Genomic DNA, 60,948 nt, shown 5'->3' with positions numbered 1-60,948 from the left:
TAATCTAATTATGTAGCTTCATTGTTTTCTGATGAAATCAGAAAAGCTTAAAGTTTGATCAGTTATTATGTTAGAGGAGCAATAAATATTATAAAAGATGTAAAGTTTATTTGTTTCCCCCTTCGAGACAGGGTCTTGCTCTATTGCCCATGTTGGTCTCAAGCAATCTTCCCACCTTGGCCTCCCAAAGTTTATTTTAAATGTAAATCATGAGTCTCAAATTGATAACAAAGGAAACTAATAGAAAGGGAAGAAAAGGAACTTAATAGGTACGATAAACAGCCACTAATAGCGCAAATAGACTATTAAACAGGCTTCTGTTTTGAGTATTATAATTTTTTTTTTTTGAGACAAGAGTCTCACTCTGCGTTGCCTGGGCTAGAGTGCCGTGGTGTCAGCCTAGCTCACAGCAACCTCAAACTCCTGGGCTCAAGCAATCCTCCTGCCTCAGCCTCCCGAGTAGCTGGGACTACAGGCATATGCCACCATGCCTGGCTAATTTTTTGTATATATTTGTAGTTGTCCAGTTAATTTCTTTCTATTTTTTAGTAGAGATGGCGGGGTCTCATTCTTGCTCAGGCTTGTCTCAAACTCCTGACTTCGAGCGATCCTCCCGCCTCGGCCTCCTGGAGTGCTAGGATTATAGGTGTGAGTCACCGCGCCGGCCTGTTTTGAGTATTATTTTAAACTTATTTATATACTAAACATCTAATCTATTGGGATGCTGATTTTTAGAAAAAAGAGAAAAATTAATTAACAGCTACCTTTGAAATCAGGCTTAAAATAATAAAAATTCCTCAACTTTATTTAGCCCGTTTCAGCTTTCAATTCATTTTCATATACCTAATTCCTTTTTTTTTTCTTTTTTCTCTTTTACCCTTGCCACATCTGTATGAACATAATTCCTTTTGTTCCCCAACCCTGTGAAGTTGATTTGAGCAGATTTTGCTGATTTTATGTGTAAGAAAAAAAAAATACCCAGAGAGGTTGATTTGCCTAAAGTTGTGTGGTTTGTATGAGCTGAAGCACAGTACCCTGGTGTTTTCAATACTAGAGTTTCCCTACTTTCCACTTGTACCCCCTTAACCTTCAGCCCCTTCCCTTTCTCTCACAATTAATTTTTTTTCTGTTTATATACCTTCTAAGGGAAATGACAATTTTAATATTGGTATAATATTTATTATACCTTGCTATCTACTTAAAACAAATTTTACTGTATAAAAATTGCATTAAAACATCAATATGCGGTTATTTTCCCACCACTCAGAATTTTTAATATATATTGAAGATTCTGGACCAAAAAATGTGCAAAGACAAGAAATATCAAAATAACTTACAATAAATTCCTAAAACCCCTCGCATATTAAAATTGGTATGACAAAAATATGATTTACAATACATGTTTGCCATTATCGTATAGATAAGAAAATAGTACCCATACTAAATTCAACCTACTTATCAAAATTCTTAGTATAAGAATGAAAATATTCAGATGTTTATATAGAAAGATAGATATTCAAAGTTTCTTTTAGACAACATTCTTTGGTGTTCATAAAACTGCATATACTATTATATATCTGTCTATCATAAAGTCTTTTCAGACTACACATCCAGTTAAAATTGGAAATGAAAAAATATACATTATGTATTACTACAGAAAGTAGTTATAGGGTATTTTGATTTCATGGTGCCCAAATGTTTATGGACAAGTTTTATTTATTAAACCTTGATATAGTTAACCTACTTTTTGATAATTCTTATATATATTCTAGCAATTAGGAAAAACATCATAGGCAGAGAATTTAACTCTGAGTTCACAATTGTTTATGATTCTCTTAACTGGCTGTTCCACAACATATGGAGCTAAATGAAAAGATGAAAAGCCTTGCATTGATTAGATACCAGCTTGATAAGCAGCTTGGAATGACAAATGTATAACAAGAAATGGAATATTCTAATTTGGAGGCAGATGACAAGTGAATGAATAACATGGACACAATTTAGTATGAGTTCTTTACCCTAATAAATTAATTATTCACTTGCAAATATTACCAAAAGTAAAAAAATTTATTTTACAGAGTGGTTGATTTTCATAATACATCAAAAACTGTAATGTTATACTTTCCTATTCTCACTCATCTCATACCAGTGGTTGAAGTTTCTCCCAAATAATTTAGTTTACATTTAAAGTGGCAATACAGATTTTACTTAATGGACTTAAGTTATAATTAGAAACCAGTTTATATACAGAAAATCCATAAATATAGAACTTTTATTCCTATTTTATCCTTAGGCTATGCAAAAAATCGACTAAAAATTTCTCGTTGGGGTCTTTGTAATAAACATGTAAATACATATTTACAATGAAGATGCTTTCTGATAAAAAGTAAACAAACAGAAATAATTTTGGTCTTCACTAGAATCCTTCATTATGTCTCCATTTTTGAAGATGATGTGATACCTTATGTTTACTCAAATTTTAAGATTCTTTTATACACATAATCCAAACTAATAATTATTTTACTTATATAATTAACACTTCATTCTGTATTTAAATTTCCTTTAAGAAAGATTGCTTGATCCGATTCTAGAGAGCTTTAAAAGTTCCTGTACAATTATGTGCAATTTTCATCCTTCTTGCAGTATTACAAATACTGAGTTCTCTAATCGCCATTGTTCGTACCCCAGGGGTAATTCTTGAGTTATCTCACATGATGTAAGTACCATCTTTGCAATATTTCATAGACTCCATTTGTTTTGTCATAGCCAGAACATCATGAAATCCAGTACTTAGTCCAGACATATGTTGAAAGTATGCCTCTTTTTCCACTTGAATTGTTAAATTGTTTACTCCAGCATCTTTAAGTATTCCTGTAACCTGTTATAAAAATCCAGATATTTTAAAGGATTTAAATAATGCATGTAGTACACCTGTATTAATATGTCTTAAATAACTGATACAGGCTGAGTGAGTATCCCTAATCTGAAAATCTGAAATCTAATATGCTCCAAAATCTGAAACTTTTTGAGTGCCAACATGACACTCAAAGGAAATGCTCATTGGAGTATTTTGGATTTCTGGATTAGGGACACTCAACTGGTAAGTATAATGCAAATATTACAAAATCTGAAAAAAAAAATGAAATTCAAAACCCTTCTGGTCCCAAGCATTTTGGATACTGAACCTGTATCATATTTTTTATGGTTATAGATAGCCCACGATAAATCCTCAAAGTAATGTTTATTATTTACTTAATCAAAATGTTAGAATGTTTTAGAAGGTCAGTAAATTACTGACAACATTCACAGTAGAAAAGGAAAACAGCTATTGTTTCCAATTTGGTTCACCTAGAATAGGGCTTTAAGAACTGTTTTTATTTATTTACTCATTTCATTCATTTTTCTCAAATCACTGTCTGCAAGTAAAGGAACTGTTTTGATTTCTATCTCCAAACATAGCATATACACCGCCAACTTTATTATTATTATTAATTTAGGGATATATTTATAGTAACTTAAAATTTACTGGGAACCAAGATGGACCATAAATGAATTTTTTTACACTAACTTAAGCTTGTCCTCTAAATATGGAAGCCTGACTTTATTTTAGGATATAAAACGAATCTAGATGTAAAAAATAAGTTATATTACCCTTGGACAGCTCAAAGATTGATACTTTTGAATAATATATGACTACTGAGCCATATAACTTATGATCTGTGCAATTTTATGCATGAATTACCTCAGCTGAAATTACTTTAAAAACAAAAAGATTATTACCTGCTGTACTATTCTTTGTTCCAACACATCAGATGTCACTTGTATATGAATTGTTCCTGCCACAACACTGGCAGAATGACGCCAAAAATGAGGGTCTCGGTATGATATTAATCCTTCAATTTTCTGTATCTGACAAATAAAAACAAGAGGTGATATAAATGGTCTAATTTACTTAACTTAATGGAAATACTTTCTGATAGAAAGTAAACACACAGATTCCTTGGTCCAGGAATAACTATTTAGCTGATTAAAAAAAAAAAAAAAAAAGAGCAGAGGCCAGAAGTAGGAAGGATTGGAAAGGAAGGCACTAGTTTGAAGTAAAGGTGCCTAAAATATTCTGACCCATGAGTGATGCCAGGAAGGTAGCTCTGAATAGGAAGGCAAATGAGAGTTACAGGGTCTTTATACCCAAATTTGGCTTTTGTGAACATTCACTGATATAACACAACTTTGCCTATTCTAAACATTATCTGGACATATCCAATATCCAATGAAGTACGTGGTTTCCTCTACACTGACACATACATACAAACATTATTTGTTATATAGAGGTAACACCTTCAAAAGATACCCTCAATGTTCAATGAGAGAACTGGTTAAATAAATTACTGACTACCCCTACAATGTAATACTATGCTGTCATTAAAAATGTATTAGAATATTTATCAATGTGACATAATTAAGTGGCGAAACTTGTAAAACAGTACAAAAGTTGCATTCAAGATTTGCCTAGAAAAAAAATACAAAAAAACCTCACAACAGTATAAAAGTGTTTTTTAGCCACTTTTATTTTCAAAACATTTTTATATAGGAAAACAACTTGTGAAAATGTTTCCAGGTGGTACAATTATATGTTTTTTTTTTCTTTTTTGTATTTTTCTGTATGTTGAAGTTTTCTATAACAGATATGTTATTTTTGGAATAAAAATCACTTTTTAAAAAGTAGAATGTAGTTTTTACTAATTATGAGGTGAGAAAACATTACTGATTTGATTTATGGAAACAATGGGTTAAGTAAGATGCTATTGCTTTAATATTCAAGATGTCAACTTTTTATCAGCAGATCCCAATTACTTTAATATGATATGGCAAACTACAGGGTGAAAGATACTCTATTTTGTACTTGTTTTTTCTAGGAATTGCCTTTTTCTATTCTCATTCTGTATTTCTAGAAGATTGTCTTCTTCTTCTTCTTTTTTTTTTTTTTGAGACAGAGTCTCACTCTGTTGCCCAAGCTAGAGTGCCGTGGCGTCAGCCTAGCTCACAGCAACCTCAAACTCCTGGGTTCAAGCAATCCTACTGGCTCAGCCTCCAGAGGAGCCAGAATTACAGGCATGTGTCACCATGCCTGGCTAATTTTTTCTATATATATTTTTAGTTGTCCAGCTAATTTCTTTCTGTTCTTTTAGTAGAGCAGACAGGGTCTCACCCTTGCTCAGGCTGGTCTCGAACTCCTGAGCTCAAATGATCTGCCTGCCTCGGCCTCCCAGAGTTGCTAGGATTACAGGCGTGAGCCACTGCGCCCGGCCCAAGATTGTCTTCTTCTTGATTTAAAAGATTATGGATAGTAAGCCTTACACTGTTTATATGTGTTATAAATATTTTCTCCTGGCTTTTGTATTTTATATTTGTTGCTGAAATCTTTTACCACCTGGCAATTTTCAATTGGTAATATTTGTAGATTATTTTTCTTCCCTTTTTGGTTTCTGGTTCCACTTCAAGTATATTAAAAAGGCTTTCCCTACCTCTGTAATTATGAAAGTCTTTTATTGTATTTTATGATTTTTTGTCATTTATATATTTAATCCACTGGAAATGTATTTTTTTTTTTTTTAAGAGATGGATTCTTGCTATGTTGCCCAGGCTAGACTGGAACTCTTGGCTCTGGTGATCCTCCCTCCTCAGCCTCCTCAGTAGCTGGGCTGGGACTATAAGCATCTGCCACCGTGCCTGGCTTTTGGAAATGTATTTTTATATGTTATGGTATGGTATAGAGATATTATAGCTTTTCTTTTACACCAAGTGGTGATATAATTAACCCAAAGTTGGTTAATTAGGTCAATTAATCATTTCTCCTCACTGATCTGACATCTTTGCTATATACTGAATTCCATAAATTCCTGGGTCTGTTTCTAGACAACCTATTATTTAAAACATAAATTGATTTATATGTTTATTCCTGTGCAAGGACCAAACTATTAGTTTTATAAGTTAATTCTGTAACTTTATAATTGCAAAATAGGATCCCATTAATGAAAGTTGTAAATTTATGTATATTTTCTTGTTTATTCCTCAAGCACTACTTTTCCAAATAAGTTCCAAATAATACTGGATTATCTATGACCCCCCCAAAACAAAAACAAAACAAAATCCCAATGAATTGAGATTTTTTGTTTGTTTGTTTTTGAGACAAGGTCTCACTCTTTCACCTGGGCTAGAGTGCAGTGGCATCATCATACCTCACTGCAACATCAAACTCTTGGGATTAAGCGATCCTCCTGCCTCAGCCTCCTGAGTAGCTGGAACTGCAGGTGGGTACCGCCACATCCGGCTAATTTTTCTATTTTTTGTAGAGATGGGGGTCTCACTCTTGCTCAGCCTGGTTTTGAACTCCTGACCTCAAGCAATCCTCCCGCTTGGCCTCCCAAAGTGCTAGGATTACAGGCATGAGCCACTGTGCCTAACTGAGATTTAAATAAATCAACATCATTATGATACAGTCCTCTCATCTAAGAAAATGTCTCTCTCCATTTATTCAGTCCCTGTTTTATATCCTTTAAGTAAAACTGTATATTTTTCATTCATATCTTATACATTTCTTGTTATGTCACCTTACTCAATTTTAATTTTTTTTTTTTTGACACAGAGTCTCACTCTGTTGCCTGGGCTAGAGTGCCGTGGTGTCAGCCTAGCTCACAGCAACCTCAAACTCCTGGGCTCAAGCAATCCTACTGCCTCAGCCTCCCGAGTAGCTGGGACTACAGGCATGCACCACCATGCCTGGCTAATTTTTTTCTATATATATTTTTAGCTGTCCAAATCATTTCTTTCTATTTTTAGTAGAGATGGGGTCTCGCTCTTGCTCAGGCTGTAATTTCTTTTTTTTTATTGGTAATACTTGCTCCAGAGACTTATTCAATTTTAATGCTATTTTAAAAGGAAAAAAATACTGAAGAGATTACATACAGTACCTTTTCTAAAGCAATATGTAGTTCTTTCTCATATTCTGATGGCAGTCTCAGAAGCAGAACCTGACAGGCATCTTTAATCAGTGGGACAACACTGAGAAATATTAATATAGCAATAAAAAGAGAACAGAGGGGATCAGCAATGAACCATCCAAACTGTTCTATAAGAATTGTGGATACAATCACACCAATACTGCCAAGTGTGTCTGCCAAAACATGCAGAAATACACCTACAAATAAAAATATATAAAAACATTAAAAATTAAGGCACATCTAATTTAGTTCTTTCATCTATTCTGTCAGTACCTACTATGCACTACACACTTTGCTTGTGGCTAGTACTTCAAAATGTCTAAAACGTGGTCACTGCTTTCAAGGAGTTCAGAGTATAGTGGTAAAAAGATAAAAACATGGGCACCTGCGACAGTGTGGTGAGTTTTATGGTGGTACACTTTGCAAAGGCTTCCTAATCATGCTTGAGTCAAGTTTTGACATTACCCAAATTGCTTATGTTAAATAATCAGGATAAACAATTCAACATATTAAGTGATTAATACTTCCGCCATATTTTTTATAGTGTGATAAAAATTCCAAAAAAGGAATAGATTTCCTTGAAGGTTCACAGTGATACACTTTCATTGTTTCCTTTGCAACTAATATTTATTCAACAGTCACTATGAAAAGGACTCTATATTGAGATTTTGAAGATTTTAAAAATAAAATTTAAAAAATTAAAAAAATGAAAAGGACTCTAATTACAATAATTTAACAATTGACATTTATGAACAAATGTATTTTCATTTAAAAATTTTTTTCAACACTGAGCTGAGAACTAAAAAAAGAAAAAATTTTTATTTTAATGTGGTAAGAACGATTAACATGAGAACTATACTCTTAATAAATTTTTAAGTGTATAATATATACTGTTGCTGACTATAGGTATAATGTTTTACAACAGCTTTCTGGAACTTATTCATCTGCTTAATTAAAACTTTATGCCTATTATTTAATAAGCTCCATTTCTCCCTCCTTCTAGCACCATTATTCTACTCTTTGATTCTATGAATTTCATCCCATATAAATGAAATCAAGCAGTATTTGTCTTTCTGTGACTGGCTTAGTTCTCTTAACATAATGTCCTCAGGTTAATTTATGTTGTTACATATTACAGAATTTCCTTTTTAATGGCTGAATATTCTGTTTTATATATATATACAAACATGAGTATTTTCTACAACAGATGACTTCAGACCTTTCTTTTAGCCACAGATTGCTTTTTAAAAATCAAATCATACCAGAAGACCAATATTTAATACAAATAAACACGGAGTGTCAATTTAGAACACAGTTGAAAGGTAGGATAATACTTGGCAAGAACTTACCCCTCATGTTAGCGTTCATGCCTCCGCCTATGGATCCATGGCTGTGACCATGCCCATGGTCACTGTGTCCATGCATATGGTGTGAATGGCTGTGATCAGATGAGTGACAGCTTCCTTGAGAAGCTCCATGGTTATGGCTATGAGCATGGCTAAAGGCACAGATACCAATAAGGTTTACTATCAGCCCTCCAACTGAGACTGGCTAGCAAAAGGGAGAAAAGAAAACCTTTAAATTTGTAATTTTTAAATAAACTTATTTAAAAGTTATTATATAGCTATATATGTTTTTCTGTTTACAGTTTTGAAAGTATTTACAATAAAACTTGACTAAGTTCAATAAGTTCAAAATTTTAAAAATGTGAACTGCAGAATATTTTAGAAGAAACATTTTAACTTTCAAATATCAAACAAAATTGATGGGTAGAGGAATTTGGACATACTCCAGTCAAGTGATTAAGAATGATATATACTGGGAGGCTGAGGCAGGAGGACTGCTTGAGCTCAGGAGTTTGAAACCAGCCTGAGCAAGAGCGAGACCCCGTCTCTACTGAAAATAGAAAAAAAAAAATTAGCCAGGCGTGGTAGTGCCCTTGTACTCCCAGCTACTTGGGAGGCTGAGGCAAGAGGATACCAGGAGTTTGAGGTTGCAGTAAGCTGCAAAACCACTAATAGAATCGTATTAAAATACTATTTTGCAATTTGTTCTTCACTTAGTACATCTTGTAAATATTTTTCATGCCAGTATATACAAATATACCTCATTCTTTTTAATAGCTGTATAGTATTCTATTATATATTCTAGCTGTATATATATGATGATGCCATTGCACTCTGTAGGGTGACAGAGTGAGACTTTGTCTCAAAACAAAATAAAAACAAAACAAAACAAAAAGAATGATATATACTTGATTCATGGCTTATGTATAAATAAATGATACAAAGTTTTGTTTATGTAAATAAAGAGTTTGACAGTATTGCTTACTAGGACAAGTACACACTGTACCTTAAATCTTGTTTATATTACTAAGTAAATTTGAAGTTTGTATAGCAATGATTATGATTTATTAATGTATGAATTCCAAATACAGTCTTACTGTATCTTAAATATAGTAAAATTTTCCAAAGTAAGAAATGTACAATGAAAAAGCAAATATATAATAGTAATCTCCCATTTTTGTCTTAACAAAGTGAATGAAAGTATCTTGATTTAATGGTACCACAATAATACTCCAAAGGATAAACAAAGTTACTTACCCTTATTAATATACACCTTTTAAAACCACTAATATAATCATGTTCTAATACTATTTTGCAATTTGTTTTTCACTTTATAGTATTCTATTATATATTCTAGCTGTATATATAGATATACCTCATTCTTTTTAATAGCTGTATGGTATTCTATTATAACAAATTTATTATTTCTTTCACTGGTGGACACTGAATTGTTTCCATTTTTTCCACTTTTATAAACAATAGTATGATGAATCATGTACTTATATACACGTGTGAATGTTTATATATGATAAATACTAAAGGTCAAAGGATATGAGCATTTAAAAATCTAGGATATATTTCCAAACTGTACTTCAAAAAGATTTTACTAGCTCCTACCAGTAAGACTCAGAACTGCTTTTAGTCATTCAACAATTAATTGCTGATTGCCTACAAGTCAGGTGCTAGAATTTATGAGTTAATGATACACAATTCAGGTCCTGAAGATACTTATATCTTAATTGTGGAAGAATGACAAATTAAACAACAACTGCAACTCAGCGTTGCTAAAAGAAGAATGCACAAAATATAATCGGAATATAGAGAAGGGGTATCTAACAAACTTTGAAGAGGAAAGAGAGGGATTAAGGGAAAATATTCCACCAGAGGAGACATATAAGCAAAATCTTGAAGGAGGCTTAAGGGCAGAAGTGAGGTAAGGACATGACAACTACAAGGAATAGCATGTGTAAATTTTGGTGGTATAAAGAACACATTAAAAGTTCTTATAGTAGTAATAGAATGTATAGAGTAAAGCCTTTAAAATTATAACTTTTTTCCGATTTTTCTCTCTAACATTGTGCAAATTTACTCAAGTATTTAAAAACACATCTTTAAACAAAAACATTTAATAACCTGTATATTTTACAATGTCATCTAATATTTTGACTACTAAAATATTAGAGAAAAAGGATTGTTTTATTTCTTTTTATTTTTTAAAAAAACAAAAAAACAGAGTCTCATTCTGTTGCCCAGGCTGGAGTACAGTGTCGAGATCATAGCTCACTGCAGTCTCAGACACCTGAGCTCAAGCGATCCTCCCACCTCAGCCTTCCAAGTAGTTGGGACTACAGGCCATGCCACTATATCTGGCTGATTTTTAAAAACTTTTTATAGGGGCAGGGTCTTGCTATGTTGCCCAGGATGGTCTAAAACTCTTGCCTCGGCCTCTCAAAGTGCTGGGATCACAAGTGTATGCCACCACATCCTGCACATTTATTTTTGATACTTTTTTAGAGACAGGATCTCTTTATGTTGCCCAGGCTGGAGTGCAGTGGCTATTCACAGGTGGGTTTATAACACACTACAGCCTTAAACTCCTGGGCTCAAGAGATTTTCCTGCCTCAGCCTCCCGAGTAGCTGAGACTACAGATGTATACCACTGGGCCTGGCTTCATCTTAACTAATTACATTCATAATGACCCTACTTCCAAATATTTATTTTTTGTAGAGACAGGGTCTTGCTATGTTGCCAGGCTTGTCTTGAATTCCTGGCCTCAAGTGATCCTTCTGCCTCAGCCTCCCAAAGTGTTAGCATTACAAGCGTGAGCCACCATGCCCAATCAGACTGACTGATTTCTAAGAGTCAGCAGTATATGTAAATAGCAAGATAGGAAGTTATTAATGTGTTAAGTAAAAAATAAAACCTTCCCCTATCAATAACTACAAATAGTTAAACTTTGACATGGACAAAACTTTATGAGTAGAAATTCAAATAAAAAAATAAAAAGACTTACTGTTAACATGTGTGTGTCTAATTCTGGAGGATCAATCAATCTAGCCACTGACTCCATAAACACAAAAAAAGCTATTACTATCAGAAAAAGTCCATTAATAAATCCAGAGAGAATTTCTATTCGGCCATACCTAAAAACATAGAATACTTTTAGAAAAGGAAAATGACAAATATTTTCGAAATATAAACATTATTACTTTATAATGAGGAAACAAGTCCAGATTTTAAAACTACTAAATAATATTAGAAAATTACCATTATTTTAAATATTATATTAATGCTGGAAGGTCTTTCTGTACACATAACTCGTTAAAACTTGATATATTCATCAAAGTCCTTCTTTGGTGTTCCTCTTACACAGAGCCTTTCCTAATTTTCTAGCAAGGAGTTATTAATATTAATATTTCTCCCTGCTTTAAACAGTTGATGTGCTCCGAATCTCTGTCATGGGACACAGATTCTGCTTTGTACCAAAATCATTAGTATTTTTGGCTCATCCGTCTTTCAAAATATAAACAATTGAGAGTAAGAGCTGAATTTATCAATTTAGAGTAGATGTTATCAAAATGCCTCACAAAAAGAGATTCTAGTATTTGCTGAAATGAATTATTTGCTTAATGGAAGGATATTTTCATGTATAGCCACTTCAAATTTTGAATACTCTTTCAAACAGCAAAGATGTGAATGACCATGGACATTCCATTGCCTCAAAGAAATATGTTAAGCAAAGAACTCAAAATTTTAACTGAATTTTGCTCCCTGCCTAAAAAGAGGATTTGTCAGGGAGTATTAATCCTGAATTTACTGCCATGCAGTACTTATCAAACCCTTGGTTCATATCCCCTTATCTACTTCAAATTAAGGAAAAATGAAGATCTGAAAACTATTTGTATTAAAAATAATACAATTTTATTCCCTAAAATGGAATTTGCACTTCATATTTTTTTATTATGTTTTATCACCTTGATACCTACCCATAAGAGAAAATCCGAGTGGCTTTCCATCTACTCATCAGGGCAGCAAAAAGTCCCATGACCAAAGCAGAGCAGTCAAAGAGCATGTGAAATCCATCTGAGATCAGACCCAGACTATTGGTCAGCACACCATAGAATAATTCCACAAAGGTAAAAAGCTAAAAATGTTAAAAAAAAAAAAATAGGAGGAGTATGTTGGGAAATATGTTTCAATAGATATTTATCAGATTTCAATCAAGGGGATTTAAATCTTTAATTCTACAAACCTTAATTGAAAATCTGCTATAACTCTGCCTCTTTAGGTATGGAGTGGTATTACTGCCACCTATACCAGAAACCTCATTTCATATAAATTTTGTAAGAAACTAAGATAAATCAGATATATTCATTTTATAAACTATTTAAAAGGAGAGAGTTTTTTATTTTTACATGTGTAAAAAATAATAAACAAGGCTATAAAATGTTAGCAATCAGTGGTCTGTAGTGAAATCCTATATGGAGTAGATAAAACTCCTTAAATACCACTGTATTTACTCATTTGAAAGAGCATACTAAATCAACACTTCTAAATGTCTCAAACCCTGTTTGCAAAAGTAGTCCAAATATGATCCTGTAATTCTGTTAGTACTTAGAGAAAATGTAAATTTTAGCCCATTTCTAATTATCATAAATTTGGAAATTACTAAAATTACACCAGAACTGTTAAAATTAAAATATTAAGCTTTTAAGATATGCCACTAATATTTAAAAATCTTACCAGATTCAAGCACAAGAAGTAAAAGATCTGCCTGGAGTCACTTTCCTCGAGAATTTGTTTTAGTGATTCCTTAATAAACCTAGGGATTGATTGAGAACTATGCTGGAAAGCATCACCCATGAAGTTATAAAGAGGTGTTCCTTCAGGAGAATATCCAATAAGAGTACCTTTCTGTCCTTTCTTAGAGGGAGAGGATAAGATGTTGGCAGCTACAAAAAGGAAAAAAAAAAGAATATTGCAAAACCTTTAAAAGTTTAAGCTGTCAAAAACCAAAAAGGTAACTGTCAGCACTAAATGCAAACACTGCAGAATGTCCCAAATTAAATAAAAGATTTGATCATCAGAATCCATAGAGAGAAATTTGTTAAAATAAAAACAAGGAAGAACATGCTTACACAAAATGAAGAATACTGCGCTCACTACCACTCCTCCAGATAGGACATGTTCAGTGCTCTCCTGGTGTGCTGCTTTGTTCATAGCCCGAAGCTGGTCTGTTATTGGATGTGTCCAAAAATTTCCAAAAAGGAGAGCACTAATAAAAATGGGAAAGGATCCATAGCGAGCACACTTGGAAACTTCCATTTTGACTGAACAAATGGAATCCACATAGAAATCCAGGATCATGACAAAAAAGATAACCGTTGCAAAAGGCATAATGAGAGAAAACCAAGACTCGACTTTACTCTAGAAATTAAAAAAAAGAAAAAAAAAGTCAAGACTATATGTGTATAAAGTTCACACCTTACAAGATGCTTTTGTTAATCTTCTTATATATAGGCAGATATTCTCATGATTCAGTATGTTTCATAAAACACCAAGACTTAAGAGCTACAAGACATTGGCACTTCTCCCCAGTATTCTCCAAAGGATTAAAAAAAAGCACTGGCCAGGCATGGTAGCTCACACCTATAATCCCAGCACTTTGGGAGGCTGAGGTGGGAGGATTGCTTGAGGCCACGAGTTTGAGACCAGCCTGGGCAACACAGACCCCATCTCTACAAAAAACTGGAAAAAAAAAAATTAGCCTGGCACAGTGGTGTACACCTGTAGTCCCAGCTACTCAGGAGGCTGGGATGGGAGAATCGCTTGACCCCAGAAGTTTGAGGCTTCACTGAGCTATGCTTGTGCCACTCAGTGCACTCCAGCCTGGATGACAGAGCAAAGCAAGACCCTGTCTCAAGCCGGGCGTGGTGGCTCACGCCTGTAATCCTAGCCCTCTGGGAGGCCAAGGCAGGTGGATCGCTCGAGGTCAGGAGTTCGAGACCAGCCTGAGCGAGACCCCGTCTCTACTAAAAATAGAAATAAATTATCTGGCCAACTAAAAAAATATATATATATATAAAAAAAAAATTAGCCGGGCATGGTGGTGCATGCCTGTAGTCCCAGCTACTCGGGAGGCTGAGGCAGGAGGATTGCTTAAGCCCAGTAGTTTGAGGTTGCTGTGAGCTAGGCTGACGCCACGGCACTCTAGCCCAGGCAACAAAGTGAGACTCTGTCTCAAAAAAAAAAAAAAAAAAAAAGACCCTGTCTCAAAAAGCAAACCAAACCAAAAAAGGATTATTAATACTTTGATAAATACTAAGTGACCCACAATGCTTAAGCCTAACATGTAGTTTTTAATTGTTGTTACTTCAACTGATTCCTTTGGGATGTGAAGCATATGTAATAGTATTTGATTTGTATGTTTTATAAACAATAAAATTAATTCCAAAATATTGTTTTAAAAACTACAGAGAAAAAGCCAAGATCTTATAAAAGCCATTTTAACCTCAAATTAAAATAAAATACAATACCAAACTAAAATACTAAACTAAAATTTTAATTAACAGCAATTCATTTTAGTTCTACCAATATATTCTTGCTCTTACCTCAGTTGTCACAGAAAGAACAATGACCCATGGGCACAAGAGAAGAACAGAAACAAGATGGGATAAAGCTTGAAGACGTTTGGCTCCACCAACATCTATAGAGAGCTTTCTGGAAGCTGTATGAAAACCAACTTTACAACACAAAGCCAGTACTAGCAACAATACTCCACCCTGTAAGTAAAATTAGATAAGTCTCATTAGAAACCCATACAGTGCAACACTCAAATCTATGATATTTGAAGAAACAGAACTAGTATGTTTTTTCATATCCTCACTTAACTATTAAATGGCAGGCAATATTGTAAATTACTGATGACTTACTTCAAATGTACTTTTATAGTTATAGTTGCTATAACTTTTCAGAATCTTTTCATTCCCTTAGCAACAAAGACAAGAACATACCTTGTGATCTGCCACACCTAAGAATGCAATGGCTGTGTAAAGCATGTGAGTTAGAGCACTGTCATGATGTCCTTCAGCTAAGTGAGTTGGCGTAAAGGTAAAAATTCCAAAAATTAAGTCCTTGAAACCTGAAGTTCTCCTGGAATTTTGGCTGCATTATTTTGGGTTGAGTGTACACTGGTCTGGGGGCCCCAAACCTGACTACTCTCAATAACATGTTTCCCTCAAAAACAAAGCAAAACAAAACAGTATAACATTTAATTCCAGGACCTGATTTACAAATTGGAATGCCTGTATTTCAGTTGTTTTCTCTAAAACAATTGTAATAGTGCTTAAGATAAAGTTGGTACATTTTAGTAGTTAACTGCCAAAAGACATATGCATACATACTGTAAGTAGTACAAAGGGACAAAAGCAAGGAATCTCTTTGGATCATTCCTGTCCAATGAAAGTGAGGTTGCCCTTCTTTAGTGACAAATACAATCAGTCCTAAATCTGTCTTTTAAGTCACTGACCACATAAGCCTCAGGAAAGGAAGTAGAAAGGGGTGGGGAGTGGGGAATGAAGGTTGTATCACAGGCAACTCTGAGCTTTTTCAAAATCATGCTCCTCTCTCTCATTGTAAGAAAGTAAATTATTATTAGTTTACTAATAAGTTTTAGGGCAGTGTGTATCAGTACCTAGAAGAATTAAAACTGGTGCTCTGAGTTCTGCCGAATAGGGTGGGTAAAGGTGTGTGAATAAGAAAGAACAAAGCTTGTCTGTAGAGTAAAATGAGTAGTCACATTTGACTGGAAAGTTGGGTTTATACAAGGGAAGAGTGGAGGCTGAAGTAGAAATAATTTGGAACAAGAGGATAAATATCAGGTAAGAGAATTTGAATTTTTTCTTTCAGGCAAGAAGATGCCAAATGTTCTGCATTTACAAACATTTAAATTGTAAATTATAAGGGAGCATACAGATTATGTTGAGTGGCAAATCATCTATTTTTTAAAGCACCAGATCACTCTAAAATATTCTTTCAGTGTTCTTAAATTTCTGAAAACTTAGGGTATTCTAGAAGATATTGAGATGCTATAAAATATTTTAACTTAGAATTTGTTCGTTATTTGAATACCGATTTAGAACATCTACATTAATCTAGGAAAGTTTTATTCATCACTGATCAGTTTAATTCATTTACTCCTTCTTTTCCCATTCTGGCAGTCTTCTATTTTTCTGTAAGACTTTAAATAATGCCCCCATCTATTGCAAAAGGATACGGTGTTCAGCCATTTTAGCCATGAGATCATCATTGTCGAAAAGCAATAAACAGATCACAGCAATAATGAAAAAAGCAGCCCCCCTTGTCTGAAAATAAAGAAAACAGTAATAAGGATGACTTTTTCAAGGGTTGATTTTTAAGATGATAACTATACAAATACTAAAGAAAAGCATTTTTTCCAAATAAATACTTCAAGAAAAATAACATCTGACATTAAAGCCCTTATATATACAGTAAGATACAAAAGTAAACAGATCTAACAAATTCTGCAAAATATATTAAGGGCATTTGAGACACATAATATCAACAATTTCAATTATCTCCTTGCTAACATGGCTAGGCATGTTACTATGAACAAACTGTTACTGTTTATAGAATTAACCTTCCTAAATCTTTCTTTACTTCTGGTTGAAAAGCTTAAGCTAAAGTAGCTGAAGGATAATTAGTAGCAATTTATTTCACCTTACAACATGCAAGGGCTAGAGAATATTCTAGTTACTACTTCTCTAGGGAAAAAGAATCAAGAAAATTAGCAGTCAGACCCTTACCCCTAGCCCTAATATTAAAAATAAATAAATAAAATTATGTCCTCATTCTAGAGAAAGGATTTGACAAAAGAAAATTATAGAAAAGACATATAGCCTAATTTATGTAAATATTACAGAATGTTAGGTATAAAAGCAATCTAAACCAGGTGCAGTGGCTTGCACCTGTAATCCCAGCTACTTAGGAAACTGAGGCAGGCAGATTGGTTGAACCCAGGAGGTTGAGACCAGCCTGGGCAACATAGTGAGACCCTGTCTCAAAAAAAAAAAAAAAAAAAGGCAATCTAAATAGCATTACTTAAACTACAAAGTATATGGAATAAGGAAGAAAAATAAATAAATAGTATTACATTCTATAGTTAAAAATTTATAAATACAACTCTGTATAATACATATGCTTTTAATATGTAACATATATTACTACATAAGTGTATAATGTTTACTTATAATGGAAGTATAATATAATACTTCTAAGTAAAAGTTTACAATGAAGTGAGGATACTATTGTATTCATTACATATGTTTACCACTGCACTGGATCAATTCTCTGTTAGTGTGGTGAGTATTATGACAAAAGACAGTATAGTATACATAAAAAAATATAAGTAGAAATTTCTTAAGTTTTCATTGAGTTAGGATTGGTAACATCAACAACACTCAAATATGGAAAATATAATTTAATCTTTTGTTAACAAAGAGGGCAACTGAGAATTTTATAATGTTTAGAGTCATAATTAAGAAAAAAACCCCACAGAATCCTAGACAGATGCCCTGATTCATTTCTGACACTAATGAGAAGATATGCAGGATGTATAGTCTCATTTCTGATTATTAGTACAGCCAAACTTTTATTTCTTTAATGTTTTAAAGTCATTTGTGTTTCTTTTGTGAGTTATCTTTCTCTGCTCAATTCTGTTGAGGATCTTAAGCATTTTTCTCAACTGATGTGGAGTGATTTATATGTATTTTTTATTTCATTATTATTTTTTCTTTTTTAAACAGTCCCTAGACTTTCTGGAACAAGTGATTTATATTTTAAAAGATATTTAAGCCAGGCATGGTGGCTCACACCTATAATTCCAGCACTTTGGGAGGGCAAGGCAGAAGGACTGCTTGAGGCCAGGAGTTTGAGACCAGCCTGGGCAACATAGGGAGACTCAATTACTACAAAAAATAAAAAAATTAGCGAGGTGCAGTGGTGCATGCCTGTAGTGGGGCTGAGGCAGGAAGATCACTTGAGTCCAGGAGTTTGAGGCTGTAGTGAGCTCTGATTATGCCATTGTACTTTAGCCCAGGGAACAGAGCAAGACCCTGTCTCCTAAAAGAAGAAAAACTCTTCAATTTATTTGAAATGTACTTGGAGTATTTTATTAGTAAGGGGAAGGATTAAATAGTGGCCTATGCTTTAATCTTGATGACCCAAATTGAAACCTACAGGCTGAATATTCTCTTACTGTGCTATATTTGGCACGTTATTTTATTCATTTTGTTATTTTATCTGTCTCCCTCCATTACTTTGCCTGAGAATCCCTTTCAGAACAGGGACCATTACACCTTATTTGTTTTTATTTTTCCTTGCTTCTGTGTCTAGGACAATGCACCATGCATAGGAAGCGTTTTATTTGGTAAAACAGAAACAGAGTTCCAACAGTTTGGCATTGCAGATTGGTAACTCATATACCAAAAATGGATAATACCTGAATTACTTAAATGAATAGGGATGTCTTGTTGGCAAAATGTTGCATAAATGTTTATCAGACTTTAAATATAACAAGTTCTTAGGTATTCTCCAAAAAATGATTTACAAGGGTTAAGAATGAGGCTGTAAGGAGGAGAATAGGTACAACATGATCTTTGTGGTACTGTATCAGTTCTATATCTTGGTTATGGTGGTAGTCCTGGTGGTTATACAAATCTATGCACGTGATAAAATTTCACAAACTTACACACAAACACATGAGTGTATGTAAAACTGGTAAAATCTGAATAAGTTTAATGCATTACACCAATGTCAATTTTCTAGTTTTGGTAGTATATTTAAGTTGGGTAAGAAGTTTGAGGGAAACTGAGTGAAGGGTACAGGGACCTCTCTGTACTATTTCTGCAACTTCCTAGGAATCTATATCATTTCAAAAACTAGCAGAAAAAGCCTCTGCTTTTTTTTTTTTTTTTTTAAGAGAGAGAGTTTTACTCTGTCACTGCCCAGGCTGGAGTGCAATGGCCCAATCACAGTTCACTGTAACCTCGAACTCCTGGGCTCAAGTATAATTGCTCCTCCTGTTTCTGCCTCCCAAGTAGCTGGGACTACAGGTACATGCAACCACACCTGGCTACTTTTTAAATTTTTTTGTAGAGATTGGGTCTTGCTATGTTGTCCAGTCTGGTCTCAAACTCCTGGTCTCAAGTGACCCTCCTGCCCAAAGCGCTAGGATTATAGGCATGAGCCACCATGCCTGGCCTCCTGCATTCTTATAAATGGTAAAGATAAAATTTTGTTGCTTTAAATAATATTTCACACTTATACTTTCTATTTCCAAGTAACTGATAATGGAAAATTCTACCTTTGCTGGTCCTCCTCCGGAACTGGTGAACAAAACACTGAGTAGAGAGATGACAACAATATCACTGTGTTCAAATAGCAGCAAAGTCCTATAAAAACAAAGCATCATTCATGAAATATATCTTATCTTTATCAAGAAGCAGGAATTCAACTAGAGGTAGAGAAAATAAAATAAATACTTCCCTTTGACTTCACAAAATATTATTTCACAGACGGTACAACTGCTTTGGAAACTATTTTGCCATTATCTACTTTAGAAAGATTGAAGATACAAATACCCAAGAATACCACTCCTAGAATTGCATCATACAGATTTCTTGTATATATGTACCAGGTGGTTTATACCAGCATTGTTTACAGTAGGCCAAAAAATACAAGCAATGTACAGTCATGTGCTGCCTAACGATGTCTCAGTCAAAGACAGACCACAAGTACGAAGGTGGTCCCATAAGATTATAACGCTGTTGAAAAATTCCAATTGCCTAGCTGTTATATCATATTGCAACACATGTGTTTGTGGTGATGCTGGTATAAACAAATCTACTGAGCTGCCAGTTGTATAAAGGTACAGCACATATAACTATGCACAGTACATAATACTTGATAACAATAATAAATGACTATGTTAGTGGTTTATGCATTTACTATGCTTTTTATCATTATTTTAGAATGTACTCCTACTTATAAAAAATTAGCAGTAAAATAGCCTCAGGCAGGTCCTTCAGAAGGTATTCCAGAAAGACCTGCCTGTTGTGTTATCATAACATATCATCTATTATCATAGATGACAGCTTTCTGCATGTTATTTTCCCAGAAGACTTCCCAGTGGAACAAGATGTGGAGGTGGAAGACAATGATATTGATGATCCTGACCCCATGTAGGCCTAGGTTAATGTGTGTGTTTTTCTTCATTTTTAACAAAAAAGTTTAAAAAGTAAAACAAATAAATAAATTAATAAATTTAAAAATTCTAAAATAGAAAAAAACTTTTAGAATAAGGATATAAAGAAAAATTTTGTACAGCTGTACAACGTGCTTGTGTTTTAAGCTAAGCATTATTACAAAAGAGTAAAAAAGTTAGAAAAGAGGACATTGGTACTTTAAGATGGGAGTCTGCCAACCTCCTCATTTGCTGGCAAATTAATAAACTCTTTCCCTCTCCTCAAAAAAAAAAAAAAGTTTAAAGTAAAAAAGTTACAGCAAGCTAAGGTTAATTTATTATTGAAGAAAGAAAATAGCTGGGAAGGGATTAAAAAAACAATTTTTTTTTTTTTTTTACAAATTTTGTGGCCTAAGTGTGTACAATGTTTATGAAGTCTAGAGCAGTGTAGAGTAATGTCCTAGGCCTTCACATTCATTCACCACTCATTCACTTACTGTCTTATCCAGAGCAACTCCAGTCCCACAAGCTCCACTCATAAGTGCCCTGTACAGGTGTACCAATTTTTATCTTTTATGCTGTATTTTTATATTTTCTTTATGTTTACATATGTTTAGATACACAAATACTTAGCATTGTGTTACAGCTGCCTATAGTATTTAGCATAGTTACATACCGTGTAAGTTTGTAGCCTGGGATCCATAGGCTATACCATATTGCCTACATGTGCAGTAGGCTGTATACCATCTAGCTTTGTGTAAGTACACTCTGTGATGTCTGCACAAGCATAAAATTGCCTAACAATAAATTTCTTAGAACATATCCATGTTGTTAAGCAATGCATGACTGTAATTCCATTTATATAAAGTCAAACACTTTAAAAAATGACATATGTGGTAAAATTATAAAGAAAACCAAGAGAATGAAAAATAAAACTTAAGATGCTGGTTACATCTAAAGAGAAAGAAGAGGAAAGAATCAGGAGAGGCACAAAGGGTTCACAGATATTAGTAAGGTTTTATTTTGGGGACTGGGTGTTGGATATATAGATGTTTAATTTAATATTCTTTAAACATACATATATATACTCTCTTTATTTATGAAATATTTCTTTAGAAAAATTTAAAAATACTATTACCAGTCAAAAGGAGGCTTTTTGAGACAGTGTCTCGCTCTGTCAACCCGGGTAGAGTGCAGTTGAGTTATCGTAGCTCACTGCAACCTCAGACTCCTGGGCTTAAGTGATCCTCTTGCCTCAGCCTCCCAAGCAGCTGGGACTACAGGTGTGTACCATGACACCCAACTAATTTTTCTATTTTTAGTAGAGACAGGGTCTTGCTCTTGCTCAGGCTGTTCTTGAACTCCTGAGCTCAAGTAATCCTCTTGCCTCGGCCTCCCAGAATGCTAGGATTACAGGCATGCAAAAGGAGGCTTATACAATCTAAATAGTAACAGATTTTCAGGTGATTGTAAATTTTTCATTTTTCCTCTTTTTTTTTTTTTTTTTTTTGAGACAGAGTCTCACTCTGTTGCCCGGGCTAGAGTGAGTGCCGTGGCGTCAGCCTAGCTCACAGCAACCTCAAACTCCTGGGCTCAAGCAATCCTACTGTCTCAGCCTCCCGAGTAGCTGGGACTACAGGCATGTGCCACCATGCCCGGCTAATTTTTTTCTATATATATATTTTAGTTGGCCAGATAATTTCTTTCTATTTTTAGTAGAGACGGGGTCTCGCTCTTGCTGAGGCTGCTCTCGAACTCCTGACCTCAAGCAATCCACCCTCCTCGGCCTCCCAGAGTGCTAGGATTACAGGCGTGAGCCACCGCGCCCGGCCCATTTTTCCTCTTTACCCAAAAATCTGCAATGAGAACATATCAGTGACAACTTTAATACTATTACTATTTGGGAGAACATAATTTAAGAAAATAAATATATCAACAGTGTAAATGCTAGCCTAAAATAAGACAGACTATGAAATACCAAAGGAGTCTCTCCAATTGGGAAAGTGCATGATGGTCTCAGTAAAAGAATGAGAGGGGCACTGTTGATGGCAGTAAGGGGTTATAAGGACAGGAAGTAGATGACTAAAGGAAGGAGCCAAGTAAAATTTAAGTATCTTTCCCTTTCCTCCCTATCCTAACACACAGGGACAGTGATTTAGTAATATATGAACCAAAACATAATTTCTTGAATAAGAAATTTAAAATATTGCAGATAAGCAACAGCACCACTCAATCATATTCAAGCGTAAGCTGAAAAAGCTCTCCCCAAGCTGAGAAACTCAGCCAGCTTTCCCACCCCTCCAGGATGTTGCTGCTACCATGGACAGGGATGTGACGTTTGGAATTACACATACTCTGCATCTGACAAAGTATAGGGCAAATAAGCCAAAGGGACTCCAATCCAGAAGCTATTCTACTGGCCGTGAGAGGGGAAAGGACTTCCTACAAAGCATTTCCCATCCTTCACTTTCCACTATTCTGAGTGAGATCCTTTAGAACATCCTTCATTCGACTCCTTACCTCTCACTGTCATATTCACCTCTTATCAATGGCAAGGTACTTTTTCTTACATTTCCCCACTAAGTAAAACCCTTTTGAGACAGAAAAATATTTATGTACAGTTGCACTATTAAGTGGCCCTTAAGCAGCTCATTTGCACATTTCCTTCCTAAACAAGCCCAATTGCATAAAAATATTATATAGATCTAGGGGAAGATGAAATGAGAGTAGTCTATTTAACCCACCCACACCTTTAATCTGATGATTGACACATTATTCCCAAGACATTTATTTACAAGTTTATAAGGCTATGGTGCTCTTAAAGATTTTGCTCTCTTCTTTCTTGGTTGTAGCTCACTGCAGCTTTGAACTCCTGGGCACAAGCCATCCTCCTCCTGCCTCAGCCTCTCCAGTAGCTGGGACTACAGGTGCTTACCACCACGCCTGGCTAATTTTTAAAAATTTTTTGTAGAGCCAGGTCTCACTATGTTGCCCAGGCTGGTCTTGAACTCCTGGCCTAAAGCAAGCCTCTCCCAAAGTGCTGCTATTACAGGTATGAGCTACTGTGCCCAGCCTTATTGGTTGATTTTATTTACCATTTTAGATCTTTTAGCTTCTAAATCAGTACAGAAGTGGTCACTAAAAATGATTTTTTAAAAAAGCCACTTATGCTAAAAATTTTCTGAAACTCTTTGGATTCTAACTAGTAAAACATTTATGACAAATCATGGATAAATATATTAACGGTAGCCACCAAAGAACTAGTCCACAAACTAAACAAATTCTCTTCCCCGGGACCCATTTGTTGAATTCTATCCAATGCTACAGAAGTGATAGAATCATTTATACAAATAAATATTTGACATAAAATACAGAACAAAGTTAATATTAAAAACAAAAATACAAACCATTCAAAATATGCATTTTTATTTACCTTAGTGGTCCACAAAGAGTAAGGCCAAAAAACCACAAGAGTGAAATGATACACCCAGCAATTGCATGTTTAAATATTTTGATCCACTATAAATGGAAAAAAAAATTAAAAATTTCAGTCACGTTTTGCTAAAATCTCAATCTTATTATAAATAAAACACACAGAGAAAGATAACAATTAACAAATATTTTAAAGGTAAGTGAAATAATTAAATATTTTGAAATGAAATAGAAAACGTTAAGATCTTTTGACTAATTCTAGATTTGCAAGACAGTGTTCTGCTTTCCATTATCTATATGCTTGTCTATTGTTGGATCTTGAAATCTTTTTCTACAAATTCTCAATTTCTCACTAGTTTCCTAGGAACTCTTAAGTTTTAGTCTTTAAATTATTTTTCATCAGGAATTTTTAGTGCTCCAATATTTGAAAAAGAGAAAAAAAGTTAAGATGGGGTTTAAATATTAATCCCATTTTAAAAAATGTTCTTGGTTTCTAAAGCAGAAGTACTTAAATTTGCCATTCTAATTAAAAAAATCATAGTGTAGTTTTCTAACTAGTGGCATAAAGCAAACATGGTAGGGTATAACTGCTGTCCAAAGAAGTGATAATGTGGGATAATTATGTAAAATGTAGGACATTTCTGGCATGAAGTTTGAACCTCAGCTGTCTAAAGGGAAAAATGACAATGACAATGAGGGTGATATGTTGCATCCTAATATGTATTGCATACTCATTATATGCCAGGCATTATTCTAAGAACTTCATATGTATTAATTTGTTTATCCCTCATAGCTCCATTTCACAGGTGAGCAAATTAAGGTAGAGAGAAATTAAGTAACTTGCCCAACATAAGGCTCAGTAAGTAGGATAGACAGCACATGAATTTGCCTGACTCCAGAGGCCTCACTCTTAACCCCTGTGTTTTATCAGCCTCCCAGTGACATTTGTACTAGGATTTTGGGCATGGCTTCATGTTTGATTTGTAAATCTTTCAGAATAAAAACCCAGTATTAAAGAAGACAATTATATAAACGCTTTTATATTTTTTACACTTTTCTGTATTTTTAAAAATTCTATTATCTTAGCATTTTATAGTTTACTCTTGAAGCCTCTATTCTGAAAAGACAAGTCAAGAGCAAGTTAACCCTAGAAGTGTTCTGCTGTGTACTTAAGTCATTCATTAGTACCCCTGATCAAAAAAATAACCATTGTTATCCTCACCCACTGAATGGGAAGCTGCTAGGAATAAGGGATTCTGCAAAAACCTTACCTGGTGTTTGGTAATAGTTTTCCCAGAAGAAAATGGCTTTTGAAACAAAACCATAAAAAATGCAGTCCTGTAAATATTGAAACATTAATATATTAATATTAATCAATATTAAATACATGATACAGTTTTAAGTAAAGATACTTGTTTTAAACAAATATACTAGAACTTGAAAGGCATGTTATCCTCAAGAAATCATACCGGAGAACTATATTTATTTTAATAAGGCTCTCATTTCAACATTTTGGGAACTCTTCTTTTGTTATTTAAATTTTTTTTTAGAGATAGGGTCTTGCTCTATGCCCAGGCTGAGTGCAGGGGCCTCATCATAGTTCACTGTAACCTTGAATTCCTGGGCTCAAGTGATCTTCTTGCCTCAGCCTCCCAAGCAGCTGGGACTAAAGGCACGTGAGACGATGGCTGGCTAATTTTTAAATTTTTTGTAGAGACGGGGTCTTGGTATGTTACCCAGGCTAGTCTCAAACTACTGGCTTTAAGCAATCCTCTCACCTTGGCCCCCACCAAAGTGCTGGGATTACAGGTGTGAGCCACTGCAGCTGGCCAGAACTCCTTTTGTAATTGTCTTCAGAACTAGATCACAGGCCACAAAAGTAAAATAGTGTATTTTTTTTATACCTTGAAATATCGAAGAAAATAATTCCTGTCTTCTCTAAAATTCAGTAATAGTACATTTTAAAATAGTATAATAGAAATGAAGAAAATACTAATATGTTCCTACCTTTCACACTGCCAAAATAGTTATAAAAAATTGTATACAACTGGTTCTTAAAATTTCCTAGTCAGGAATCTTTTCCCCCAATCACCAAAATTATACTCCCAAGAGTCTCTAACAGATTTTTATTAACACAGAGGGTGGTCACTATCAATCTCAAGACCCAGACATCTTTACTGAGAACAAATGTTTTATTATATATAAAATAATGAATGTAATGTTTATATTATGTGAGGACCCTGTCCTATGAAGGGATTATGTAGTGAACACATTCTAGCATGGTTTAACTTAGAAAATAAGGAGTATTTGTGCTGAGACAAGCCTCAGGTAACATTTTGCACCTGCTTGCAGACTGGGCTACATCAGTGAAATAGTCTGGGAATCCCTCGGGTCCCTGAGCCATCTCAGGGAGTCTGCAAGGTCAAAACCACTTTCATAAAATACCAAGACATTATTTGCCTCTCACTCTTAGTCTCTCAGAAGCGTACAACAAAGTTTTTTAGAGGCTTATATCAGATGATACAAGATATTGCAACAGGTTGAATGCTAGAGCAGATATGAGAATGTAGCTGACCTCTGTTAAGCCAGCTATTAAAAGAAATTTATAAAAATTTCGTTAACACAAACTAAAGTCTATGTTTTGGTAAGTAGAGTACAACAGTCCCTTTTCTTATGTCTCTTTGTGCTCTAACCTTTAAGTATTCTTCCATTTAAAAAATTATATCAAATACTTGTCAGGAGGAATAAATTGCACAAAAAATTCCATGTAAAGTTTCCTAAACATACTCAGTTAAAATAGGATTTTCAAAGAATAAAAAACATTAAGGACAAAACTCCATACACACTCACCCAAGTTTTAATATAAAAATGAATTGAACAATGTGAACTGCTTTTAGGAGATCATATGATTCAAATAGTCCCACAGCTTTAAAAAATTTAGTGAAACATAGTAACACAATATATTTTGTTAACCTGAAAAATAAAAACAGAAATAAATTTTAGTATCAATGAAATGACAAGGAACTCATTAATCTGTTTTCTTTTACAATAGAGGTCATTACAGAAACCACAGAAATACACATAAACAAAAAAAGAGAACAATAAAAAAATTCCCAAACAATTCACCATTCACATCATTAACTACTATTAACATTTTGGCATATATACTTCTGGTTTCTTTTCAATGTATGTGAATGATTGTGTGTAGATATAGTTTATTTTTTGTTAAAGCACCAAACCAAAAATAAAACATTCTTGGTTGAGGTGGGCTAATCTGGTAATATACTTTTTAACTTAATTAACTTAACTTCTTCAAATAAGAACAAAACAGAAACTAAATTCTATCTGTGATGAAACTAGAGGACCAAAATATAGGAAGAAACAGAGGAATGGTAAATGCCTTTGGTTTGCCCCTCCCTCTGCCTTGCAGAGTGACTATAGTGAGGGTTATGGTTGAAAAGTCAAGTAACCAGAACTACACAATCCTGAAAAGGCTGAGGAGTTGGAAGCACCTTGGAGGGGGAGTGAGAAGCTGAAAAGGGGAGGAGCCTTAGGAAGTCTTCCGAGTAATAGGATCCCCAGGTTCCTGCCCAGAAGAGTCAAGCAATTATCCTTTCTCAACTAGTACAGGAGTCATGAGGTTTAGCCTCTGGCAAGGTCTAGATAGAAGGTAAAGAGGAAACGAAGGATGAGGTACTGGGGTTTTTAAAAATGTGGAGATGAAAAAGACGTTTCCCTTCTTAATCCTTCCTCCTCTTCTCTCATCTAACTCCAATATCCCAACAGCCAGGCTTCAACCTCCCAGCAGAACCCTTCTGGGAGACCTACCACATCTCTAGCAATTGTCTAGGTATGAAAGTAAATGTCTATGTACTAGAAAAAAAGTAGAACACTAACATTTAAAAGGCAAAAAACACTTCATAGACATTCTTTAGCCTAATTCCTCTCATGTTGTACATTGGGAAGTTGAAGCCCAGAGAGCTAGGTAGAGTCAAGCCCACGTTTCTTAAGTGTATCCTTTCTAATATAGCACATAGAAAATCAAAGTTTACCTAAAAGGCTTTTGAGGGTTCCCGTCTTCTCAAATGTTCCCAATTATATATTCATAATGGCCCACAGTAAAATAATGTCTAACTATAAAAGACAAAATATATATCAAAACCTAAGATTAATTTGGACTTTGGCCTGTCTAAGCTAGAGAAAAAAGTCCTAAAGACTTAAGTATAGGCAGGTGTGGTGGCATGCCCTATGCCAGCTACTAGGGAGGCTGAGGTGGGAGGATCACTTGAGCCTAGGAGTTATACTCCTTAAGCTCTTAACTAGGTGTAAAAATAAGGCAGCAGGAAAGAAGCAAGAAGACAAAGAACCACACTGTAAACAGATAGGGAGGTGAAAAAACAAAGACCAGGAAAAATAGAGTTACATTAAAATCACAGGAGTCCAGAAATTCTTGATGTCAGCAAAGAATCTTGCACATCCACTGTAGGGCTATTTAGCCCTTTTTCACATATTCTTTGCTCACTTACAGTGTGCCAGATGCCAAACATGGCCAATGAGATCTAAGGGAAGTCTGACAGGGTGGCTTCAGGTATAGCCTTTCCTCTTCCTGATAAAAGGGCAAGATGCACCTGGAATTACTTCTTCCACCATTCTCCTGCCTTAAAGGAGGACTTTTATCTAAAATTTATCTAAGAAAAATTTTATCTAAAGCTGCCACATCTATTTTACAACAAATCTGAATATGAAAGCCAAAACACTAATGATGACAAAGAGGAAAGACATAAAGAATTCAGGTCCCAGATGTTATCACGGAAGGTTCTGAACAAACACCAGCAACCTCTGGTTTCTTTTATGTGAGAAGGATAAATCTCTATTTGTTTAAACCTGTTAGTTTTGTTACTTACAACTAAATACATTTCTAGGTGATATCTAAGACACAGTGTACGGGAAACCCTGCCCTTATGGAGCTCTCAGTCTACTGGACAAACAAATATTTCTGTGACCTAGGTAAGTTAACAGAATTCTAAAATAACAGATGTGGAAGCAACTAATTTTAGGGAAGTGAAAGACATCTTCACAGAGTTCGAGATGTATATGAAGATAGCAAGGAAAGGTAAAGGGTATTTCAAAGTACAGGGAGCAGCATATGCAAAACACCAGTAGTAGGAAGGAGCCTTTGAGCTCCTATTTAAACTCAGTTCACCAGATGATGCTCATAATGACCAGAAGTCATCAAGGAAAAGATAAATTATATTTATTATACTTAAGAAGGCAATCACAGCAACAACAAACATAAAGAAATGGGACCTGATTAAATTAAAAGCTTTTGCACAGCCAAGGAAACTATCATGAGAGCAAACAGACAACCTACAGAATGGGAGAAAATATTTGCATGCTGCACATCAGATAAAGGGCTGATAACTAGAATCTATGTAGAACTCAGGAAAATCAGCAAGAAAAAAATCAAACAACCCTATCAAAAAGTGGTCAAAGGGCATGAACAGAAATTTTTCAAAAGAAGATAGACTAATGGCCAACAAACATATGAAAAAATGGTCAACATCTATAATCATCAGGGAAATGTAAATCAAAACGACAATGAGATATCACTTAACTCCAGCGAGAATGGCTTTTATCCAAAAGTCCCAAAATAAAAAATGTTGGTGTGGATGTGGAGAAATAAGAAGACTCATACACTGTTGGTGGGACTGCAAACTAGTACAACCTCTGTGGAAAGCAATATGGACATACCTCAAAGAGCTACAAGTAGAACTAACATTTGATCCAGCAATCCCATTACTGGGCATCTACTCAAAGGAAAAAAAGGCATTCTATAAAAAAGACATCTGTCCTAGAATGTTTATAATGGCACAATTCAAAATTGCAAAGATGTGGAAACAACCCAAGCACCCATCAATACATGAGTGGATTAATAAAATGTGGTATATGTATACCATGGAGTTCTATTCAGCCACAAAAACCAATTGTGATCTAGCACCCCTTGTAGTATCCAGGATAGAGCTAGAGCCCATTCTACTAAGTGAAGTATCACAAGAATGGAAAAACAAGCACTACATGTATTCACCATCAAATTGGTATTAACTGATCAACACTTATGGCACATTTAATGGTAACATTCATCGGGTGTCAGGCAGGTTGGAGGGGGGAGGAGGGGATGGGTATATTCACACCTAATGGGTGTGCTGTGCACCTTCTGGGGGATGAACACGCTTGAAGCTCTGACTCAGGTGGGCCAGAGGCAATATATGTAACCTAAACATTTGTACCCCCGTAATATACTGAAATAAAAAAAAATTGCATTTCCAAAAAAAAAAAAAAGGCAAGGTAATATACAGATTTTTAAATAACTTCTGTCTAAAGTATTAACAAAACTAAAAATTTGGCACTTAAATGGCAAGATTTAGTCATATATGCAAAATACTTCTTGATAATATATTACTATTATAATCTTTCTAACACTCATTTTATTTCCCTTTTAAACTAAAAGAAAAAAAAAAACCATAGAGATTACAAAAGTAATCTCTGAATAGCTGGTTGCTGTAAGTTTTAAATAAAATCATCCCCACTTTCCTCTTCATAGGTAACCAATTTGATACATCCTTCCAAACTTTTTCCTTTGCATCTCCATGTATATATACACATTATATACATTCACACATTCACAATTGTACACATATTTTGATATTGCTATGTGAAAAACCAGGTGAAGAAGCCATACATTCATGAGCAGACATTCCTAGTTCATGTTAAAGAGGGAAATAATTAACAGCTTCATTTACTAGGGAATAAAGGTTGGGGAGAGGAGAGGAATGGGAGGCTCTTAAACAAGGGCCTTAATCCCTGAACCACTACCCTCTGGGCAACACAAGGGGATCCAATTCACTTCCCCAAATTATAAATCATTATTTGCCATTAATTAGTCTCATTAAAGGTATCACTGGTCTTTTCTGTGAACGCTTAGAATGTTCTTGGTTCTCTAAACCTGAAATTGCTGATATTTGGATTTGGGCTCAAATCTGCTTCTTGGGCTTTGCCCACTGCAGCAGTTCACAGTTCTTTGGCTAAAAAAATAAAAAACCACTGTGTAATTCAAGTTCAATTCATTCAATAAATATTTGTGTGTCTACTAAACGTAGAAGGCATTATACATGGAGTCTGAAATAATGAGGACTCCCAACTCATTCATTAGTTTTGTGACCTTGGGCAAATTTCTTAACTTTTCTTCGACTCAGTTTCCTGATCTGTGAAACAAGGATACCACAACTTAGTTTGTAGGACTGCTGTAACAATTAAATGAGATGATGCACTAAAGCACTTGGAACATAGGAGGTGCTTAACAAATGTTGCCTATCACCCCCTCCACCCTTCTTTGCCAAGAGGACTTAAGCCAAAATAGAAGCCATTAATTAAAACACTACATATTTTTTATGAATTTAGGCATAAAATATCCACAATTAAAGGATTTCTCAATTAGTTGTTTGTTGTTTTTTTTTTTTGAGGCAGAATCTTGCTCTGTTGCCTGGGCTAGAGTGCTGTGGCGTCAGCCTAGCTCACAGCAACCTCAAACTCCTGGACTCAAGCAATCCTTCTGCCTCAGCCTCCCGAGTAGCTGGGACTACAGGCATGTGCCGCCATGCCCAGCTAATTTTTTCTATATATTCTTAGCTGTCCAGATGATTTCTTTCTATTTTTAGTAGAGACGGGGTCCCGCTTTTGCTCAGGCTGGTCTCGGACTCCTGACCTCAAGCGATCCTCCCGCCTCTGCCTCCCAGAGTTCTAGGATTACAGGCGTGAGCAACCGTGCCCGGTCTGATATGCTGTTAATTACAAAATTAGATATTCAAAATAGATTAGAAAATCAAAAATTTATGCTACAAAAATGCAATTGGCTAAAGTTTTGTTCCAGCATCATATGCAGTGTTCCTTTCCTTTTCACAAAAAAGGTTATGTTAGTAATGTTATTACTACAGTTCTAAAGAATTTATCACTCTCAAAGAAAATATTCAAGAACGAAAAAACTTAACCTCTTTAAAAAATGAAGGCAGTGAACAGCAGGTTCCACTCAAATTGGTGGGCCACATTTTATGCATCTTTGACACCACCTCCGAACTTAGATCAGGAAGTACATACTCATAAGTGGTCACTGAAGCTCTCTGTCCCTTACCTTTTGGTGTTGGTGGGAGGATTTGAGTAAAGGGGAATTTCTGTACTGTTTGAATTTTTTGACAAGCACACATTTCTTAACTAATGATAAACCAAAAAAGAAACGGGGCTGGATTCCTGATGTGCTGGGTTAGCCTGAACATCCGAGTTCATGTGGTGACACTTTCCCCTAATTTACGTAGGGAGATGTCAGAATGGGTAAGTAATCACCAAACTATTTCAGGGAGAAACAGCCAAGAGAAATGTTTCTCACAGATGAGAAAAACCTCTCACGTGAACTGGCGGGCAGTTCTAAGGTTGATAGTCTGCCCTGAAACCCTGCAACTCCTGCAGAAGCTTCCTGGATTTTAAAGCGTTCATTCTGCAGCGGGCGCCAGAGAAGCCAAGGGAACCTAGAGGCAGCCTGCAAGCGGCAAAGCCAAGGGAGGGGACGGAGGGCTCTGGGGCGCGTGCTGACCCCGGGGAGCTCCGTGCTGTCAGCGGGGACGGAGGGAGGCCGGGGAAGGTGTGTCCGGAGCGAGCGGGCTGGCAGCTGCCGTCCTAGTCCGCGCGTGAACGAGCGGCGAGTCTGGATCGGCCCCTTACCGAGCGCTGGGCACGTCCACCGGCCCGAGGCCGCCTCCACCGCCGCCGCCAGGGCCGGCCAGTACGTCCCCGCCGTATTTCTCCTCCATCCCGGGGCTCAGGAGCCGCCGCCGCTGCCCCCGCCGCGGGGTTTCCTCATGTCTCGCCGCTACCGCGGACCAGCGGGCACAGGCGGGTCACTCCCCCATGGCAGCGGCCCCGTCGGGTCCCCGCAAGCCGGGCCACCGCCGTCGCTGTCCCCAGCTCCGGCTCACACGCGCGCGTCGGGACTAGGCCGCGGGCAGTTCGGCGGCGGCGGGTTCCCGAGAGGCACACCAGGCGGGACGTTGCCAGGCCACGTCACCCGGCCCAGCAGCCCTCTCTCCCGGGGGAGTGCCCGGCCTTGCGCTTGCGCGCAGCATAGCACTCGCCTTCCCTCGCCCCTTCTGAGGCTCCTCCCATCGCAGGGAGACGGATCGAATCCCCGCCCCCCATCAGCCTCTGCGGTGGACGCAGGCGGCCCACTTAGCTGTCCCTGCAGCGCCACCTATGGGCCGCCACTGGCACAGCGAGTTCCAGTGTTCCGTAAGTGCAATGACGGGGGGCTTAAAAAAAATGTACAAGTTATGTGATTAAACAAAGCTCACAATCCCTCTGCCTTAGGGATCTCTTTTTTTTCTTTTTTGAGATAGAGTCTCGCTCTGTCCCTTGGGCTAGAGTAGTGTGTGGCATCCTCACAGCTCACTGCAACCTCAAACTCCTGGGCTCAAGCGAGCCCCTAGCCTCCTGCGTTAGCCTCCTTGAGTAGCTGGGACTACAGGCTTGCGCCACCACGCCCGGCTAATCTTTCTAATTTTTGGTAGAGACGGGGCCTTGCCGTTGCTCAGGCTGGTCTGGAACTGCTGCCCTCAAGCAGTCCTCCCGCCTCCGCCTAGCGTGCTAGCGTTACAGGCGTGAGCGCCACGCACGGCCAGGGTTTCTTAATTTAGGACTGTAAAGTATGTTTTTCCTCAAAGTTTGTGTATGAATCAACATTTTTCTGATAAGAAAGCTAAAGTCTTGGCCGGGCGTGGGGGCTCACTCCTGTAGTCCCAGCTACTCGGGAGGCCGAGGCAGGAGGATCGCTTGAGTCCAGGAGTTGGAGGTTGCTGTGACCTGGGCTGACGCCACGGCACTCGGGCAACAGAGCGAGACTCTGTCACAAAGAACAAACCAACAAAAAAAGCTAGTCTTAAAAGTGCGCGTGACCCCCAGAGCAGTAACTGTGTTTGAATGTGTAGAGAATCTATTGCAAATAGTGGGCTAGCCTTTTCTTTTGAACAACTCTCTTGATGGACTTCGGAGAGGAGAAACTTGTGTTTGGCCAGTTTCCCTTCTCCGCAGATTGCCTCAGGGCAGTTTTCCAGGAGTGACTGTGGGGATCTTTCTGGCCATGTCTCCCACCCTGACAACTGAACCTAAACGGTTTCTAAGGGAAGGATTCTCCTCGCCAGCAGGGAGCCTGGGGCCATCTAGCGAAAGAATGCTTTTGTGGTTTTCTGTTTGGGGGCTGGAAAACTGATAGTGATCGCTAGACAAAGGCCTTGGAATTGAAGTGTGTGAGGACAGAACACGGGATTTGGTTAAGTGTTGCTGTACACTATGTTTTATCCTCTTTTTGAAGAGGAAAGAATAAAATTTCTTTAAATTCTGGCTGTGAAACTGCGCTACTTATCCAGGCACATCTTAAAACAAGGCCAGGGAGAACCAGGACTTGTAAGAGTTATTTTTCTGTTGCTAAAAGGTTAGGAAAGCGAGCTCCTGTGTCAATCTTAGTTTGAATCCCAACTCTGCCACTTACTAATTGTGGGACTTTGGGTCAGTCACTTGGCCTTTCTGTACCTCAGTTTTCTTATCTGTAAAATAGGAATAGTAATATCTGTATCATAGGGTTGTTGGGAAGATTATATGTGTTAATATGTGAAAAGTATCTTGAACAGTGAATGCTATATAGTATCACTCAATAAATGTTAACTATTATTATTATTCAAAGAAATTTTAGAATGGAGATTTGGGGATGAAAATGGGACTTTGAGCAGTACAAGTTATAATTATTAATAGTTTACAGTACTCTACTTAATTTGAATACAGAGAGCCTTGGAAACATGTAAAAGAATGAGGTATCACAGTCTCTACATGCTAGAACTTTATAATCTCTTGTGGAAAATATTTAACAATTTGCGAGCAAGGCCTAGTTGGCAGTATTACACATTAAAATGCTAAGATTTCCCAAATAAGGTGTGATAACCAGAAAAGACTCACTGATAGACAGAACTCAACCTGAAACTTGGATAAGGTTTTTGATAAGAGAGAAAGGCATTGGAGGAGAGAAAGGCGTCCTCTGTAAACACAGAGGAAGAGGAAGGTGTGACCATTAAAAGCTAAAGATGCATATACTCCCGTTTGAGGCAAATAAAAACAAAGATACAATACATCGGCTGTACTGGGGTTTTAAACTCAGGATTTTCATAGCATTATGTTTATTTACTAAATTTGTGTAAAAATATCCATGTCTTTTGCCTGCATCTGGTGATAATCATTGACTCAGAATGGGGTGGGCCAGGTAAGGCTCCGCAGAGTGACATTCTTGCTTCACTTTCTCCAACTGACTTTTTTGTAGCAATTTTTTTGGTAACAATTTCTTTGTAAAATTGCTGTTTTCTAAATGGAATGGCAGTGGTAACAACTTACTGTTGTGGTTTTTAAAAAAATATTTATTTATTTTTTACTTTGAGTTGTTGTTTTATAACCATCGTGTTTTTCCAGAGTTAGTTTCATCCTCTGGAACTCAGAGAACTAGGTAAAATTAGATGTATAAATTGAGATGAACTTTTGTCCCAAGTGGAGCTTGAATTCAGTTAATATTTCTGATTTGGTTAAAATCACAACATTTTTCTTTTAGGCCAGTACATTTCCTACAATTGTCTTTTGTAGTAGAAGGAAAAGCGCCTCTATTTTCTTTTTTCCTATTCACTTAACCCATTCCAGCCTTGCTTCTATACTCGTCGTCACTGCCCTGAAGCAGCTTTTCCATGGATATAGTAGTTCTCACTTATCCTCAGGGGATACGTTCCAAGACCCCCAGTGGAGACCTGAAACTTTAGATAGTACCAAACCCTATATTATGTTTTTCCTATACGTACATACCAATGATAAAGTTTAATTTATAAATTAAGCACAGTAAAAAGATTAATAACGATAACTAATAATAAAATAGAACAATTATAACAATATACTGTTCACAATTTCATGGATAAAAGATTTGTTCTTACCGTAGATCTTAGCAATCTTAGCCTAGTTTTTTTTTCTTTCCTTATTAAGTTGAGAACTTTTACTTTTTCACTTAAGGAAGCACTTTGTGGTTTCTCTTCGGCATAGCTGAGTTGCCAGCATCACTACTCTTCAGCTTGGGGGCCATTATTAAGTAAAATAAGATTTACTTGAACATAAGCACTGTGACACTGTGACAGTCGATCTGATAACTGACGTGGCTACTAAGTGACTAATGGGCAAGTAGCATCTGCAGTGCAGAGGTGCTGGACGGGATGATTTCATTATGCTACTCAGGATGGGAAAAGATGCACAGTAGATAACCTCAAGAGCATAGATAAGAGTAAAATGTAGTAAAAATAATTAAGAAGTGATGAGTTTTGAGTATTTGTGATCTGTGTTTTTAATATAATTTAAAGTTTACATAATTTAATGTTTAATAATGGCTATTTAAAACCTGTTTCAAAATTTCTGAAAATTAAACTATTGGCTCTCATGAGGCAGTTTCATCTGGCTCCAGCTTACATCACAGCATCCCATACTTCCAATCCAGCTCAGTAGTCACTTTCACAGGGAGCCTTTCTAAAACACTCAGTGTACGTCAAATATCCTTATTATATGTTCTCAAGATACTATGTACCTCTTTTTTATCACAGGATAATTTTTTATTTGACTGATTGATTAATTGATTAAGCTCCATGAGGGTAGGGACAGAGATTGTTTTACTTTTTCCTCTATCTCCTCCATTATGTAGCCCAGTGCTGGAAACAGCAGACGCAATATTTGTTGAATGACTGAGTAAATGATGACAACAGGGGGTATGTATGTATTCCAGAATATCTGTTCCTTTGAAAAAGGTGTTTTTTTTTTCCATATTATAAACAAACTATGTACCATGGAGTCTCCTCATATATAAATTTAGCTTATGCAAATTCAACTATATGAGCTTAGCCCCACAAAAATAAGAGAGGGAGAAAGCAACAGTCTAAATGGTGCATTATTTTCCCTAACATTCCACTCAATGAACCGTAGGGTGAGCATAAGATGAAATGTGTAAACCTACTTTTTCTTCAGTGATCCCAGTTTTTGGGTGTGTCTGATATTATCATCTCACTAGATTAAGTGTGATTCTAAGAAGAGATACAATGTAGATTTTTCTTATGTTACCCAGTTGTTTTCTGTTGCTCCGTCTGGTACTCAACTGAAGAAACAGCAATAATTCCAATGGTAGACGGAAAACAGGTTGTATTGCAAAATGACCCTGAATGTTTCTTTAATCACTATTGGACTTTCTGAGAGACAGCTCAATTTAAGGGATGTTCAGGGTAATATTACATACATGACTTTTGTTTTATGTGTTAGCTTGGCACTGAATCTCCATGGAATATGAAACTACATTAATTAAAAATTTTGAAAAATATAGAAAATTGGAAGAAAGTATACATACTTAAAGCCATAAAATAAAAAAACCTATCTGTAAACTTGAATATACAATGATAGAATATTTCCTTTTAGTCTCTTTTCTAAGTATGGTGTTTTGGGGTGTTAGTTTGTATACTGTGGTACATATGTAATTTTGTATTTTTATTTCTCCTATTATAACTGAGAAAGGAAAAAAAAAACCTTTTTATCTGAGGAGTTCCAGCACCTTTAAACTATCAGGCCAGGAGAGGCATTTAAAATGTAACAGCAGTCACTCTTACTTTCCCTTGAGCAAAATAATTACCTCTTGAAGCCACTTGCTATGAGACTCTAGACTAACTGACGCCAAGTAGCCTAAAATGCCATACACCCTATAGTTCAACAGTATATATAGCCAATCACTAACCACTGTTGTATCTGTAAACCAATGAGAATTCCTGCTGAACAACTTTTGTAATTGTCCTGTCTCCTGATTTGTCCTTTTTTCTTTAAGATATTGAGCTTTTCCTTGCTCTCTGGAAGACTCCTCAAGGCAACTTGAAAGTGTTTCCCAGGCTACTGTCCTCAACCTTGGCCCAAATAAACTCTCTATATTAATTTTGCATCAGCTTCTTCCTTTTAGGTTGATATAACACAGAAATTTCTATATTATAATAAATTTAGTATAAATATATATGTTGAATTTCCCAAAAATGTATTGTAGGTGCATTGTCCTCACATCATGTTCTAAAGATGATAGTTTAGTAACTATTACTCTATATAAGAGTTAAACAAGGTTTATGGGAGGCCACTGTTTTGGACTAGCCTCCTGCACTAGGTCCCAGTAGACCAGACCAAACCAGAATGGGTTTGCTTGTGCTAAGTGCCACAATTAAACAGAACTTTGAAACAGATCAGTTTTCCAAAAAGCAGGTGATACCAGTCAACCAACCTGACTTGCATAGTAAGGAGTCCCCTCTTTTTTAACCCTATAAGGAAAGTAACTTTGAAATGGCCAATCCATTTTTTGTGTTGTTTCTGCTTTCTGCAGCATTTTTTCTGCCTATAAAGCCAAACTTCTCTGCTCAGTTCATTGAAACACTCATTCTATTTTACAGAGTGAGGTGTTGCCCAATTCTAGAAGCACAAATAAAAGCTAATTGGATCTTTAAGCTAAATTTGTTGTAATTTTGTCTTTTGACATAAGTTAAACACCCTAATAACAAACAGACAAAGGAATGAACAGATAATGCAGAGAAGAGAAAACCGAGCCTGAATGGCTACAAACATATAAGGTGCCCAACCTCATTAGTAATTAGGAAAATTCAAATGAAAACCACAAATCCATATTCTTTTTTTTTTTTTCAGACAGAGTCTCACTCTGTTGCCCAGGCTAGAGTGCCGTGGTGTCAGCCTAGCTCACAGCAACCGCAAACTCCTGGGCTCAAGCAATCCTCCTGGCTCAGCCTCCTGAGTACCTGGGACTATAGGCATGTGCCACCATGCCCCACTAATTTTTTCTATATATATTTTTAGTTGTCCATATAATTTCTTTCCATTTTTAGTAGAGATGGGGTCTTGCTCTTGCTCCTACTGGTCTCAAACTCTTGAGCTCAAATGATACACCCACCTTGGCCTCCCAGAGTGCTAGGATTACAGGCGTGAGCCACTGCACCTGGCCACAATTCCATATTCTTTGGATTGGTAAAACCTTAAAAGTGTTGTGACATCAAGTGTGGTGTGGATTTGAGAAAGACAACTTGCTTGTTGTGGGAGAGCATATCATTAAAATTCCTTTGCAGAGCAATTTGGCACAAGTTGGTAAAGCTGAAGATGCACAATTATTTGACCCAGCAATTTTACTCCAGAATGTACATCCTAGGGCAGTGGATCTGAAAGTGTGGTCTTCAGGCCAGCAGCATCAACATCACTTAAGAACTTCTTAGAAAATGAATCAGAACCTCTGGGGGTGGGATCCAACAATCTATGTTTTAACAAAACCGTCAGGTGATTCTGATGCATTCCAAAGTTTGAGAACCACTGGCCTAGATAAATGCTTGAAAATCAGTGTAAGGAGTAGTTTTGGTGTTCATTTTAGCATTGTTTGTAATAGGGTAGATGGGATAACAATTTAAATGCTCATCAATATGATACAGAATAAAAAATGATATATTTAAACCATGGAAAACTACACAGCAGTTAAAACGAATGAATTAAAATTATGTGTATCAAGCTAACTAAATCTAAAAAACTTGAGTGAGAAAAGTAAGCTTGGAAGGACATATATAGTGTTATACAATTTCTGTAAAGTCAAATATCATGCCAAACAAGATTATATTTTGTTAAGAAGTATATACTGGTGCAGCAAAAGTATAAATACTTAAAAGGGAATGACAAATACTAAATTAAGAATATTGTACTGGGAACATGGTAGGGAGAAGAAGAGAGTCTGTAGTGTTTAGAAATGTTTTATTTTAGGCTGGGTAGGTGTTCATTATATTACATAATGTATTTCCTAGGCTTTTTTTTTTTTTTGTAAGGCAAGCATGAAAATGAGGTTTATTGAAGAGAGAAAGATAGGATTATAGGGCAAGAGCAAGATACAGGTTTACAGAGTGTGATACATATGCCACGGATGATGGCCAGACTCATTGTCATAGCAGGAAAAGAGAGCTAGGCTTTTTTTGCTTGACTGGTTTTATGATGAAATAAAATAAAAAGCTTATATGAGTTAACTCCAGAAGAACTCTCTGATACATAATCCTCTTGGGATCATTGTACTTTATTCTTGATCCTAATATAAAAATATATGAAGAAAAGACCTCTGAGGACTTTTCTGGCCCCCCATGGCTCTTTAACAGTAAAATTTAGTGTGTAATTAAAAAATAGAATCCAAGATTCATAGGTCTTAATATATTTAGTAACTCTTATTTATTTATCTTTATAAATTCTCTTACTTTGTGCATGACTTATTTCTCACTAGCTTCATACTCTTATTTTATACTGATCTTGAATTAAATTGCTGGAGAGGATGTTACAACAGGGTTATTAAAAATATTTCAAAACTATTAAAGTGGAAATAATTAAAGACTTCAAAACAGTTTCAAGAATAGTACAAAGATATCCTGTGTTCCCTCAGCCTGATTTCCCAGTTGTTAGAAATTTACCATATCTGCCTTATCATTCTCTCTTTCTCTCTCTATAGATGCAAGTCATTTTTTTCTGAACCATTTGACAGTAAGTCACAGATATTATGTCACAGGACCCCTCAGTACTTCAGTGTCTGTTTCCTAAAAAATAGAGACACTTTTCTACATGAATCACATTATGTTCATCAAAATCAGAAAATTAATACCATAGCACATTCTAATCCACAAACCTCATTCAAATTTTACTGATTTTCTCCAATAAAGTCTTTTATAGATCCAGGATCCAATATATGATCACATGTTGCATTTAACTGTCATGTCTCATTAGTTTCCTTCTATCTGGAACAGTTCCTAGTCTCTCCTTCCTTTCATGACCTTGATATTTTGGAGAGGACAGGCCAGTTATTTTGCAGAATGTCTATCAGTTTGTGTTTGTCTGATGTTTCCTCATGATTGGATTTAGGACATGCATTTTGAAAGGCAGCTATGCTCACCACTATACCACCAATGTACTTAGGACATGCATTTTTGGCAGGAATACCACAGAAGTGATGCTGTGTTCTTCTCAATGCATCCTATCAGAAGGCACATGATGTTGATTTGTCCCATTGCTGATGAAATTAACTTTTATCATTTGGTAAGATGATGTCTGCCAGACTTTGCAATGGAAAGTTAATGAATAAATATTGTCTGGAGATATTTTGAGACTATGTAAAAATCCTGTTCCTGATCACACTTTCACCCATTTATATTAGTATCCAGTTTTGCTCCTTGACCAAAACAATTATTATAAGGGTTACCAAATGGTAATCATCCCTTCCATCATCCTTCTACATTTATTAGTTGACCTTCTATTGTAAGGGAAAGCTTTCCTGTCTCTGTATCCGCCCCCCATTTATTTATCTATTAATTGATATCAGTATGGGCTCTTAGGTTCCTATTTTATTCAATGGGTTATAAATGATTGCTCTCATATCATTTCTTTGATGCTCAAATTGTCTCAGATTTAGCCGGTGGGAGCCCCTTGGTTGGCTCCACTATCATTTTGACATATCTCCATGATCTTTTGGGAATTTCCATACTTTATGGTACATGATGTTCTAGGCTTACTAAATACTTTCCCTGCCTGAGCCCTGAAATTAGCCACTTCTCTGGTTCCTTTTGAGGAGAATAATATTTAGAAACCTAAAGTCTGGATGTCTGGTATGCTTATTGCTGCTGGTATACTCATCTTTGTGTTTATGTGTGTATGTATGTATGTGTGTGCATGTATACATACATATACAGTTGTCCTTTGTTCCTTAGTGGGGGATTGGTTCCAGGACCTCCTACAGGTACCAAAATCCATGGATGCTCAAGTCCCTGATATAAAATGGTGTAGTATTTGCATATAACATATGCACATCCTCTTATATACTTTAAATCATATCTAGATTACTTATAATACCTAATGCAATGTAAATGCTATGCAAATAGTTGTTACATTGTTTAGGGAATAATGACAAGAGAAGAAAGTCTGTACATGTCCAGTACAGATGCAATTTTTTTCTCAAATATTTTTGATCTATAGTTGGTTGAATCCATGGATGTAGAGCCCACAGATACAGAGGCCTGACTGTATATGTATCTATGTTTATATATAGATAGATGTTTTTCTATCTATCATCTATCAGTCAGAAACCAGGAGTTTTTACTGATAGTTCCAATTACAATCCAATCTTAGATGTTTCTAATTCTAGTCTTTCTCCCTTCTATATTTGTACCTCCCTTCCCTGAGAGTGAGAAACCTGGCTCTCGTTATCCTCAATGTATTGACATATTTGCTTAGTCCTTTTATATGCAACCAGTCTCCTGAGCATATGGCCATCTCCTCCTCTTTGGCACTGCCAACTCAACTGTGCTGGCTGAGACTTCTTCTCCAGTCCAGCTATTGTTTTATTTTTTTTTTCCAATCTAGGTTTGACTCATTTGCACATAGTGACAAATATGGCAATGAAACAGTATTCTCTCAATTTAACTTGCAGGCAGCTGGAAGGAGCACGAAACAGAACTAACTTTTTGGAGAGGCTACAGGAATTCTCTTACTTCATTTAATTTTTTAGAAGATCCTTTTAAATTTGATATTATTTGAGTTTACCCCAAAGAGGTTAAAGATATTGTCCAAGATAATTGGTTAGGCAAGACAACCCACTAGATGGACAAACTGCACTTCAGTGTTAGCTTTTTGGCTACTTTCTTTCTGATTGCGTGAGTGACAACTGCTTCCAGTGATGTAATAGAGCCAGATGGAGAGGGCCTGTTTCATAAGCCACCTCCAGGAATCTGGATCAGAGAATGTGGTGGACATTGTCAAGAGTGGCAATTGATTCCAATGATGTAAGAGAGTCAGATGGGGAGGGCCTGTTTCATAAGCCACCTCCAGGAATCTGGATCAGAGAATCTGGTGGACATTGTCATGAGTGGCAACTCAGCATCTCCTTCCTTCCTTCCAATGAATACTTGTTGAGTGCTTATTCTTAATAAATAATGGTATATTAATTCAATGGAATACTGTGCACTTAAATGAGGCATATCTATTTGTAGTCAGTAAAAAATATGCTGTTTTACACTTCTAATTGTATAAAAAGAAAATACTTATTTGTGTATGTGTATCTAGAGAACATGTCTGGAAGGAGAAAAGGAAAGAAATAACGGTGAGAGAAAGTTAAAGATGAAGGCAGTTTGATTATCACTATATGTGTTTTTGTACCACTTACATTCTTTTGTCATATTCAGGTCTTATTAAAAAAACTTTAAAAAATAGGGATATATAATATATCATAACAATAGGATAAAGAAGAAAAGTCACATGATCATTTAAATAGATGTAGAAAGAGTATTTGCCAAAATTATCATGTTATCTTTCATGATAACAACTCTCGACCAACTGGGAACAGAAGGAAATTTCCTCAACCTGGCAAATGGCATTTATGAAAAACTCACAGCTAACATCATACTTAATGATGAAAGACTGAATGCTTTCCATGAAGATTAGGAACAAGAGATAGATGTCTGCTCTTGTCACTTGCATTTAACATAGTTTTGGAAATTAGGCAAGAAAATGAAATAAAGTCATCCAGATTGGAAAGAGAGAAGCAAAACTATTTCTATTTGCTGATGACATAATCTTGCATGTAAAAAATCCCAACGAATCTGCTAAAAAAACCCTATTAGTATGAATAAAAAAGTCCAGCAAGATTGTAGGATGCAAAATCAGTATACAAAAATCAATTATGGAAAATGGCCGACCAGAGGTGCCTGGCAATTACCTCCTCCAGTAAGAAGGACCAAAACAGTGAGTAGATAACCACATGTTGAATAGAGTGTCTAAGAGAGAATGCTGGAATTCAGCAGGGAGGTGACAGGGAACTTCTGAAGCATGGAAGGAGAGGGAAATGAAGAAGTAGCCAGCCCACAGGGATCAGCTCAGAGCCAGGAGGAACTCCTCATTCTTAGGAAAAGGTAAGCAAGAGATGCCCAGTGGTCCAACTTGCCACCACAGATGCTTGCAGTCCTAGCCACAGGAGAGCCCCTCAGCCCTCACAGGTCCTTAACCTAGTATAGGAAGCTGCCTGGAGTCCAAGCAACTGTATTGTTCCAGAGAGGGAATTCACAATAGGTCCTACTCACCCCCTGAGATCCAAGTGGCTGAAGCATGGCACCATTTTGAGAGCCTAGCTCCCACCAGACTACATCTCACTTGGAGGCCTAACAGCTCTTGCATCTCCACATCTCTGGAGTACTGCTGGCATCCCCTCACATCCACCCAGGGGGCTGCAGCATTGTGATATCAGCTAGACACCATGGTGCAGACAAGTCCCCAGCACTCAGGCCCATGCAGTGTTCTATACCCTAGGGAACAGGTGGTATAACACAGCAGGAGGGTACCCTCAGGACAAAAGAAGCTGAAGCACATGCTCCCTAGAGCCTAGGCACTGCCTACCTAGAGCCACTCCCACCAATGATAACCCCACTTCCTCCAGTAGCAGGGCTGCAGTGTACCTGCATGCTCCTTCAGGAAGCCTGAGGACCAGCCTATCCCTGCCCACTGCTGCTGGCACCCACATACAACATCCAAGAACTTAAGGACAGGCCTACCCCATCCACTGCTGCCAGTGGTGTCCACATGCGCTATCTGTGGGCCTGGGGAGTGACCTGCCCCACCTGTGTTGCTGGTACCTTTGCATGCCATCCAGGGGCCTGAGCACAGGCTTGCCCTATTCACTGTGGCAGCAGATGCCTCTGTGTGATACCCAGCGGCCTGGAGACTAGCCTGCTCAGCCTGGTGCTGGCAACCACTGGGGCCCATGTGTGCTGCTTGAAAACTCAAGGGTTGGCCTGCTGCCACTACTGCCACCACTGGTGCCACACACACCACATCCAGGGGCCAAGAACCTGTCCACCTGGCCTGCTACTGCCACTGCTGGTGCCTGAGGATGCTGCCTGGAGGTCCAAGTATCAGTCTGCTTGGGTCCCCTGTTGCCACTGCTGGAGCCTGCATACACTGCCTGGCAGTCTGAGGACTAGCATGCACAGCTCACCACTGCCACCACTGGCACCCGAGGACTAGACTATGTGGCGTCATCATCCCCAGAAAATCCTTGTCATAACCTCCACTAACAGCTGCAGACTAAGAAACTGAGGGACTCATAGACACCACTGACATTGATTACAGCTGAAGAAATCATCCAGAGACTCTATACTACTGCATCCACCCAGAATCAAAGCTGAAGCACCCCACCCAACCAACACTATAGATACACCTACAAGCAAAATTTTTTTCCTATAAAAGCCAATCCATAAAATTGGAAGAAGCAACTGTTACACCAGATGTACAGATATCAACATAAGGATACATGAAGCATGAAAATGCAAGGGGACATGATGCTTCCAAAGGAATGTAATAATTTTCCAGTAACGTATCCCAAAGAAAGGAAATCTATGAAATGCCTGAAAAAGAATTCAAATAATTATCTTAAAAAACTCAGTGAGTTACAAGAGAACATGGATAAACAATAAAAAGAAATCAGGAAAACAATTTATAATCTGAATGAGAAATTCAACAAAGAGATAAAAAAGAACTAAACAGAAATCCTGAAACTGAAGAATTCAATGAATGAAATAGAAAATTCAACTGAGGACTTCAATGGTAGATTAGATTAAGCAGAAGAATTTCTAACCCTAGAGACAGGTCTTTTGAAATAACATAGACAGAAAAAGAATAAAAAAGAATGAAGAAAGCCCATGTGACATATAGTACACCATAAAGCAAGCACATATTCAAATTTTAGGAGTTTCAGAAGGAGAAGAAATGGGCAAAGGCATAGAAAACTTATTTAATAAAATAATAGCTACAAGTTTCCCAAGTCTTGTAAGAGATATAGAAATACAGATATAGGAAGCTTAAAGATTCCTGAATAGATTCAATTCAAAAAGGTCTTCTCTGAGGCACATTATAGTCAAATTGTCAAAAGTCAAAGAGTGACTTCTAAAAAATGCAAGAGAAAAGCATTAAGTCACATATAAGGGAATCCTCATTAGATTAACAGAGGATTTCTCAGTAGAAACATTACAGGCCAGGAGAGAATGGGATGATTTAGTCAAAGTGCGTAAAGAAAAAAACTGTCAATCAATAATACTATACCCAGCAGAGCTATCCTTCAGAAATAAAGGAGAAATAAAGTCTTTCCCAGACAAGCAAAAACTGAGGGAATTTATCACCACTAGACTGGCCGTAGAAGAAATGCTGAAGGGAGTCCTATATCTGAAAGTGTAAGGGTGATATCTAACATCATGAAAACACATGAAAGTGTAAAACTCACTGGTAGAGCAGATACACCAATGAGAAAGAGAAAGAAATTGAATGTTATCAATATACAAAACCACCAAATCATAAAGGTAAATAATAAAAGAGGAAGAAAGGAACAAAGGATACACAAAACAATCAGAACATAATCGACAAAATGACAGGAGTAAGTCCTCACCTATCATAACAACCCCAAATGTAAATGGTTTGAGTTCCCCAATTGAAAGATATAGAGTGGCTGGATGAATAAAAAACCGAGACTCAACTATATGCTGCCTGTAAGAAACTCATTTCACCTGTGAAGACATACATAGACTGAGAGAAAAGGGATGAAAAGAAAACATTCCACACAAACAGAAACCAAAAACATATAGGAATAGCTACACTTAAATCAGACAAATAGACCTTAAGTCAAAAAACATAAAAAGGAACAAAGAAGGTTATTATATAATGATAAAGAGATTATTCAGCAAGAAGATATACAAATTGTAAATATATAAGCAACCAAGACCAAAGCATCTAGATATATAAAGCAAACATTAGAACTAAAAAGAGAGATAGACCCCCAATACAATAATAGCTGCAGACTTCAACATCCCACTTTCAGCATTTGATGGATCATCTAGACCTGTGGTCCCCAGCCCCAAGGCCACTTCCCAGTATTAGTCTGTGGCCTATTAGGAACCAGGCTACGCATTACTGCCTGAGCCCCACCCCAATCCATGGAAAAATGAAAAAAACTGTCTTCCATGAAACTTAGGAACCGGGCCGCACAGCAGGAAGTGAGTGGCTGGTGAGCAAGTGAAGCTTCATCTGTATTTACAGCCACTCCCCTCCCCATTGCTTGCATCACCTCCTGAGCTCCCCACCCCCATCCATGGAAAAATTATCTTCCATGAAACTGGTCCCTGGTGCCAAAAATGTTGGGGACTGCTGATCTAGACAGAAAATAAAGAAACATTGGATTTAATTTGTAGTACAGATGAAATGGACCTAATAGATATTTACAGAACACTTCACCCAACAGCTGCAGAGTACCCATTTATCAGAACATAGAACATTCTCCAGGATAGAACATATGTTAGGACACAAAACAAGTTTCAACAAATTTTAAAAAATGAAACCATATCAAGTACCTTCTCAGACCACAATGGAATAAAACTAGAATTCAACAAGAGGAACTTTGGCAACCGTATACATACATGGAAATTAAACAACATGCTCCTGAGCAAACATTGGGTCAATGAAGAAATTAAGAAGGAAATAAAAAAGTTTCTTGAAACAAATGAGAATGGAAACACAACATATCAAAACTTATGGGATACAGCAAAAGCAGTGCTAAGAGTGAAGTTTATAGCAATAAATGCCTACATCAAAAAAGTAACAAGATGTCTAAACAACCTAACCACATACTTCAAAGAACCAGAAAATCAAGGACAAACCAAACCAAAAATTAGTAGAAAGAAAGAAATAATAAAGATCAGAGTAGAACTACATGAAATAGAGACTAAAAATGTAAGGGATCAGCAAAAGGAAAAGTTGGTTTTTTGAAAAGATAAACAAAAACGATAAACTACTAGCTAGACTAACTAAAATAGAGAAGACCCAAATAAAATTAGAAACAAAAAAAGAGACATTGGAACTGTTACTGGAGAAATACAAAGTGTCATTAGAGACTATTATGAACAATTATACACTAACAAATTGAAAAACCTAGAGGAAATAGACAAATTCCTGGACACATACAACCTACAAAGATTGAATCAGGAAGAAACAGAAAACCTGAATAGACCAATAATGGGTAATAAGATCTCCCAATATAGAAAAGCCCAGGAATGGATGGCTTTACTACTGAATTCTACCAAACTTTTACAGAATAACTAACATCAACTGATTTTCAACAAAGGCACCAAAAACATAAATGGAGAAAGAATGCCCTCTTCAATAAATGGTACTGGGAAAATTGGATATCCATATATAAAAGAATGAAACTAGACCCCTATGTCTTACCATATAAAAAATGGGTAAAGTCGTAAATTTAAGACCTGAAACTATAAAACTACTAGAAAAAAATATAGAGGAAATTCTTCAGGACATTGGTCTAGGCAAAGATTTTAAGGCTTAAAATTCAAAAGCGCAGGAAACAAAAGCAGAAATAGGCAAATGGGATTATATTAAACTGAAAAACTTCTGCACAGCAAGGAAAACACTGAACAAAGTAAAGAGACAACGTGTAGAACGGGAGAAATTATTGGAAAACTATTCATGCAACAAGGGACTAATATCCAGAATGTATAAGGAACTCAATTCAACAACAGAAAAACAAATAATCTGACTAAAAAGCGGGCAAAGGGATTGAATAGACATTTATCAAAAGAAGACGTACAAATGGCCACCAAGTGTATAAAAAACCTTCAACATCACTAATCATCAAGGATGATACATGGGTAGGGACACAATCATTCAGTCCATAGTAGAGGCAATGACAAACTATATTGCATGATCTATTTTAAAGGAAAAATCAGTGATGGCATAAGTAACCCTGAGCCTAAAATATTTGAATACTAATTCTCCTAGTGAAACTGAGATAGGTTTGTATCATCCAGTCTCAGTCATTGAGTAGGATGTAGGACCCGTATCATTCATTTCAGTCCGTTTAACAGACATTCGTTATGCACCAAATGTTTGTGCATAAACCCTGTGATAAACACTGCCTGTAGGGAAGGGAGACAATAAATTTTTGAAACCACTAGAGGACGATATAATACAGCACAATCCACCGTGATTTTAGGCAATGCAAATGCTGCCAAAATTCAGAGATGAGAAGGGCGGGCACTGCAACCTGGAATGGCTGGGGAAGGAAGCAGGTTTTCAGCCTTCTCTTCAGCTGTTTAGCTTTCAAGGAAAAATAATGCACACTGTTCTTCACAACACCAATTTTAGAGGCTGATTATATCTGACTTTTACCAAAAAACCAGTATGTATTTGGCTTATTTCCTGCCTCTAGTAGATCTGCTGAGCACCTCTTCCCTCTCAGAGTTGCTTGCTCTACTTTATCCCTTCACATGCAGCTGGACTTTGAGAGCACAGAGGCTAGTTTGTTTTCAACACAGTACACTTTGGTTTCCTCAGTGCCAAAAATTCTGAGTAGTTCTTAACTAATTCTTTTATCTTAATTATTTTTTTTGAATGTGTTTTTCTTGTTTGTGCATCTCTCACACTTCTGTTTCCATCACAATATGGTTTGAGTGTAAACTTTTGAGATTTTCTGTAGTATTCTTTTGATGTGTCTTTCTATTCAAAAGGAAACCAAGACATTCATCTTGAATTTTACAAGTCATGAAAATTATTTAGCTGAGTCTTTGGTTATTACAAGTTAAAATTGCTTAGTTTTGTATCTCCAGTGCTTAGCACAACGAAAGCCTGGCACATAATAGGCACTCAATGAATGCTTGGTGAACCTCACTTAAGAAAAAGCAGGATAGGAAAAATATCAGAGTGTGGTTTGCCTATCCATGGGTTACATGAAAAGTTTTATGTCCAGAGCCTTTTGCTGAGGGAAATGGGCATTTGGAAGTTCCTATTCATAGGTGACCATATTCTCAATCATATAAGTTATCTCCCTGCCTACAGCTGGTGGACATTACCCTGTAGAGCAGTGGTTTTCAAAGTGTGCTCTTAAGATCAGAAATATCAGCATCACCTGGAAATTTGTTAGAAACACAAATAATTGTACCTTGCTATATGTACAATAAATAAGTTAAATCCTTCTTGTGTTAGATGTGAACTGGGAAAAGTTTCTGTAAGTTGAAATAAGGTGTAGGATGGGTATGGTGGCTCATGCCTGTATTCTGAGCACTTTGCGAGGCTGAAGTGTGAGGATTGCTTGAAGCCAGGAGTTCGAGACCAGCCTGAGCAAGAGTGAGACCCTATCTCTACTAAAAATAGAAAAAATTAGCTGGGCATGGTGGCACACCTGTAGTCCCAGCTACTAGGAGGGCTGAGGCAGGAGGATCCTTTGAGCCCAGGAGTTTGAGGTTGCTGTGAGCTATGATGATGCCACTGCAATCCAGATTGAGAGACAGAGTGAGTGAGACCCTCTTTCAAAAAAAAAAAAAAAAAAAGAGAAAGAAAGAAAGAAAAAAAGAAAAGAAAAGAAAAGAAGTAAGGCTAGGTGAATCTTCTCATAAAAACAAAAGTAAAACAGGGGTGATATTCTTGCTTGGTGGCTTGATTTCTTTTTAGAGAAGTGACTCAAAAAAACTATATTTGTACTAAGCTTTCCAAAGTGTTTACAAATTGATCAAGTAGGCCAATACTATAAAATATTATATAAACTTACACTCTGCTATGGACTGAATTGTGAACTTCAAAACTCCTATGTTGAAGCCTTAACCCCCAATGTGGGGTATTTGGTATTGGGCCTTTGGGAGACAATTAGGTTTAGATGAGGTCCTGGGGGTGGGGCTCTCATGATAGGATTAGTGTTCATTGATGAGGAGACACCTGAGAGCTTGCCCCCCCCCCTTGCCATGTGAGGACACGGTAAGAAGGTAGCTGTCTACAAGCCAGGAAGAGAGCCCTCACTAGAAACTGACCATGCTGGCACCTTGATCTTGGACTTTTAGCCTCCAGAGAGGTGAGAAAATAAATTTCTGTTGTTTAGGCCACCTAGCCTGTGGTATTTTGTTATGGCAGCCCGAGCTAACACATATTTCATATGATATAATCTTGTAGAATCCTAGTCAAAGTTTTTATCTTTATATCTCCAGCCTTATTTTTACTAGAAACATCAGAAGATGAACACCATAACAGTTACAAATTGGGGAAATTTTCATAGGCTTCTTTGAGTAGACTTTTGGAGAGCCCTAGCACCCCTTGGTGCTCTAATGAGAAACTAACTCTGTAGCATCTGTTATGCTGTTTTGTTTGCTGTTTGTTTGAAATCTCACTGCAAATTTTCTTGAAGCAAATATAGGTTCAAGTTGTTGATTGATTTATTTATTTTTGCCTCAGAGCCAAAAATTTTTATGCTTTCTTGAGTAGCTCTTTCATCAGCTGTAGAAGCTTCTCCCTCATCTTGGTGTGAGGTAAGCCACTGTATGTTTAAAATGGGTGAATTGCAAACAGAGGCACTGGTTAGAGATCCTTTGGGTCTCCCAGCACACAGCTTCACCACAGCATTAGTGCTTTTGGCTTGAATGGGGCCTTGCATGCTGAATTTGAACCCACAAAGTTTAAATTCTTCTCTTTTAACAAGGTCTGCAATTTGCCAGATAGCAGTAGATTATAATGACCACTAGAGCACTACTTCCAGCCCCGCCTTTATAAGCTACTTAAGGGATTAAATATGTGCTATGAACATGATAAGAAATTTAAAATAAACATACAAGAATCTGTATATCCAAATGCATGATAGTCCTTTGAACATTTTCTATTTTGTGATTTGGGGTGGGGTAACATCGGAAATGCTGAGAACATTTCTTAAAGTATAGAAATGATTTAGTTGGAGGACTAATTAGCCAGGTGCTACCCTTCGTTCTGTGGAACAAACAACTCAAAGATGTTTCCACAAGTACTTATTAACTGCTCTAAATACTTCTGTTCTTTTCAGAGAAGGACGGCAAGATCAAGTCTAGAAAGTTGGGATAAGAATTAGGGCAGATGGGAAATGTAAGTCCAGATCCAGTTAGCACAGAGGACATTTTAGAAAAATAAACAAACAAATACAAACAAAACAACTGGAGTCGATCAGATATTGGGGCCTGTGCCTGTAACTGGCCATGGCAGTTAGGACACGTACTTGAGGCAAGGTGCAAGGATGCCATGACTGTTCCAAGTCTGATCATGGGAAGAACACTGTTTTTATTTGTCGTTTGGGATTTGTTCTTGTTTTGGATTGTATGGGATTTTTTTCTCACTCAATTCACTAACATTTCTTACTGAAGCATTAAAAAGGCTGTCTTGGTTTTTGGGTGAACCAATGGCCTTTAGATAAAAGGAAAAAAAAAAAAATCCGTGGGTTGAGAGGCCCAGAGGCTCAAGTTATTCTGAGACAGTGGGTTTGACAGTTTTATAGATTCCTAATGTTGGGAAGTCTTCCTGGATTTGAGATTGAATGTAGGAGCATAGTTATCTGAATCTATGGAGTTGATGGAGAGATTCCTTGGTGAGGAGCAGAAATTCCCATGGATGCTGTAAATCCGAAACAGAGAGAAATGAAGAAACCAAGTTTTACAGCTTTGGTGAGTGGCAAAATTTGTCAAGAAGAGTTAGATATTAAGTAATTAGCTTCTAAGAAGGAAGGCGTAAATCTCCTTTCTATGTGCAAAAAGGCGAAGAGCCAGAGAGACAGTCATGCTTGAGATATTGGTCTAAACTTGTGCTGGAAAAGTCTTTCATTTTATTTGTTATTATTTTTTAAATCAAGGGGAATAACACTTGGAGAGCCCCACTTTTTCCGACTCCTGAGATACCCTTGTACCGTGTAATGAGGCAGGACATCCAGGATGTGAAGGAGCTGTTGCTTTGACATTTGACTTATTTTGCTGTTCAGGAATGACAAATACATGGAAGTTAAGGGCCCAGCTAAGATGAATAAGGCAGAAGGCCAGAGCTGAAAAGGATGACAAACTAAAGCACACAAATGCTCACATACCACTAGAACTCTTATACCTAGGTGTTTTGAATCTATGGGTTTAGATTGCTAATTTTTTTTAAAATCAGAAACACTTGCAGCAGTTTGCTCTTATCTTTCGCTACAGTACCACCTATGGAACTCTTGTAGGAATTACACCTAGAAGTTACAAAACCTATTGGAGTCCCGTCTACACAATGATATTAAGGTAAGTATAAATTCTAGAATCACAGTATTTCAGAGGCGGTGGGACTTTAAACATCATCAGAGTCAAGTTTATATCCAATGTTTGAATCACTTTTATAACATATTTGATTCGTGGTTGTCTAATTCTGCTTGAACACAGAAAATGTTCCGTGGTGGGTCGGTCTATGCAAACCTATCCCCAAAGGCTAAGGGAGCTGAGAGGCCGAGGAAAAAGCCTGACAAATCCAGTTTCTCAGAAAGAAACATTTATCAGGAACTTATGAACAGAAGCCATGTCCTGGGCGGCCACAAGATGGTGGATTCCCACATCTTTACCCCCCAGACCCACGGCTTATATACCACAGGGAAAGAATGGGCAGGACAATTGAAATTGACCCCTCAGGAAAAGGCACAAATTTGCCTACGGCCGGGATTTATGGTAAGTACTGGTCTTAACAGTAGACAAAGTAGAAATCTTAAAGGAATTCTTGGAACTGGGTTTAATCAGAATCAACACGGTGATTAGCATCCAAGATGGAGTTGCTTTCGCCTTCACAGTGAGTGAATAAAAACACCTCTCACTAAGCAGCTCATTCTATTAATATCTCCACATACATCTACTTTGCACTCTGCACTTCACCACTCCCTTCTGCAGTAACTGGGTGGACCCTAGTCCTAGGTCTTTCCAGGGTTCTTGAGGGTGAGTTGGCTTCATTTTCATTGGAATTCCTCTTTGCAGGCACATCAGAGGTGGGCTCTGCCAAATGCATTCCTATGCACTTTCTGTTTTTCATATAATTGTTCACATTGCCTGTCTTCTTTTTCTCCTTTATCATTCTCTTTGTTCTTGTGGATTTATACTTTAAAAAAAATTCATCTATTGTCATTTTGATAGGTTTTGGAAAACAGAAGAAACACAAGCAAGAAATAAACCCTGATATATTTAATTAGAAGCCTAGTCACGTTTTTCTGATTCCATTCTTATGCATGAAAAACTGTGTAAGTGTAGGGCTTTACATTTACTTCAATTAGGAGCTCCAGTGGCGCAGTTAGCACGCGGTACTTGTATTATATATTTACTTCAATTAAAATTTTTGTTGTTAAGTTTGGCTGAATTGTTAGAACCTTTGGATGTTCACTCTGCCATTCGATATATTGGCTACCTTTCCCAGCAGTCAAGGAAGGGCGTTAGCAAGCTGGTTGTGCACTCAGCTATTTACTCAACAAACAGGACAAAGCTGAAGACAGAGTTCCGTGGCACTAGAGACTCTATCTAGGCTGACATTGATTCATCATTAGCACCTGTCTTTGTGATCACCTGGGCCACATTCCTCCATCTTGTTCCCAAGGTGAGAGTCTCTGTCAAATGCTAAGTTCAAATGCTGAAGCTGAGTGTCAACAGCTTTCTCTGATTTGCCAGCCTGGCAGAGTTTGGATAAAAAGGGAAGTGCTGTTAATTTATTAAATCATGACTTCTCCTTCCTGAATCTTAAGCACAATTAAGTGCTCCCCTTTCTTCTCTCTGTGTTGAAGGTGATGTTTGATAACCTGAGAATTGCACTGTTTGTTCCTGCTCCAGTTTCTAGATTCTTTAGAGGTAATGAACAGCAGCTCATTTTGTCACTGACTTCTAGTAGTAGGGTGGGATGTAGTTTGTTGGGGCCAGGAGGTTTGCACTGATGTAGTGAACTCAGGTGCTCTCTTATAAATCTTTCTGCCAGTTTGGATTCTTAGGTCTCTCATTTGAATGCTTGTTGTAATATTTTCTGTCCAGTGATCTTCTCCTTGGCAGAAATGAAAGAAAATAGGAGATGAAGTGTTCCATGGACTATGTATCTGCCCCTATTATCAATCTTTTACTTTCTTTGTTCTTATTACTCTTACATAATTTCAAAAAGTTCTTTAAGTCACTGTTAACATTTAAAAGTTTATAGTAGAGCACTTGGGTTTACAAGGAATTGTGGGTTATTCAACTGTTTTGATCTTTATTAAATAGCTTTTTATCAGATTGGAGTATTGTAGTTTAGGCCTTGTAGGGCTTAGAGTGGAGCTCTTGGCTTAGCAGCTCATAGTTTAAACTCATATTCAGGAAAGAAGAAAAATGTTTTACAGTTCTTTATAGCCTCATTAAGTTATCTGTGTTTCATATATGTGGGATGGAATCTGAAGTAATTTGGCTAGGCTAGGGTGTTGGATTTCTTTAGTTTGCCCCTTTAGCTGTGTTCTCCACGTTTCTCCATGTACTTCTCTGCTGTGGAGGCTGTTCTGCATGGCTTACATCCAAAGCACCTTGACCCTCTGGTTTTCTGCAGGAGATGGGAGGCACAGAGAGAGGAACATGGGGTCATAACATCTGTTTCCCTGGTTCCTTCCTGTGAGGTTGCCACAAGCTGCTGTGTCCCTCAGCAGAATGTCACTGCTCTTGTCTAGGCGGCCCACTCTCTTTCTGGGTTCTGGCAAGTTCTCCTTCTCCTTATCCCTTTGGGGATGGTGACAGCTCCACTGCTACTATCTCTTATGGGTCCCTATACCCACTCATTCCTTTGCAATTAGTCCCTCTGTAAATAAAACCTCTCCAAATTTTCCTAATTTATGTATGCCATCTGTTTGTGTTCTTTGGGGCAGGGGAACTTAACTGATGCAGAAAGTTTAACACAAGTCTGAGGGAAAGTTCTTGTTTTACTGGACCATATGATGAAATATTCTTGGACACTCTAGTAACTGGTCCTTTGTAGAATTTTTGGTACATCAGAGTCAAAGATAGAAAATATTTTATAAATTTTTTTAGATCAGAAAATTAAGTGAGATTTTTTTCCTGATAAGACCACCTATATAACAATGTTAAAGCAGAAAAATGGGCAAGAGGTATAAATAGATAAGTCGCAGATGGAAAAATGTATATGAAAAGATGCTCAATCTCATTAGTAAACTGGAAAATGCAAACTAAAACAAGACAGCATTTCATATGCATTAAAATGGTAAAGATTTGAAAAAGTCATATAATAGTCTACGGGGAGTGGGTGCATGTGTAAATTGGTACAACCACTTTGGAAAATAATTCAGAAATATTTTGTAAAGTATAAAGTAAGCATACTATAGGATCCAACAATTCTATTTCTAGGTATTCATTGGTCTATGGAAACTTTTGCATATGTACACCAGGAGACATGTACACGGATGTACATTGCAGTATTGTTTGCAAAATAGGGAAATTGGAAATAAGCTAATTGTCCATCAAAAGGGAAAGGCATAAATAGCAATGATACGATGTGGTTAAAATAAATGAATGAAGTAAATCAATATACATCAGGAAACAATGAGTTTTTTTTTTTAAAAGCAAGTTGTAGAAAGATGCTAGCATTTTTTCCAGTTATGGGTAAAAAACACACAAACAAGAGTACCTTTTGTTTGCAGATGTGTATGTAAGTATCAAAACACAGACTGAAAGACTCAGACTTATTCATGATAGTAGTTCCCCCTGGGGAGCCTGGTTGGGGGACTGAGACTGGTAAGGGAACAAAGGGCCATACTGCTGGGTCCGCTTCTCACACTCTTGGGTGCTGGTCCTTGGAACATTCTCTCTCAGGCCCTGGCTCATCAGGGCTTGCCCGTTCTTCTCCAGCACCAGGTTCCCCATCAGGAACTTTCTCCTGATAAAGCAGTCTAAAAGAGTGGGCATGTAGCAAATTTTTGTCATATTGAATTCACTCTTTCTTTTTCTATTTTCCTTTTCCTTTTCTCTTTTCTATCCTATTTCAACTTGCTCCCATAATCTACCAAAACTGTTACCAAACCCTGATGTCCTATGTCTTGTTTTTAATAAATATTTATCTCCCATAGACTGTGTGTGGTGTCTCACGCCTGTGATCCTAGTGCTTTGGGAGGCCAAAGTGGGAGGATTGCTTGAGGCCAGACTGGGCAACATAGCAAGACCTTGTCTCTACAAAAAATAAAAAATTAGCCGTGTGTGGTGGCTTGTGGATTTTTGGAGCCCAGGAGTTTGAGGTTGCAGTGAGCTATGCTGACACCATTGCACTCCAGGCTGGGTGACAGAGTGAGACCCTGTCTCTAAAAAATAAAATAAAATAAAATAAAATAAAATAAAATAAAATAAAATAAAATAAAAATTTATCTCCCACCTCTCAAAGAGAAATTGTATTCTTTACTTCACACTTGAAATCCCACCCTCTTCTTCTGCTGCTGACTTAGGGTACCACATTCCCTGTTCCTTACCCCATGCCATCATTTTGGGGAGTGCACCCCTGCCATGCTCTCTGCATTGCCAGGGGTAGTCTATGAATTGTTAAAATCTCTTAGATTTGACTGGTTGCCTTGGTTCTAAGACTGAGAGGGCAGCAAAAATGGTTTATTCAGGAGTGAAAAGTTCATTAAAGCCAGGAATACAAAGAGTCTTTGCAAGATTCTTTTCAAAGTGTCTGGGAAGTTACACCCAAGCCCATGGAAATGAGGAAGGAAAGGAGAGTCTTCCATCAGCAGAGACAGTGCCGACAGCTCTGCTCCTTGTCACATCGGCACACTCTCATCTAGTTGGCTTTCTCTGAAAACAGATTTCACAATATTTGCCACCTTATAACTCAACATGTGCGTTATTTCCTGTCAGTTTAACTAACTCCTCCAAACTTTTGTTTAACAATAACAGATTCCTGTTCTTAATTCTCAGAAATAGGAGGGTAGTGCAATGCTGCTCTTCCTTGCCACTATCCTGTCATCTCCCTGGAGTTCCTGAAACAATACAAATGATGGCCCTTAGCAGAGGCCAGAAGTCAGGACAGGACGGGGGCCCTCCCTCAAGGTCCCTGTGACCCACTCCCTTCATTTCTTTGTCCACCAGCCCTCATGAGTCTATTATTTGCCTCTATTAGTGTGCCCTTCTTTATGAGTGACATTTCCTAAACTTTTTTGCTACAGAGTGTGTTCTATCTCCAGTGGTAGTAAAAAAAATGTTGCCTAGTTGACAACTACGGGGTTAGCTGGGCCAAGGAAAGAAGAGGTGGTGTCCTTGGAGGAAGGCAGCCTTTTTCCACCTCCAGGTTGGACTAGATCTCTCAGTGCAAACATGTCTCTTATTTCCTTTTTGGACTTGGAGATCATTCTTTTGTGATAAGCAAAAAGAGACCCTCATTTGCTTACCAATTTCATGATTCTGCCTGAGTTCTTGTTTATTAGCAGAATCATGCATTTTAGAGTTGAAAGGCTCATTTTGTCCAACTTTCTGATTTTGTAGACCAAGAATGAGGCTCAGAGATATTAAGAGATTTCCCCAATAATAGTGATATTATTTTATACAATATGGCTCAAAAGTACTATTGCCTCCATTTTACAGAGGAAGAAAGGGATGATCAGAGAGATGAGGTGACTACCTCAGGGCAGCACAGAGTGGGGAACAGAGCCTGGGCTTGAAACCAGTTCTCCTCATTGCCACTATGATGCTCTTTAATGGTTACCCCACCACCTATGGGCATGACAAGGGACTTTGGTAGCTAGTTTGCTGTCCAAAGCCCCACTTTATTTTTATATCTATACTTGGTGATTTAAAACATTACTGCAGGAGCATATGCATTTAAAACATTAAGTTGTATTTATTTGTTATTCATTGGTAAACCACTTGGTATAAATTCAAAGGGCACAAAAGAACATACAGTGAAAAAACAAGTCTCCTTCATGTTCCTGTCCTCCATCCCCTTCCCAATCTCTTATGTGCCCTTCAGACATATGCCATGCTTAGATAAGCAAATACATTCATATGCATATGTATAAATTTATTCTACCCCATCTTGCCTTTTTTTTTTTTTTTTAGAGACAGGATCTTGCTATGTTACCCAGGCTGGTCTGCAGCTCCTGGGCTCAAATGATCCTCCCACCTCAGCCTCCCAAGTAGCTGGGACTACAGGCACATACCACTGCCCCTACCTTGCTTTTTAAAAAATTTGATATATTTTGGATATCAACCCTAATCAGTGCACATAGAGCTGACACCTTTTTAGTGGCTATAAGTATTCCAGTGAGTGAAGGTGCCATCATTTACTTACCTACTTCCCTCTCAATGAGCATCAAGATGGTTGCTGTTTTTAGGCTGCTGCTGTGATGAATACAGTATATACATTTTTGTTTATGTGTGCTAGGATAGCTAGTAGGGGGTTGGCAAACTACAGCCTGTGGGCCAAATTCAACCTGCCTTTTTATGTAAGCCAAGTTTTATTGAAATACAGCTGTGCTCATTAGTTTGTCTATTGTCTATGGCTGCTTTCATGCTACCATAGCAGAGTTGAGTAGTTGGAATAGTGATACATAGTCTGGAAGCCCAAAATATTTACTATTTGATCCTTTAAAAATAGTTTTCTTGCCTCTGATCTATAGGCTAAATTCTTATTAGTGGAACTGTGGGTCAAGGGTTTTGCATTTCACACTTGGTAGTTATGGCCAAATTCTCTTTGTAGAAGTTGTACTGGTTTATTCTCTCACAGCAGTATGTTTTCCCATGTTCTCACCACTGTCATTCACTGTCATTTGCCAATCTAATGGGTAGAAAAAGATACTTCTCTTGATTTATTTTGTATTTCTCTGATTTTGAATGAAGTTGAGTATCTTTTTGTGGTTGGAGGAGGTTGGGGCCTACAAGGGAAAGAGAAACGAATGTGAAGTGAGTTATCAGTCTGAATTCTTTGATGCCAGTAACAGAACTTAACAATCACCAGACGAATCCAGTGGAGACCCTGCTGTCACACTGTCAGCCTGGAAAGCTCCAGCTCTCTTGGTTGTGCTCTTCCATTCTGGCCAGAAAATGGATTTCAAGCAGCACCTGCCTCCTCATGGTACTCTACTCTTGATTTATAATCATGCAAAGGGTGAGCCAGCTACAGGCAGGGAAAGTGAATATTGATTTCAGTATTGGGGAAGTGGAACTCAAACTGTGGGAAACTTCTAAACATGGGAAGGCTCTTCTGAAGGTTCAGGGCAGCCTCAAATAAGTGCCTACAACAAGTACCATACCATGGGGTGAAACTGCTTTTCAATATATGGGCAGATAGGAAACTGTTTCTCTTCCCTTTAGAGATTTACACTGTGCTGTCCTTGGGAATGAATGTTTGTCATTAGGAGTGGTAAGTGACAGAGCAAGAGAACTAGCAGTTTCCTACCAGACTCAAGAGGCCCATCTACTCCTCTCACCAGAAGGGAGACAAGCAATGGGGCTCAGTGATTTGAGGGTCCAAGTTAAGCATTTGCAGGTCCTTGTTTTTCTTGTTTAGAATGGGGATTGGTCCTTGATCTGATGCCCTGAGGCAGGGGCTTGGGGGATCGAGAGATGCAGGGTCTAGGAGCCAGCTGAAACTTCATAGTTTGTCAAATATAAATTGTTTTGAGAATAAGGCTTTATTCCAAAGAGAAAACAAGGTACTAAAGTTTTATAGTTCATGAGGTTGAATAAAGGCTCCCCAGTGACTAGCTAGATACTTAAAATGTGAAAAGGCAGTACAGGTAATTGCACTGAAATATGTAAAAATTAGATTTCTAAGTTTTTAGAGAGGAACTATTGGGCACGACTGTGCTGGAGATGTGCTAAATTAATTATACTAAATCCATTTAATGGAGTAGTATATGGCTGTTCAAAG

At 37.1% G+C, this 60,948-nt stretch overlaps 1 protein-coding gene across 1 annotated transcript; it reads right to left on the bottom strand.

The window, feature by feature from the left end:
* Positions 1-2,048: 2,048 nt before the first annotated feature.
* SLC30A5 (solute carrier family 30 member 5) lies at positions 2,049-33,198 on the bottom strand. The gene is made up of 16 exons (XM_045566042.1): positions 32,812-33,198; positions 26,893-27,015; positions 25,314-25,380; positions 24,044-24,129; positions 19,732-19,819; positions 16,624-16,711; positions 15,362-15,438; positions 14,960-15,130; positions 13,487-13,775; positions 13,092-13,300; positions 12,335-12,492; positions 11,362-11,491; positions 8,351-8,552; positions 6,972-7,198; positions 3,781-3,909; positions 2,049-2,878 (listed from the first exon to the last, which is right to left on the bottom strand). The coding sequence occupies exons 1-16, from the start codon at positions 32,898-32,900 to the stop codon at positions 2,708-2,710; spliced, it is 2,304 nt and encodes a 767-aa protein (XP_045421998.1). The 5' UTR covers positions 32,901-33,198; the 3' UTR covers positions 2,049-2,707.
* Between the last annotated feature and the right edge of the window lie 27,750 nt (positions 33,199-60,948).

Source organism: Lemur catta, chromosome 12, assembly GCF_020740605.2.
Source record: "Lemur catta isolate mLemCat1 chromosome 12, mLemCat1.pri, whole genome shotgun sequence".
Taxonomy (NCBI): Eukaryota; Metazoa; Chordata; class Mammalia; order Primates; family Lemuridae; genus Lemur; species Lemur catta.
Note: the sequence above shows the minus strand (reverse complement) of the source record. Positions and strands in the feature narration are given on the sequence as shown.

Bases quoted from the DNA above. Each gene is read 5' to 3' on its own strand.
- SLC30A5 (XM_045566042.1), bottom strand. From the start codon at position 32,900: ATGGAGGAGAAATACGGCGGGGACGTACTGGCCGGCCCTGGCGGCGGC. The intron at 13,776-14,959 runs GTAAGAGCAAGA...TTTAATTTCTAG, and splicing joins TTCTTTCTGTGACAACTGAG to AGTAAAGTCGAGTCTTGGTT. The intron at 8,553-11,361 runs GTAAGTCTTTTT...CCCTTTTGCTAG, and splicing joins TAGACACACACATGTTAACA to CCAGTCTCAGTTGGAGGGCT.